Source organism: Antennarius striatus, chromosome 15, assembly GCF_040054535.1.
Source record: "Antennarius striatus isolate MH-2024 chromosome 15, ASM4005453v1, whole genome shotgun sequence".
NCBI classification, from domain to species: Eukaryota; Metazoa; Chordata; class Actinopteri; order Lophiiformes; family Antennariidae; genus Antennarius; species Antennarius striatus.
This window is the reverse complement of record NC_090790.1, coordinates 11387729-11455878: the sequence shown is the minus strand read 5'-3', so window position 1 is coordinate 11455878 and position 68150 is coordinate 11387729. Positions and strand designations below refer to the sequence as shown.

The window sequence follows — 68150 nt, the reverse complement described above, 5'->3', positions numbered from 1 at the left end:
ATGCAGCCAACTGCGCGAGATTGAGCGGCGGTGAAAGCATAAACCACTGGCGGAAACCCAATCATCCACACGTCCACGCGTCGCAAATTTGATCTCATGGCCGCCAGACGATATTGGAATTATGTTTTTGTGGTTTTTTTTTGTTTTTGTTTTTTTTTTTGAGGTTTTAGTTGGATATGAAATGTCTAACGCCTAAAACATGTGGTCATCGTCTATGAAAGCAGCACACAACATGAAATAATCAGAAAAGTTAGAAAAGATGGGATAAAATATATTAGTATCGCATTTTCTAAGCTACAAAGCATGATGTGTTTTGTTTTAAATTGGAAAAGCCCCGCGGAGGTGAAAGTCAGTCAATCACTGGGCAACTTTCAGCACGTGGACAGTTCCAGTCGTTCATTGATCACAACCAACCCCTTTAATAAAACAATCCTTCTGCACAGGATCGCAATGCGCACTTACTGTTGATTGGCTGGAGCTACGGACCACGTGACACCGCCCACCCCCCCCTCCAGGAAAAGGGTTTACTGTGTGTGTGTGTGTGTGTGTGTGTGTGTGTGTGTGTGTGTGTGTGTGTGTGTGTGTGTGTGTGTGTGTGTGTGTGTGTAAACCAGTGAATGAACAGCCTGCATAATTCAAAGTACAGGATCCTATCCTTCCAAGGTCTGATTGTTCATAATTCTGTGAGGAATTCAGAGTGAGTCAGAGTGATCTGTAGTTTCCTAATTGATCTAATTTTCACCCTGTCCTGGTTATTTCTGCATTTTATTCAGAAACATCTTTAAGCCTCGGCGGTTTTACCTCCAATCACAGAGAATTATGAATCACACAGTTATGAATCTGAAAGTTAATAGAGCTGAAATAGCCTAAGGGAAACAATTTCTGTGTCTAAAACATGCTGATAATCTAAAATTTGGTCCTTTTTAATTACTTCCTCTATTAAATTATTAGATATGTCTGTCTGCCCAGTCTAATATTATTCACAATTATCACATACAGTATATCACACAGTGATATATGTTCTGTCCAGAAAAACACGACAGGATCACGAGGAACAATGTTTTACACTAAATGGGTTTAAAATTGCACACTGTGTTTATTTATCAATTTGTTTGGGTTGTTAATATTATAAAAAAAACCTTTGTTTCATGACATACTGAGTTTTAATCATTATCTGAATTCCAAATTCAAAGAGACAAAATCAACATCAATGACATAAGTGCCATAACATTCACAGATAACTCAACAATTCACACAATTATGAATAGTTTATCCTCCACCAGCATTCCTTGTGGTGGTAATCCTCCTCCTTATGGATCGTTTCAAACTCTGGGCGGAATGGGATCCTTCTCTTCAATCAGAGCTGAACAGATTAGCTGCTGAGTCTGTGGAGGATGTCCAACAATGGACTACAGGTTGGAGCTCATTGGTGACAAGTTCAGGATTGTGAAGTCATTCTCCTCCAGAAACCAGCACACACACTTCAGGTAATGTCATTCTTCCAGCACAGAATCACAGGAAGTTCTTTGTGCTAAAGTTCCATCATACCACAGATGATCTTTGGACTCTTTTAAATTTTAATGGTCTATACTGCTGTACTGATGGTGTTGGATCAGTTGGAACATGATTTTAAGGTGCAGATGATAGATAATACCTTGATTCTGGCTTATTCCATGTGTCATTAATACTCTGAGTACCTAATAATTATATAAATGCAATATTATGAACACATACCAATTCTAGAATAGAAAAAAAGGTTTCTCAAATTTGGTCAAAAAACAACCTTTTCCTCTATGAGAGCGCATCTGAGCACAAGACTACTATAACAATGTATAGTCATTCATTATAGTGATAATCCATCAGTGTAGAGGCCTGAGAAGTCCCATGACAGCCTTAAAATCTAGTTGAGAGGTTTTAAATATTATATTGAATGTGTGGGTAAATTCACTCTTGGGTCCTGATCCAAACTCATAAATTAAATGCATGAGTATATTTATTTAAACTATAGTAGAGTAAAATAAAACATTTTATGCATATATTTCCTCTGTTCACTGATCCCTAAAATACAAGTAAAATATTTAGGTGAGATGACTTTTTTATTTTAAATCAAGATGTGTTGCTACTGAATATAAATATAATTCAAAAGATTTTTTTTTAATGGACAACCAGGTCAAATGTATTAATAAATCTCAGGTTCATGAATAAAATGTTAGCATCAGAGTTGTTATGGTCCAGGCTTCTCCCCAAACTTTTGTCTGCTGTACCTTCAAAGGCAAACATAATGCTGCCTCACAGTAACTGAGTCAGCACTACTTTACTTACAAACGCCATGTGTTTACCTGTCAGACGGCGTTTTGATCATCATGGCAAGTAAGCAGGAAAATGCAGAGTGATGCGGGTAGCAGGTTGTACGCCCTGCTTAGGTTAACAGGAACAGTCCCTGTGATTGCCAGCAGTGACTGGCTCATTAAGAACATCACCAACTTTTAAATCTACAGAAAGTGATCAATATGCACAGAAGTTTATTTTCCTGTCAGGCGTTGCTAACTTGAACAGGGATGTCGAGGACACATCGGCCCTTTTTCCACATTACGCTTATACTTGTCAACTGGAGCTTTAAATCACAGTCAATGTGTTTTAACAATAGGAAATGTAATGAGGTGACTGTGTAGTAAAAAAGTTTCTATTTACTTAATTATACCATTTTAAAACCAATGCACTTGTTGTAATGAACAATTTAATTTAATCTACAGCTGCTTTTCCACTTTATGTCTGCGTGTTAAGTGTTTTATTACACACATTTGGTGCAGTTTATTACCTCTTGAGAGAACTGATTAATTTTACTTTTGATCCATTTCAGCTTGTTTAGAAGTGACGGATGACACCAAATGAATTCTAGTGCAAATCAACTGATGTATTACTGTCACAACAGGTAAAAGAAAAGAAACAGATGAACAGAGTTAGGACTCAAATGCAGACAAGTGAGACAGGTTTAGTTTCTTACTACTGTAAGATAATGGAGTAAGACAGGCAGATGAGGGTCAAAACCAGAGGGCAGCTGAGAAAAATTTTTTTTGATGATGATGCTGCCAGAAAAATTCAATTGGCACAAGAATGAATAAGATCCAAATAAGGTAGCTAATAAAACTCAGGTTACACAGAAAACGAGTTAACCAATAACATACAGCACAAAGGATTAAAATAACCCAAGGACAAACTTTTGCAGGGGAGAACTGGGCAGATCAGAGCAGAACAGGTAAAAGAGGTGAGGACAGGTGTGTACAGGAACATCTGGTGGGAAGTTGTATGACAGAATGATATATAAATGGTTTATGCTTATATTATAGTACAATCTGAAGACGGCAAAGCATTTTACAATGACAGCCGTCGAGGATGCACTTGTAAAGTTATTGCTGTACTTTTAGAATGATGAATATTTCATGTGGTTTCCAAAGCAGGGCCACAGTCATGATTAAAACATAAATGACAGATGACTGAAATAGAAAGTCACTGAGATAAAAAAACCCCCCAATCCCAAACACAATAGATCTGTGATGTTGTTGGTTGTTCTGTCCTACATACATACAGTACATAAACCTGCATATAACCCAAAAATTATTCAGCTCATGCTAAGGTGTGTTTTTCCTCAGAACTTATGTCATGAAAATAAGTATGAACATCTTCAAGCTATGAAAATGAAGTCCTGTTAGGATTACCATGACTTGAATGAATGAGCATTCACACCAGCACATGGTTACTGGATACCTGACGAGTGAGACACACACTTGCTGGTGCCATTTAGCACCTGTTTTCAGTTCCAATTCTCCCCTCATGCCCCTGATACCTGAATCCACAGGGCTTTAAGGCGTATAACACCTGACAGACCAGCCGTTTGTGTTAAGCTAGAGATTTACTGGCAATCTGATATAAGTGCCACACTCAAGGGTGTCAGGGCAAAATATACAGCCTGAGAGTTTGAGTCTCAGTTTTATTTCTTGAGCAAAGTGATATACGCCACCACTATGGTGGTTTATTCAAAATCATGTCCTGTGCAATATGGAGAAAGGGGAACTAGTCTGCATGTCCAAATGACTGAGAATGTCATATAAAAATATCGGAATTTATAACAACAACAACAACAACAATAATAATAATTACTATTATTACTATTATTATTATTATTATTATTATTATTATTATTATTATTATTATTATTATTATTATTATTATGATCATTAACCTTATTTAACTCCCGTCTATTTGCTATTTGCTACCACCGCAGGTTAAAAATTAATTTGGTATGACTGACACTTTGAGGACAAATTTGACAGACCTGGATGATTTGTCTGTGATGTTTTGCATGTGTATCCGACAAAGAGAACCTGATTGTGTAACCGTCTTACATTAGCATCGCTCTGTTTGTTAGCTTGTTTGAGTGCAGATACACTGATGTGGGTTTGCCTGAAAGTCTGACGTGGCCTACATCTTTCACCTGAGCTGCTGTTGCATCTTTTCTTCTCTGTAAGCCATTATCCCAACTCATCATGCACCTACAAACACAAAAACATCCCTTCAGCAGACTATCTGGATGTCCTCCAGGGAGATAAATAGAAGAATTCTCTAATGCCTGTCAGGACTCCGTTATATTAAGCTATTCCGAACAACAGAGTCTAGAGTTGTTATGTTGAGTTTTGAGCTCTTTGGGTGCAACAATCCTGAGAGCTAAAGGTAGTAACAACAGCTAACATGCTGATGTCAGGCAGATGTGATATGAAGAGATAGGACAGCTGTATTAATTTAATGTGTTTACATGCAAACATTTTCCAGTTCTGAACTAGAACCTAGAACCTAGTGTCTGCAGGGAATGCCATTAAATTTGCATACTTTGGTGAGAGAAACATAGATATTTGACCTGATTGTCTCTCTAGCAGGAGGTTTGGGATAACCAAGTTGATTGATTTTGTGGACATTAGCTAATATGTGCAAATACATGTTGTGATGTTTCTAGACGGCGACGCTCCAGGAATAACTGAATGTTTTTGTTTGTCCAGCTGGATGTGATCATTTTGTGCCCAGATAATCTGCTACTGTGACCCCTGCCTTTCTAAAATAGTCAGTTTTATTCAGCTACATCCTCTGTGTTAATGGTCTTTCTTCTTCTGTCTCCACACATGGCAAAACACTTGATGGCTTTGGTTGCCCCCCCCCCCTCTACTGGGACACACCTCGTCTTAGATCCTACACAATGACAGTTGTTGACAAGCCCTGCAGGCATTCTTCCCAGAGGACTGCCAGCTCTGGCTGTAAAATAATAACTGACTTAATGGTAATTCATCTGAAAGGTGTTGATATTAAATACTTTGGATAAAAAAAACAAAAAAAAAATGTAAATCTCGTGTTAAAGAAGGGGATAGAGGATTGTTCCATTTGATTAGAAGTTGTAAAACCACATTTGTTTATTGAAAGGCTACAATATTGATTGACCCTTTAATAGAGAGCCAGGATTGTAGTTCAACAGTCAGCCAAGAAGCAAATATGAAAAAGCAATTAAGCTGCTATTAGGTTTGTATGCCTCCTGTCTTTGATGAATAGTGCTTCAGAGCTAGAGACACTTTTTATTTCAAGTGTTAGATAATTCAGAGCACATGCATCTGTAGTCTGTGGTACAGTAAATGATGTACACATTTGTCATATGTAGCATACATGTGTTAAATATGAAGCTGTAGTTGGTAATTACAAGATTTTTTGACTTGACAATTATTCATATTCAACTTAAAGATAAAAATTAAAAAACATTTGTAAGATCAAGAAAGGTTTATATGTACACATATACATTTAGAAACAGCAGGCTAACTATGTAGAACACATATGAATAAATTATCCAGCACATTATTTAAACGTGTTTGTTGAACAACTTTTCACTTTTTGGTTTGTAAACAGTTTAAACAAATGAGACATGAGGTGTTTCGAAGTGAAGTTCTTTCATCTCCATTCTTTGAGTTATGATGGAAAAATCATTTTGGAAAAAATGATCCAGACCTTTAGCCAAATTTTCCATGAAGACATTCCTTCTACAGCTCCAGATTGATTAAAAATATCTTTACTAATGTCTTTCTAATTTCTGAATCTCAGAGATAATGGGGTCAGTGACTTCCGAACCCATAATGAGTGGAAAAAATTAAACTATGAAAAGATATACTGTATCTGTAAGACTGATGAGCATCACAAGTTTGATTGGTTTGCTCATAACGTGCAGTATAATCATTTTAGGAAGGTTATCTTTTTAATCCTGTTTATTTAGGTTCAGGCACCTTTGTAACGGTTTGGATCCTGCTGGCACATTGACTTCCTGTAAAGGCATCAGCTGGTATGAGTCTGACTGCAGACTGTGGACTGCAGTTCCTGCAAATCACACAGACAATAAGAGTGTAGTGGGTGTGTGTCTGGGCCTGAAAGGTCCTTGTAAAGTGAACCTGTGAACCATTTATTATTCATTGAGATCAAGTGTTACCATGACTCCCTGTTCACTTTGGAGGACCTTATGAGTTTCCATGACTCAAGGATCTACTTTAATTGCTAAATGTTTTTCTGACAGCCTGAGGTAAAAAACGGGAATATCAGAATATAATATCAGAATATAAGAATATCAGATGTTTGCTGCCATCTCATCCCAAATTCATAATCAATGCAAGGGACTCAGAGTGAGGGGGACAGTTTTGACGGTCGTTCATGCAGAAATTTGTAATACTTGATTGGATAAAAGGCGGCACGGTACACCACACCCCCAAAGGCTCCAAGTTTACAGCTTTAGACTTTATTATGTAATTGTCATTATGTCACGCAGCACACAGTAGACACACAGACACACACACACGCACACAGAAAATGAAGTGCATTTTCACGCTAAATAATTTACACTCATGCATATGTCAAGGCCCCCAAACATTTGAGGAGGGGTCATAGGGCGACGTGCATATCGAGGGTCACCTTTAGTTACACGATCCTTTGATTTAGATTCAGCTGTCATCACCTAAATGTCCTTCACAGACCAGCAGTAACTGGTTATAACTTTCTGCTGTGATCACGACTGGGTGTTTGACACACTGATCAATACAATCAATGATAGTTATGTCATATGACAACTGAAGGTGTAACTACGATCTCACTGATACAGTTTCATACCTTTTCTTTTCTTCTGTTTTCAATAATCATTAAACTCATCATGCTTCTTGCCCACCCTTGTAAGGTGCAACACAGCTCATGTATTTTGTAATCTGTGCGCGTTCTCACTTTTCTCTCTTCGAAGACGCTGAAGCACAACTTTCTCTTTCTCCCTCTGATGTCGGTGTCCTAATTCTTCTCTTTCATCTCGGCTGTTTCTCTCAATCCAGCTCTGAAGGAACAGGATGGCAATTTTTAGTATTTCATGTGTCTTATCAGACACCCTCAGGAATTCAACCAGCCTAGCACTTTTTACTTTTATCGTTTACACAGTGAGAACAAGTAAGAGTTTTATTACCCTTGCCAGGGAGGTTATGTTTTGACTACTGTCAGCAGGATTGGGCAAAAAAACGACCGGACAATTTTCTCTGAAATTTGGTAAAAAGATCGCTTCCCGTCACTCTGCCTCCCACTGCATGCTTACAGGCCCCCCTGTGTGTGTATGTGTGTATTACAGGGGCCTGTACATACTAATACATACAGTAATCCCTCGCACATTCACACTTCAAGATGCCCGGCTTCACCTTAACGCAGATTTTTAGTAAGTACTCACGTGATACCGTACGCGCATTCTATTTGCTGACAGCATCCGGAAGTGCGCTGCGTTCCGAGACTCATGGAACGCAGCGCACATCCGTATATTAAAGAAACACTTAAAAGCACTTTAAACAATCTATAAGACTGTGGGAAAAGGTAATACAGATTGAAAGTGGTTTAATATAAGTATGGGGAGGGTTCATAAACGTTTAAATTACCATTAATAATAAAATAAATAGTTTGTCACTATATCGCGGAATTTTGTTATTTGCTGGTGGTCCTGGAACGCATTAACCGCGAGTAACGAGGGATTAATGTATATATGCATGCATTTGTTTGACAAAATACTAGAGTGTGCTGTCTTAATTCCCCTCAGGGATCACAATAGTATATAAAATAAATATTTTTTACGGCACACAAGTCAAAGAATAAAAACGGTATTGTCTAATTATAGACCAACATCATGTCATGTAACAGGGATGATAAACCATGTCTTTGTCATGTAAATCGATTCTTTAAATAGCACTGCTCAGCATCATGTTACACGTCAAGCTGCTGAATCCCAGCTTTCTTTTGACAAACAAGGGTCATCACAGTGGAATGTCTTTAAAGACGAAATATAAAAGGATGATTGCAAAATATTGTTAAAATGTCATTTTGATGATGTCATGGAAACCAGGAATGCTATAATTTTCTTACCATGTGTAAAAGTGAACTTTGCTGCCACTTGGCTCTGCTTCTCCCACCACAATTTATATTTGACTCACCGAGATAAGAATGTACTGTAATGTAGGAGTGTTAGAGACGAGTCAGCGTTACAGACGAGTCAGCGTGCAGATCTCTGCCTCAGTCTCAGGCAGACGCTCTTCAAATGCTGTAGATAATGGAGAGAACAAGCGGTTCAACTCACCTGTGATAATAAACTCTCACACCCCCCCCCACAAACCTCACCTCCACATTGGACATTCTGTTTCCACATTGACTATGATCAACCATCTCATGTTGCAGGTACAGCAATGAATTACTGCTTACTTGCGACAAGACGAAGTTGATGAGATGAGGATACCCTGAGAAAGTTTGATTTTTGTATTTATAATTTCTTGATTCTCCTGTGAAACAACAGAATCTGATGTATGATTCAATGATATCTGTCAATAAAAAAACAAAACTTGATGAAAGTGGTGGAAATGTCCCGTCACAATGACAACGCTGTATTTTATTTACTGTATTGCTCATCTACCAATGACATCATGCAGCATGCTACCCTTGCTCTTTTTTTTCAGGTTTGGACAAATGACCAACTTGGTGAAACAAGTGGATTAATCAATAACAAAAAGGATGACAAATATAAAACATAACGGAAAATTAAACAAATTAATTCAATTGTTTGATATGGTGTGTCTTACATTTCCAACATTACGCGGTTATCACAGAATGTCTTGCACATTGATTTAGTTTACTTTTTAAAAAAATTGTAATTTACTTTAATACTCAGAATTCAATTAGAATCTCAGTAACACATTTGTTGCTAAATATGAAATAATATTCCATCTATCATAATATTGAAGATGCTCCTCAATAAACACCTTCATGTTGCTAAGGAACATCATATCTACCACCAAACATCAGAAAGTCAGTGCGACAAAAAAATAGTCTAGCACATAATGATCCACAACACATTATCTTTATGTTAAGATAAGATAAGCACCCTTTAGTGTTAGCTGAAAACAGTATAAATATAAGAATGGAGTTGCATTCGTCATTTAAACTTCATGAAGAAACACAATGAACGCATTTAAAGAAACTTTAAAAGACTCTTTGGGGATTAAACTCCTGCCTGTTGAGATTGTGTGACCGTCTGCATCCCCAGAAGGCTCAATGAAACGGCAATGATTCCTCAATGTAACGTATAATGTGAACGCTTCATTTGTTCTTCCAGTATTTAACATTTTAATAACAATCTTATTTGAAATAAAAGAACATCCTCAAAGTTTGAAGTTTCCGATGAAATCCACAGTCATGCCTTTATCTTAACTTACTTAACCTGAAGAGATATTGAATGGCATTAACGTTTTCTTATCTTCAGTGCAAAATCTTATCATCATGATAATCTAGTCAAGATTCTTGAGCTAGATTGTGAAAAAAAGTAGATATAACTGAGATACACGTGTTTAAAATCTGGTTGCTTCATTCTGGTTGCTTGAAATTTTCTGTTTGGTCGAAAAGCAAGTTAATAATTTGTTGAGAGAGATTATATCTGTTAAGCATGTGTGAATGATTTCAGACGACTGCAAACCCTGAAAACTGCAGATATGTTGCAGTACTTCACACTGCTGGTCAGTAATGCTTGGCTTATCTTTCTTGTGTAATTTGATGTCTTTTTCGCACTTATAACTTCCAGAAGATTCATCTTAATTTTTATTAAATGAAATATCAACTCAAATATTGCTTTTAAACAAAGGCTCTGAGAGATTTCACCTGCTTTTTGAAATAGAGGCAGTGAAAAAAGCAAAATTTTACTTGTTGTGTGGCCCTGTGATGTGATGGTGACTTGTTCGGAGTGTACCCTGCCTGTTGCCCGTAGCCAGCTGGGACACTCATCTACAAGAAAATGGATGGATGGATGTGTTCAAATGTAAGAATGGTGCGACACTCATCATTAGAACTCTTCCTTATCTCTGCAGCTGGACTCTCCTGTTATAATTGCTGCTATATTTACCATTGGCATCGGTGGGACGTTTCAATATGGATTTGATGTATCTGTGATGACCTCAGCATCTCCTGTAAGTGGATGCAGAAAGTCATAAATATATCACATATCACAGCTTAATTGTTAACGCTCTCCGTGTTCACGTGTTTACTTGCAGTTTATTAAGGACATGATGAACGAGACGTTTCTGCAGAGATACGACGTCTCCTTGGAGGAGTGGCAGAGTTCTCTCATCTGGTCCTTCACTGTGTCCATTTTATGCATCGGGGGGTTGCTCGGTTCACTGAGCGCCAGTTTGCTGACTGCAAAATATGGAAGGTCAACAAAAACAGAGAAGAATCAAATTGAATGTAGCACCATATTATGCTTTGCTTCTAATATTCTATGATTGGCTTCAGGATTTTGCATATAAAAAATCTGTCTCCTTATCACCACAGAAAGCGCTGCCTTTTGTTCAACAATTTTTTCGCCATACTTGGATCCGTGCTGATGATCTTAAGCCAAAGAGCGCTGTCTTTTGAGATGATTATGGTGGGAAGGTTTCTCTATGGCATCAATGCAGGTGAGCACGTGGTATATCTCATTTTTCCTTTTTTTCTCAGTAGATTTTTGACACTTTATTCAACCATCAACAACATTGTTATTGACTCTTTTCATGTGATTGTACTATGTTTACCTGTAGGAGTCAGTCTCTCAGTTCATCCTGTGTACCTTCTGGAATGTACCCCCAAGAGGTTGCGAGGGATGGTGGGGGTTACTGTTGCCACCTTTACCTCCTTTGGAAAGTTCTGTGGTCAGCTGCTGGGCATCAGGTGAGGTGGTCAGCATCATAGAAACTGTTTGAGGGCCAAGATCAGGAGGTGAGAGGCCCAACGGACAGATATCATTTAGAGAGGAATGTCCTAGTGTTCTTTAGATGCAAGAATGTAGCTCTGACTACCTTACTTCATTAATATCGGTTTAAACTCTTAGTTTTCATAATTATAACTTTAACGTTTGTACGTCATTGTTATGAGTTCTAAAATTACAAAAAATTTTCAAAGTTAACCCTAAAATTGGAAAATGTGGTGATAGTACTAACAACACATTGGACTGCTGAGAACTTGTGCTCCTTATTAATTTGGGCTTCTTTTAACTAATCTGTTTTCCACTTTTTAAACATTTAAAAAATACAAGAATAAAATTGTAGGTATACACTAAACAACATAACTCCATTTAAACACACTACCCTGTGAAAGTACCCTTGTGACATGTCATTGAAGATGTTATTGCACTTGCAGGGAGTTACTGGGAACCCTGGAGCGGTGGCCCTGGCTGCTTGGTTTCAACGGCTTCACGGCGTTGGTCCAGCTCCTCACCTTACCCTTCCTGCCAGAGTCTCCCAAGTTCCTGCTGCTGGAAAGAGGAGACCGCCAGGCCTGTGAAAAAGGTGTGAGAAAATGTGTTTAGCTTCTGGGTGTGTCAGGGAAATTGGGAGAGTTCCTAATTATCACAAAAATTACCGACTCAGTGTGATGACTCAGATTTCTGTAATACATGTAGCATTTCGGAACCGTCCCAACAAGAAATTTAAAATTTATAACGTTCAGATTTTCCACAACCTTACTTTCTGAAGAGGTTATCAGTCACGACCATCATCTGGAATTCTCCTTTAGGGTCAGTGATCTGCCCCCAATGTCTGAATAACCCTCCAGGTCAGGCTGTTGTAAATACCCCCACCATTTCCCACAGAGACAGTCTCCTAGAACTGTACTACAAAAATTTCACCCACAGGTGTCCAAAGTTTGTTTTACTACTGGTATTTTCACCTGTTTTATCACACTCACCCAGCTTTAAATAAGCTATGGGGCAGCAAAGACCACAGTGCTGCAGTGGAGGAGATGCTGGAGGAGAAAGCTTCCCTGCAGAACATTCAGAACCGCTCAGTGATGGAGCTGATTCGGGATCAAACGGTCCGCTGGCAGCTCCTCACCATCATCGTAACCTTTGTCACACTGCAGCTGTGTGGAATTAATGCTGTGAGTAACATATTATTACAAAAGAAATGTTGTTTTTGCACAATAGTGTAAAGATGAGCCTTTTACAGACACTTGCATAATGTGACATTTCACCTTGTTTCATTTAATATGTTGCCTAGAGTTAATGATCAACACCTGATTAACACCTATAAATATTTTACCATATTATCTGCTGATCTGTTAATAGAGACTGGAGGAATTACACATCTAGCACTGAACGTGACTGTTTGTAGACAAATAAAGGCTTATTTATATGATTCATATTTGTGAACATTGACGCCAAATGGATATGTCCAAACAGATCTGATGTGATTGTGGATATTTAAACAACTCTCACATAAATTGTGGAGTATGATGCTAAACCCAGGACCAAATTGACTAAGCTTGAAGTCATGGATACTGGGATTTGCTGCTCCTGCTCTGTTTCAACACCACAAAATCTGTTAGCATCTGTCCGTGGGATAAAAGCTACTAAATCCGCCAAAAACCTTTGCATGTTTACTACGAAATAACAACACCTCAGTATTCACTCCTGATTCAAAGCCTACAATAATGTCCACATTTTAAATGTCTTAAGTTTGAAGGTTTTTTTTTATATTCCAATGTTTTTTCCAGGTGTACTTTTATTCTTTTGATGTGCTTCGAGCAGCAGGAATCCAAGAAGACCAGTTGGGTCACACGGCCTTGGGAACAGGGCTGTGTGAGGTCATGACTTCATTAGCTTGTGTAAGTCCCTTTTCAACATCACATCTCATTTAATTTTTATAGTCTTACCAGATTATGGTAATTTATTTATGTATTTATATATTATTTATATATTTATTTGATATGTTTCCTGCATAAGCCTTAGTAAACCATTTCTTGAGTAAAGAAACCCTTTCTTTTGCCGTCTGAATGTGTACTTAGAGCGTCCCCTTGTGGCGGAGTGCTGAAAATATGTTTTAATGTTGCAGTTCATGATTGTGGAGAATGCAGGAAAAAAAGCCTTGCTGTTCAGAGGATATGCAGGAATGACTGTGATACTGATCATCCTCACTATTACACTGTACCTTGAAGTGAGTCTGTGCAAAATCAAATATCTATTCTCACATATTTGAGTATATAACTCACTAAAAACTCTCCGATACAAGAGTCTGGTCTCCTGGATGCCGTACTGCAGCCTGGCTCTCATTTTTCTCTTCATTTTCATGTTTTCTGGTGGACCAGGTGGGTTGACCACTCCAGATATTAGCCATTAATAAATCTCATTTACTCCCATTTTCTTTGAATCCACAATTATTCCATTATTATTACAAAATCTTTCATTTCTTTTTGATTCTCAGCTGGAGTAACAGCTCCTCTTCCAGGGGAATTATTTATGCAGTCATTCAAATCAGCGGCATACATCATCGCATGCACCATCAACTGGGTAGGCCTGTTTTTGGTGGGGATGCTCTTCCCCATCATGGTGGTAAGCACAGCAATGTTTTAAAATCTCACATATTTACAGCAAGGAAAGCAGATTAATTGTGTTTCTCCCAAAAACACTCATTTCCAAATGCTTCCTCTCCAGGAGAAAATGGATTACTTCTGCTTCCTTGTATTCCTGGTTTTCTGTGCTGGATGTGCGTTGTTCATATGGTTCAATGTTCCCGAGACCAAAAATCAGACGGTGCTGGAGATTGCAGCAGCATTTAAGAAGATGCACGGCAAATCTGAGGAGAAATCAGGAAAAGAACACACAGAGCACAAAATAAACATAATAAACTTATATGAGACCAAATTCTGATTCTAACAACAAACGTCAGTCAGAGTTACACAATGTGTTTAAATTTATTTATTTTACAATGAAGAGTTTAAGATTGTTTGAGTTTAACTTTAGCAGAAATCCGTTATAAAGCATGTATATTAATACATACTACGTGTATTATATGGACCAGTTGTCAGTTTTACATTACTGTGTAGCACTGTGGTGTTACTGTCTTTTATGACATGTCTCCTGCAAAAGATCTTACTTTTTAATGATAAAAACTGTACATTATTTATTCATATTCAATATTTTTTTGTTTGCGTCTTTTATTTTTAGCACTGACCCATATTTAACTTCAAAAATAAGCCGGACTGGATGTTTGCTTTGTTTGACATGGATGTTGTGTTGCTCCCTGTCCTTGGGGCTTGTCAGGTTGTCAGTAGGGTTAGAGGAGCTAAAATATCAGTTTAGAAAGTACGACAAAGTAAGAAGAAGTTTAGAAAAGATTAGTTTCAAATCATTAATCTATGATAAGTAAATGCAGTTTTTAATTGTTATTTATCAACTTTCTATAATATTTTTTTGTGTAAGTTAAATAGATATTTGGGTGTCCACAGATCCTGTCTTCTAATGGGTGTCATTTGAGTGGACTGAGAGTTATCTGAGGGGGTGGTTTGGTATTGACCTTATCTGAGCTATTGTTTGTGAGGGTGGGCATGTCAACTTCACCAGTGTGTGGTCATCTGGCTGCAGGACCAATTGTGTTTCAGCCATACTGTCAATGCAAAACAAACGAAGAATAAAATTAGGTAATTCTTATTTTGTTTTGTTTCTAATTTTAAAGGCAAACAATTCAGAAAACCTTATTATTAATTACATCAGCAGCAACTCCCCCACCCCAAAAAAATAAGTTTATATATATATATATATATATATATATATATATATATATGTGTGTGTGTGTGTGTGTGTGTGTGTGTGTGTGTGTGTGTGTGTGTGTGTGTGTATATATTTGGTGGATTTTGAGGACAATAAAGTGATGATAAAATTTGATAAAATTGGTAAAATTTTGATGTAAACATGAATTCTGCATTAATTTTTTTAAAGTCCTCAACTTGCAACATAATTCTCCTGACAGTCAGACAAATCCTGGCGGTAAAGAAACATATTTTTCTAGTTCTTTTAATACTATTCAAACATATGTTTTAGCTAACAATCAGTCATTTCTTCAACTTGATCGCTTACATCCTAATATTAATTATTCATTTACTTAAACCGATGCAGGGCCGTTTTTTCTTTTTATCATTATACTCCTATGGGCATCATCAAGGACTATATTAAAGTTTGAAAATTTAGAATTTGGGCAAATGAAAATAAAATCTTGGATATTAGTAGGAAGATGGAGGAAGATGTCAGCAGGTGGAGGTCATACAATTTTATCCATGTCTTGATATCCTCCTGGACAGTAAATCTAATAAATAATAATAAATAAATAGCACCCAGGTTTTATTGAAGAAATGCTCAGTAAAGATTTTTCTTGAGAAAACCTGAATCATTTGACATCAGCAAGAACCTCCTTGTTTTCGTTTTATTTTATGAGGGAATCTGTGCTTCTGTCTTTTTTATGCTGAACTGTGATTGGTTTGCAGCGTCCATGTGAATGATAGAAAACAGCATCATTAAGGTGTCCCATAATGCTGATTCAGTGATCCGCATGAACCCAGAAATACTCAGGTCATGTTAGGGGAAAGAAAAAGAAACAAAGCTAAGACTTGATTAATGTTTTCAACAAGGTTGGAATTTCAAAGATTAAATATGCATTTAGTGGTACTTCTGCCATTTAGAATCATTCAGGTTTTATAAGTGCATCAACACTGCTAAAAGTGTTTTTCTACACACACTCACTGGTTATTTGTCTTTGTAAGCAAACATCCTAACCTTAGCTAAAATCTGCCAGCCATCAACATCACAGTATATTTGAAATGCTATCAAGCAATGTTAGCTTTGACTTTGGACTTTGTATTGACTTTGTATTGAAACACCATTTGTTGATGATAGCCGACATACTTTCAAGATTACTAGTAATGTATACTGATTCCAGTGCAGTAGAGCACAACTGAGATTAGGTCATAAACAATTTCATTTTCTTAGAAGTTTGGTATCCTCTACAAAAAAATCAGGAGGGAGGAAGGTGGAAAGTTGGTGGAGGTCTGATTTTTGCAGCACCTTCATGCAGATAGTAATGTCCTCTGTAACTTGACATGAAATGATTAGTACTTGTTTTACAGATAATTCTGCAATTATTAAAAAGAATTTACTTACTACCTTTTAATACCCTGGAATAACCTGATCTAGACACAAAAATATAAAATAAACACAGGAGTCGGCATGTATGGAGACTTCAAGCCCCAACAGAGGAACATCAGTGTCCATTAGGATGGTTTAGATTGTTAGGACAAAAAGGAAAATGTATCTGTTCCTCTTTTCACTGAGGAAAAGACAGGAGACAGAGCTGGAGGTAGCAGAGATGAAGATGCTGAGGTTCTCTCTGGGAGTGACCAGGAAGGATAGGATCAGGAATGAGTACATCAGAGGGACAGCACATGTTAGAGGTTTTGGAGATAAAGTCAGAGAGGCCAGACTGAGATGGTTTGGACATGTCCAGAGGAGAGATAGTGAATATATCGGTAGAAGGATGCTGAGTTTTGAACTGCCAGGCAGGAGGCCTGGAAGAAGACCAAAGAGGAGGTTTATGGATGTAGTGAAAGAGGATATGAAGGTAGTTGGTGCGAGGGAAGAGGATGCAGAAGACAGGGTTAGATGGAGGCAACTGATTCGCTGTGGCGACCCCTGAAGGGAAAAGCCGAAAAGAAAAGAAGATTGTTAGGACAAAAAAATGTGTGCTTTTCGACAGTCAACTACAGTTCAGACAAAGCTTTGGCAAAAAACATGGAAAAACAAACTGGAAGAGGGCAGTGTGATCTAGAAACAAGGTATTGATAGAAATATTTGGTAAACTATGTGCTTCCATAAATAATTAACAATATGCTTTCAAATATAACCAAGCCAAATATGATTCAACTGCTCATCCAGAGGGTGTAGGACAAGACAAAAAAAAGAGAAGAAGAAATAACATTTACTTACTAAATCTGACTCTCCAAAATTGAGCTTACAGAATCAAAAATCTAATTTCCACATATTTGATTAGCAAGCCATGATCTCATTCAATCATTCATTCATCGTCTACTGCTTTATCCACTGTCACAAGTTGTGGGGCCTATCCCAGCTGACTGAGGGTGTGAGGTGAGGGAAACTCTGGCCACGAACCCAGTGCACGGCGGAGCCACACAGAGACGCAGACAAGGACGCACGCACACCCGCATACAGCCTGCAATTTGGAACGGCCAATTAACCTGAAGTTTGTAAAGGTGGGAGGAAGCTGGAGAACCCGGAGAGAACCCACGCAGACATGGGGAGAACATATAAACTCCACACAGAGCGGGACGCGAACCCAGAACCGCCTTGCTGTGCGCCCATGCCATGATCTGCATTCATGGAAAATAGATAGTAGTTTAAAAAAGGTTACATAAGGACCTGTGTAAGATTAGGAGTTTTAATGTAAATAAAATTAACAAGCTTACTGAGAAGTATCCAAAACAAACAACGACAAAAACGGCAGGACCTGAGTGTAAAATCGATTGGAGTCCAAAATCCACACAAAGGGTTCCGGGATCTAATCTCAGCTGACAGAATTTACAGGCAAAGGTTACAGAGTAGTCCTGAAAAGACCAACACTTTTCAGAAGAGATGGTAGATTAAAACAAAGTCTAAAAACAGTACAGTACACAGGAAATCACATTTACAAAAATCCTGGCCCTGTGCAAACTGTGCTGGACTGGGAAGGTGACCAGAGTGCTGTAATTAGGTTTGTGATCTGAAGGACAGCAATGGCAATGGCAGATCCCCTCAAGAGGATCCGGATATATACAGTATACTGTATACTGTACATATATATGTATATATATATATGGTCTGGAATGCAGAAGGGCGAGAATAAAGGGGTACCCAGGAAATACAGCAAGCTCTCCATACCTGAAGCACTCAAAACTGCCAAACAGAGACTAACGGCTCTGGATATATATATATATATATATATATATATATATATATATATATATATATATATATATATATATACACACACACACACACACACACACACACACACACACACACACACACACACACACACACACACACACACACACACACACATACACACACACATATACTGTATATGTACATATACAGTATACATACTGGATATACTGTATGTGTACATACAGTATATATATACTGTATCTATGTTTTATATGTATATGTTTTTACAGATTCCATAATTAACACAACACCTATATTCAACACACATGAACTACTGGAACAGTGATCAGTCAACTGTTTGGAAGATTGACCTTTTTTAGCATATTTACATATGTTTAATGGTGTTTTTACTATCGCCTTCCTGCCTCACGGTCTTTCAGGGGGACTCCGGGTCCTCTCTTATATTTTGTAAGTTCAGGTAGAGGTCAACGGATAGATCTGAGTGTAACTTCCTTTAAGCGTAACTTCCTGCCAAATTCAAATTCAGATTTAAAAAACTTTATTAGTCCCCAAGGGCCAATTGAAAATAGATAAAACAGGATAGGTGTAAAACATACAGTGTAAACGTAAACAGTGTAAACATAAACAATAATCAGAGTTTAAAAACTAGTTAGTTCAAAACCTAGTTAAAATAGAACCTAGTTTGTTCAAAACCAATACCCTGGACTTCAGGCAGGAGGCAGTCAGTAACAGTAGTAACAGTCAGTAACAATACTGAATCGCAGCATCAGAGCAAAAGGTCTGGGGGGGGGGGGTAATATGGTGCAGCAGACAGGGATTCGGAAAGTGGTCATCTGATTCGGTCCTTCATCTCCACTGCCTCCATGGGCCTCAGAGCCTCTGCCATCCAACACCCCCTGAACGAAGTGTTGCAGCGCCCCAGAATCTCAGTCCCCACTGCACTAGTGTATTGGCTCTGTGGTGCGCCCCAGAACTCCTGCCTCAGAGTTCCCTAGAACATTTGCTGGCCGGTTCAGTAAAGTATCCTCCAGCCTGGCGTGGTTCTCCACTAGTATTCTGGCTGCACCTGGATTGATCTGTATTCTTGGTGATGACACACATTCAGAAATCATCAATTCATCAAAAGTCTCCTTACTGGTCTTCAGAGCTGAATTCATTTACCTGCTGGGCCCCACAAATGGACCCACCTCATATTTTATGAGGGTGGTAGAGTGGTCCAGACTATAAGTAAAGACCTCACAGTTACTTATTAATTGTTATTATTACTATTATTATTTCTCATTTTCTTTCAGGACTGATATCTTTATGTATTCAACAATGCACTGCTTTGAATATTCTAATTTAATGACTACAGCCCGAAGTCATCTGTTTCAGAACATGCAGCAGAACTTTTTGGTGAAACTAAACAGGTATGAATGAACATGGGTCAGCAGATTACGTCACAGCTTGGCTTAAAGGATGCAGGGAACTCCTACTATTACGCAGTCGTGTGGGCCCGCCACATGTGTTCGGCTCTGATAACATAATCTACAAGTTTAAAGCTGAATGTCTCGCAGCGCGAACGTGACAAACACCAAACAGGCTGGAGACACAATCCAAGAGACACAGAGGCGATCCAGGGACCACAAACACTCCACGCCTCGGAAATCTGGAGAATTTGGTTATTTAAATCCCTTTTCTAGCAGGGAAGATGGTTGTAAGATAGGTAAATTAGCATTTATTAATATTTTTTTTCTTCCTAGATGTTCACAGCTCCAACTATGGAGACACATCCCAGCATTTCCCCTGATGGATCTGTGGTGAAGAAAGGATTTGACCAAATGTGAGTGCATTTAATTCTGGTTCTATTAATGTAAAATAAACATATGTTCACGGTTGGTTGAGTTTTAAAGCAAATTTCCTTTCTTAGCCTTTTTCTTAATTTCTGTATTTGACTTGTTCCAGCATTAGTTTAGGATTACTTCCAGTTTCTCTTTCTACTTCTTACCAGGTCATGCCTTTCATTAATTTATGAATAGGAGGATTGCAATTTAAAATACATCTCTCCTATTATAGACACATAAATACACAATAAATATTTAATATAATATCTAATGGTTCCCCCACCTACCTTTGTCAGTAAAGTATTTTACACCAGGAATTTCTCCCCTAAAGAAAACGCTCCTGCATCAGAAGCTATCACAGTTTGTGTTTGCAGGATTGATCTCAGGAGAAAGATCCCCATTGATCAGCAGTAACACGCTCACAGAAAAAGAGCTCACAGGTAAATTATTTACAGCCAAAGTATGGAGTGTCACAAAGACAGGGGTCTGGCCCATCCAGATCTGTCCTGCAGATAGGCCTCTGTTTTTTTCAGGGTGTTGCTGATAAATAGGAGCATTTGGTAGAGAGAGAGAGAAGCTACGTCCAGCTACACCAGTGAACAAAACATATTAGTTATTCGTTCATTTTCATGTACCGCTGCTGTATCCGCCGTAGCGGGTCACGGGGAGCTGGGGCCTATCCCAGCTGACATAGGGCGTGAGGCGGGGGACACTCCAGGCACGACTCCAGTGTACCGCAGAGCCACACACAAAGACATACAAACACGCACACACACACTCACTCCTACGGGCAATTTGGGACGGCCAATCAACCTGAAGGTGGGAGGAAGCCGGAGAACCCGGAGAGAACCCACGCAGACACGGGGAGAGCATGCGAACTCCGCACAGAGCGGGACTCGAACCTGGGTCTGCCGTGTTGTGAGGCGACAGCGCTAACCACTGCACCACCATGAAAGAACTTAATTTTACTTTATTTTAAAGATATTCTGCTTGTGGGTGAGCTGCTGTCCCTAACTGTTGATGACATTCCTGATTGAAAGAATTAACATATCAGACGACCTACATTTACATTTGCTCCTTTTGAAAAAAAAAATCACTTGATTGGAATTTATAAGAAAACACTGACTTCTTTCCCTCTGGCTTACATGAACAAATGAACCGTGTTGTTTCATCACAGGGTGTTCGTCAACAGAAGTTTGACCCTAGAGAACATCAAATGCTATGGCTTCGACATGGACTACACACTGGCCAGTACGTACACGCCAGCAGACATACAGTATGTGTGTGTGTGAATGTGTAAGAAAATACTGTCCTGATGTTAAAGGGTTGTCTTGCTGTGTTTGTGTTTGTGTGTAGTGTACAAGTCTCCTGACTATGAGAGCTTGGGCTTTGAGCTGTTAAAAGACCGAATGGTGTCTATCGGATACCCGCATGAGATTCTACGCTACACGTATGACCCCAGCTTCCCCACACGGTTAGTGTCAGTGTCTGCATTCACAAAAAGTTTATCAAATGTGACAACAAAGGGTTAAGGTGGGGAAAACAGCGTATTTCTACACGATTATTGCATTTATTTTTTTGCCTCTTGCAAAGAGAATACGACATGGGAAAGAAACTGCTCACATCTCGTTTTTCTCTTAACCTTCAGCGGTTTGGTCACTGACACCATGTACGGAAACCTCCTGAAGGTGGATTCAAATGGAAATGTTCTAGTTTGCAGTCACGGCTTCCACTTCCTCAAAGGGTTAAGTTAAAATCTTTTCAGTACAAAAGTTTTTACCGTCTACTCTGTTGAGTTTCTGTTCATAATGATGAATATCTCTGCCTGTTCAAATATAACAGGATGATCCCTCATAGCTACTTTTAGTTTTTAGCAAAATGTCTGTGGTATCTACTTCTGATTCTAATGCTGAGAAAGGTTGTATTCACACCAAATGCAAATTTTGAGTAAATCTGTCAGGTGTAGCTGAATAAAATACAATCAATTAATTTGACTACGTTCAATTCTCAGTATCTGGATCCACTTAGAAATTAAATTGGATTTGCTTTTTGCCTGAGGTAATCAGGACTGCGGCATGATAGTCAGCTGAGATGGGCAGGCTCAATGTGATCTTCATTTATTTTCTGGTTAGGAAATCACAGTGACAGATAAACATGAGTGGATCTAATCAGTTTTGTTTTTGATAGAGCAACACAAGATTCCCTTAAGATCAGTTTTATACAAACAAAATCAATTTATAAGCATCTATTCACAGCTTTGAGGTTAGTTTGCTTGTGTTTTGACATTGCTGATACTGACCTTTGTCCTGTTTGTGCTCCACAGCGGAGACATTCAGAAGTATTATCCCAAAAAGTTCATCCAGAGAGACGACACTGAACGTTACTATGTCCTTAACACTCTCTTTAATCTCTCAGGTATAAAGTTCATCTTTACACCCACTAAATATAAGTTATACTGATGGCTCTAGAGAATTATGAATAAATTATTCATTCTTCTTTAAGTCTAATTCTGAGAAAGAAATTTTGAACTTAACAGTGTTTCCATGCGCCCTGCAGAGACATATCTCTACACCTGCGTTGTGGACTTCTTCACCAGATGCACAAGATACACAAAGTGAGAAAAATCACCCAATATGTCTGACTGGTCATCATGACTTTTTTTATTTATTAAAAAAAAAAGACAAGTGTATTATTTGTCAAACCAATATTTTCTCTAAACCCATCCAGCCTCCAGACAGGTTACCAACACGGTGACCTGTTCATGTCCCACAGAAGCATGTTCCAGGACGTTCGAGCTGCAATGGATTTTATCCATGACATGGTGAATTAACAGATTTAAAGCTGCCTCAGATAGCTGACATGAGAAATCACATACTTTTATTTTAGATTAACCTTCTGCTTGTCTTTCTGCTTGTGCTGTGCAGGGGATCCTGAAAGAACGAACTCTAAAGAATTTAGAGAAATATGTTATCAAAGATGTGAGTAAACAGTCAACATGGATAATGACAGTAAACTTATTGCTAATATATATTTGCCAGTATTATTATTATTATTATTATTATTATTATTATTATTATTATTATTATTATTATTATTATTATTATTATTATTATTATTATTATTTTAACTGGATTTTTTTTTTCCAGCCAGATCTTCCATCTCTCTTGAACCGGCTTAAAGTAGTGGCCAAGGTCTTCCTTGCCACCAACAGTGACTATAACTATACAGAGGTGATTGTCTTCACATATTATTTGTTTCATCTGAACATAAATCATTTTAAATGACTGATGTTTGCCATACTAACTTGGTTTTTCCCTGCTCATTAGGCCATTATGAGATACCTTCTTGAAAGTAATACTAAGGTAAGACAGTCACAGCATGGACGTTCCAAACATGTTTGATTTATTTCATTATGAATTGAACGTCAGTCTTTATTGTAGTCTGGAGAGAAAACGTCGTGGCGCTCCTTCTTTGACTTGATCGTCGTGGACACCAGAAAGCCGCTGTTCTTTGCAGAGGGGACGGTGCTCAGACAAGTAGACACGGTATGAAGAGGATTCATTGTATATGTAGAGGATTGACTGATTTAATGGCAACACCAGGCTTCAGCGGTGTGTTGTTTTGCAAACAGGTGACAGGAAAGCTTCGGATTGGGACTTACACAGGAGACCTCCAAAATGGAACTGTTTACTCTGGAGGTGGGAACCATTTATTTTTCTTCATTTATTAATTTTATATTTTAAAGAGAATGTCAATCAAAATTATCATCAAAATAGAAAAAAAATGGTAACAGATCAAGGAGGATAAAAGTGCTAATGTTTTTTTATGATATTTATTTTAGGTGCATTGTGGAAAATGATAAATCCTGTTGGGATCGTGTACAGATGTTAGCAGCATTATAGATTACAATTTATTTTTACACACCATGTGATTATTGTGTCAAATTCATTGTGGTTTGACTCCTACAGATGTATTAATAACGTTTGGTTCTAATGTGGATGAAGATTTTGAAGTTGAATGGATAGGAAAATAATATTAGATCCTTAAGCATGCTTACTCTTTCCATGTCATGTGTTGAACTGTTATAACTTAATCCCATGTGATCGTTTAAAGCAAATATTTGATTGCAGGATCTTCAGACATCATCAGTGAGCTGCTGGACGTCAAGGGTAAGGACATCCTCTATATTGGTGACCACATTTTTGGAGACATCCTGAAATCTAAGAAATGCCAAGGCTGGAAAACGTTTCTGGTTGTGCCAGAGCTCACCAAGGAGCTGAAAGTGTTTGAGGAGAAGAAAAGTAAGAATGAGAGGATGGCAGTGGGTGTTTGATGCAATATTAGGAACTTTTTCTGATGTTCTGATGATTTTGCAGATCTTTTTGAGGAGCTGAAACGTCTGGACCTCTTCTTAGCTGAGCTTTACAAGTGAGTTTGGCACACTGAATACATAATCCTGTATACCATAATTAGTATTATTAAATCCATGTCAAGCATGCTTATAATCCAAGATTTTTAAGTTATTATCTGCTGGAATCAAACTGCAGAAAACGAGTTAACAGTGGATAAATGAGTTTTAACTATTGCTGCTATTTGTTCCCTGAAGGCAGAGCAGCAGTCAAGAAAGTCCTGACATCAGCGCCATCCAGATGAGAATGAATGTGAGCGCCACACAACACACAGATGAGAGTTAAACACACTAATCAATGCAATGAGAAGGTTTACAAATGTCACACCACACCATTAAAAAAAACAAAAAAAACCCTTGTGGATGTATTGCTGCCAACCCTGAACAGGATCTCTGCTATGATGGGTTGTGTTCTGCGTGTTTCTCATATTTTATGACACCAGTCCGGTTTTACATGCTGAAGTTTTTTGTTCTTGCTGATGTGGTTGTTGGTGTTTGCAGGTATTGACCTACAGAATGGACATGTCCTACGGTCAGATGGGCAGCCTCTTGCGCAGCGGCTCCAGGAAGACATTGTTTGCGAGTCAGCTGATGCGTTATGCAGATCTGTACTCCTCCTGCTGTACAAACCTGCTGCACTACCCATTCAACCACCTCTTCATGGCGCTCCCGGTTCTTGTGAGTCTGTCTTGCTCACATACATGCTGAAAAATCTATTCATGATTAATTTTGTTGCAGCAGTAATAGTAATAGTAATAATAATAAAAATAAGAATGAGAATAATAAATATATGATTAGAATAAGAAAATGAGAAAACTGTAATAATGATAACATATTATTCTTATTTTTATTCTTACATGTCATTTATGGTCTCTTCCAGATGCCACACGAGATAGCGTCGGCTGATTTCGACTCATCAGAGCTGGCTCTCACCAACAATTACATCACGGTGAAGAGAAACTAAGGCTGACATCACGGGTGTACGGTATTTAATTAAAATATTATTGTTTCTGTTGTGCTTTAATTATTTTCCTGGTACTGTACAAGTGCTGCGCAAATTTTAATTTTATATACAATAATCTAATTTCAGCGGGAATCCTGAACTTTGATGAAGGGTCGTTAATATTTCTATTGCTGAGAGAAGAAGAAAAAGAAGAACTAGGAGGAGGAGGAGGAGAAACAACAACAACAACACGTTGTCTTGAAACGCGTCACATGGACATTTGTCACTGCTGAAGTCGACTGTTTCAGATCCAGGCGCTTCGACACGAACAGCTCCCTCTAGCGGTCAGGACGGGTTACGTCATGGAACGTTTACGCTGAACCATCAATGACGTTGAGGCTTCAAGATTCAAATCAACAAGACTAAGGGTTATTGCATTTGAATGTAAAGTACTTTTAATATACATATGCACTGTTAATGTATGGTTTGCGTAATGGTTTGGATGTTTTGTCTGTGTAACCTCCGTTGAATTTCAATAAATAATTAATGTGATCTTCCACTGTTTCCTTTTTACTAAGTTATATTTCAGATCGTATTACAGACTCATTTCGTGTCGTGTTATAATCAAATTAAGGGCTCTGTGAGCCACAGGTAAGCTCACCTTTTGTGACAGTAAATTGTAGTACATCTGCGGTCCGTTAGGTGGCAGTGAATTCCTTCCTCAACTGATCCGCATTTCGTTATGTGTTTGGCCACGAGTCCCCGAATATTTCTTTTATTCATTGCTGACACTGACACTAACAATTATTCCAATCGGGTTTTATGTTAGGAATAACACACTGTGCAACAACTCATTCACTGATGGTCAAATAGACGTGTGCTCCCTGATTAAAATAGTGATAATGAATGGTCACATCAGTCTATCAATCTATCTATCTTGAATGTGTCAGGTAGATTAATCTGTTGCAGTACATCAAACGTTATCAGTTTTCATTAATAGAGTAATTAAATTACATTCTACTGGTGCTCCTACACTCACATTCTGCATCTACATCTGGTTCCATCTTTAGTTCTTTAGTTCCCACAAGTGATTCACCTTTATCAACACAGATCTAGAAGAAAATAGTCCTCTCTCTCTCTCTCTCTCTCTCTCTCTCTCTCTCTCTCGGTTCTCACTCACTCCCATCATCATCATCATCATCGTATGAGATCAGTCCTCACACGTCTGAGTGGTTTTCTTTTCCTGTCTGACAAAATTACAGTTTCTGCAGGTCAATGTGTGCAGATATTTGCAGTTTATCATCTACTCTCATACACAAAACAATTGTCTCACTTCACAGTGAAGGTCCACGGCTCATATATGGAATCAAGATCTGATCTTTGATTTTGATTTATTGTCGTTGTTACTGAATGTGATCAAACTGCTGTCAGGAAATACTTCAACTTTGGTTTAAACTCATAAGAGGTAAAAACAAAATTGTTATTTTTAAGGTCAAAGTAAGAATTTGGATTACTGGTCACTGAAATTTATCAAATTCTACTTTTATAAAACTTCAGGTGGAAAACTTGAACTGCATCTTAAAATTAACTATTTGTGTTGGAGAGTTAATTCTCCATCTAGTTAGACTGTTTTGTTTCAGTGAGTAAACGTTAAAAAAGAGAACTGATCTTAATTCAATGCCATGTTCTCACCTAATTACCAGGTGGTCAGTTTGTCAGTAGGGTTACAGGAAAACTACTGACTGGATTTGGGTGAACGTTTGAGGGAGGACGAGTCAGAACAGACTGCATTAAACTGCTCTCTTTGAAATGTTTCTCAAACATTGTGAGCTGTTTTTACCTTAGATGAATACTGATGAAAATTTTTTAAGGGGTGGCATCAGTTAGTGTGTGCAATTAACCCTTTCATGCATTGAGATCACTACATTGCACATCTATTGGAAAGCTGTTTTCCTATAAATGCCTAAGTTTTGATGGAGTAATTGCTAAACAATCACTAGAGTGTACACTATTACTTTATATTTTACACTGAAACTCAATGCCAAGCTATTGCAAGCAACAAAAAGAGAATTTATATTCAAATAATCTATAAAAGAATGGTAAGAAAATGTGGTGACATCAAGTAACATTTAACCATGTAATTTCTAAATTTTCTTAGTATTAGTTTTACATTGGGAGATCATGTTAAATCACATCCATTGAGTTTTACATCATGCATCATTTTGTTTTTTAGAATGTAACTAAAAGTTTTTGTATATTTTGACATTTAATGTTTTTAAGATACCTTGTTTTTTATGCCTTGAAGAGCCTTCAAAAACATCCTGAGGGTATCACAATTCCTACATGATAGGGTTCAATTTAAAAATCCACCCCCAACAGATTTGAATGCTATAGGTAACTTATGGTTACAGGGCTATCAGTATTATGTTTGATCAAATTCAAGTGTCAGATCTTTTAGTAAATGTGTTTATAATTTTTAATTAATTGTACCAGATAATAAAGAACAAACAATATTTACTTTAAAGTTTCTGGTCAAAATTGGCCATGTCTTCAATTCTGTACGCTTTGTAAGGCATTAAACTGTCTCTGTGCAGAAGATTAAGATGAAATATTCACCAGATCAACTACAACTTATCTGACTGGGAATCTGAAATTTGTTGCACGGCTTTGCCTCTTTATGTATGCTTTGAGAAAGTAAACCGTTGCAAGAAACCAAAACAAAGACTCGGAGTGTATTAAAATAAAAAATATTTAACTGCTCCTGAAAACAGCTCAACACAATCACCCTTTTCATTTCTCCTCCGTTTGTTTTTTCCCCTCTGACGGCAGCTGAGATGGATTTCTGCTCACACCTTTCCTTCACTGTGACAGCGGTCTTCTTACACACCGTGCACCTGAGAGGTGTGACAAGTATCAGTTTCTCTGAGCTGTTTCAAGTTTCACCTACATATCTCTCTGCATGAATTTATCCATTTACCTCTACACAATATGATGGTACCTTTATCAGTCCAGTGCTCCAGATTTTGAATTTGACAGATTGTCAAATTCAAAATCAACAAATTGTCTTATGATTTTTATTTCATTACGTATGAATATCAGATTTTTTTTTTAAAGACATCAAAGTGTAATGAATAAAAATAAAAGATCCAAAAAGGATCAGATGTTCCAAAGACTTTACCACTTCATGTTTGATCAAAAACAGAACAGAGCATATGTGTATTTTTTATTTCTAAGCATATTAAGCAGTTAAAGTTGTCATTTTTGTGTCTTTTTAAGTGTTTATTTTATCTTGATGACATTGTTAACACATCCTGCATCTGCTCTTTCCATTAACTTCACTCGGTGCAGAGTGAAAAACTCACTTAACACATCCAACAGACAAATGTTTGAAATATGAATACTAGTTTCTTCCATATTTTCTGACAAGTCTAATGAATAATTTGTTGTCTGGAAAAGTGATTCCCTCTGGAACTAAAATGATCCGGTAACATTTGGCTATTCCTCCTGGATTCATAGAGTTCAGAAGTGTAAATTATGAGTTGTTTATGAGGTGAAAACCAACAGAGAAAGATGATCTGAGAATTTTACAGATGTTCACTAGACTCGTTTGCATAGCAATGACATCACTTCACAAGTAGGCCTGCGTCAGGCCTTAGATTTTAATAGATAAACTTGCCTATTAGTGTTTACTGTGGAGCAACTGAGCTTCTTTTTTTCACTTTTTCATTCAGTTTTAACTCTTAAATGCAAGAAACAATCAGACAAAGAGTTAACCTGGCAAAACTGTGGTTTATAAATAAAACAGTCTATGCTTTACATTTTTTTTCGATTATTTTCTACTGCAATGATCGATTGAAAACATGAATTTCATCATCTTTATTCAGTGACTCAAAAAGTTTCATAACCCACAAAAGACAAAAAATTAAAAACAGCTCAACACTGTTTATTCCATATTTAAGTCATGTTTGTGAAGCAATTTTTTTTAATCTGAAACAAATTTTCTCACAGGGATTTTAAGAAAACATCATTAACCGCAGCTTATGGAAACACATAGCAGGTCCATAGACACATTTACAAATGGTTAAAAAAAAAAGAAAAAGGTTTGTTTTAGGCGCAGCCCTTTGAGCACATTCACGTTTATGTCCGTAATGAAACACAGCTGTCATTATCTCATTCGCTTCTATCCTCTGGAGTTTGATCTGCACATGAAAAGCTGCTCTAAAGGCCATGCTAACACGTTGGGTTTCATTGCAGGATACTTTGCTGCTTCTATGCAGTCAAGATAACTGCAGAAGCACCACCGTCCCCCATTCCTCACATTCCAGGATTTCCCAGCAAGCATTGCAAGCAAGCCTAAACAAGTCACGTTCTTTACTCAGGGAGAATTTCACACAGACGAGTGACTGAGGTCTCTTTTTGCCTTCCCCTCACTGTGCCAATGCATGAAAGCACTTTTACATCTTAATTAGATGTAACACACAGATTTCACAAACTGATTGGATGCACAATCATTCCTTCACCTGAGAATGTTCATCTGTGCCCAAATCTTCTCTGTTCTTAATATTACATGTGTAGCGCCGCTGCAGGTTGCAATAGCAACTGGACTGTGGTTAAACATTCCCACCCCCAGAGGTCTGCTAACAGTCATCAAAACAAACAAACCTCTTTGCTCGCTTATCGAAGGCTTCGAACGCATGAAGCACACACACACACAAACACACACACACGCAGTAGCAGTGACACCCAATCTCAATACAGAAAGAGAAGACAGAAAAGGGAAGGCAAAACACAAAGGGGGGAGAGTGGGCCTTGCTCCCTACATTCCTCCCAAACCTCCCCTCCCCCCATCGACCTGCTGCTACTACTGAGGATGCTCAAAAAAAAAAAAAAAACACTCATCACCCCCTCACACACACATTTTTGTTTCTCCACCATTTGCTCATTTCACCACCAACAAGCTGATGGTGACAAAACAGCAGGTAAATAAAAACACAGGAGGCTCAGCTCCACTGACAATCCATGGACTAAACACAGAACTCTTCTTCAAATAAATACGTTTTTTTTAAAAATCATTCAGATAAAATGAAGACTTCCGGCCTTAAAATCCATCAGGACTTTTATTATTTGAATAATTTCCTTTTTGAAAAAAATTTACAATTTAATTTCACATAATTAGCCACAATTCTTGTCGTCTGTGGTGTAAGTTGAAAAAACCCCCCAACCAAAACCAAAAAACAAGGCATGAAGACTGAAAGCACATTCATACCTGGCGGATAAAAATCAAAAATTTAAACTGGATATGGGATTTGCTTTCTTCGTTTGAAAGGCCTGTGCATCAATTCAAAACAGCAAATTTGCCTTCAGATCAGGAGAGCTTCAATCAGTCATAAACTGTGTGTGAACTCACTTCTGTAAATATAAACGGTGGGTAAGGTTTTCCTCCCAGCCATCAGCTACATAAAGCCATTTGGAACCGACCCTTTAGCACCACTTTAGCGTGAGCCGAGGCCAAATGCTATGACAATACTATTGCACTGCTAGAATGGATGGTACAGTAGTGCAACATTGTCAAAGCAGCTGACCTCAGCATGTGTCAGCACATGGACATGGGGACAGCCATTCTCCACTGCCAAAACCACCATTATATTCAAATCAGCAACAATACTGTTTGTCTGGGTGAGAAAAGCAATCATCTAAATGTTTAATCTGAAATTTTGACAATTTTTTTTTCTAGAATGAGAAATAATGGCTGTTAAATGTGGCCTACAGATAAGAGTTTAGGTGTTTTTAAGCCTATAAAATAAAATATCTCTCATATGTCTATGTGCAAGTTAGGAGTTAAGGCATTAATAGAAGGTGTGGATCTCTGTTTCGTCAGCCAATGCCCTTTTAATATTGCACTGCTCATTTCAGTGTCCAGTAGTGCAACAGAAAAAGGGCAGTGGACAACAAGGCCATCAGACTCCACTGCACATTTATCCTAAAACCCAGTCTTTTAGTTCTAAAAAAGAACAATTTAATAAATCAAAAAGTTCCAAAAAAAACCTTTTAATCATCCAATTATGCAAAAGTCAAACTGGAATTTAAAAGTTTGACAACTTTTTCAGTGGATTCTACTATTTTGGGTGAATTTTAATACAAATTGTGTCAAAGCCAGGATCACAGCTAACTGAAGGAGCTAAATGAACTTCCAGAATTAGACAACACTGCTCACCCTCACCCTGGGAGAATGGGAATTTCCCAGGATGAGGGCCCATACTATTCTCTGCAGTGAATGGCATGCATTCTAATTTTGGGGAAGAAATGGGAAGTTGGAGAGGGGGGGGGGGGACACACTCTCAAAGCCCTCAGTGAATGACAGACTACCCCCCCACCCACCCCCACACACACACACACCCTAATCTATCAAATGCATTTCCTATCACTTCAAAAGTTGAATGAAAAGAAACGCGACAAAATAATGTCACTGGGATAAACTTTTACCAAAAGTCTCCTCGTTCTGTTTCTTCACACTGATTCGCAGCTACGCGTCTTGCAAAAAAAAAAATCAGTGAAGTTTCTTGTGAGTTTGTAGAGTCGATACAAACGAGAGAATATTTGAAATTAAAGTCAAGAAAACGACGCTGGAAATCTTAAGAACATCGGAGTTTTTTTTTTCCATACCTGATCCACTGATGACTCCCGTGAAACTCATCAAGTTTTCTTGTCATTACTGTTTATTTTTTTATTATTATTTTTTTTTTGCATGTTCTTCACAGATTTTCATCGCCACACATGTGAGTGTGTGTGTGTGTGTGTGTGTGAGCGGCATACGCGTTTGAAGCACTGGATCTGCTCTGCAAGCCATTCCTGCCAGCTCACAAGCCCACAGTACAATACTGACGACTTGTTAGATTGCACAACAGCCAGGGGCTGCGCGCACGCACGTACGCGTGCGTAAGCACGTGCACACACACACACACACACACACACACACACACACACACACACACACACACACACACCCATCACGCTACGATGACGACCCAGCAAAAGGCAGGACGCGTCTAAATGGTGTCCCTGATCCGGATCAAGTTTTTTGTTGCGTCCAGATGATCGGAGAAAGGCGAGCAACTCAACTCTTGCTGCCGTTTCCCTTACCCTCACGTCGTATAAATAAACAATCCATCTTCCATCTCCACCTTTGCAACTTCCAAGTTTGCGCTTGACAATTTTACGCACAATCGGCTAAAAACTCACAGCGGACAAGCAGCACCTCCTCTGCCTCGAAACGCACCACCACCACCGCCTCCAAAATCCTGAACAGTATCTAGTCAAGAGAGGGACAATCCGTTGAAGGCAAGAGAGAGGGAGAGAGGGAGAGAGGGTGAGGGAGAAAGAGGGAGAGAGGGGAGGAAAAAAGTTGTCCATTAAACAAAGAAAAACAACCCTCTCCACAAACCACATCTCACGGTCCGCTGCTTTGAGGACGCGTCGTTGTTCCCGACGGGCTGGAGGCGAACGGACAGAAAACGTGCATAGCTGGAAGAGTGAGGGGGGGGGGGAGAAGAAAAAACGCAAGTCTTCTCTGCACAAGCACAAGGCTTCGCAGATCCGGACTCCATCTTTGACTACTTGACATTCACAGCCTGCCGAACCAAATTCCTCGTTTGCATGCCTCCCACTGATTGGCCTCTTCCTGCGCTAGTCTTTGCTGTGTGACGCGCCATTGGTTTGGTTTCGGCGTGTTCAACATTTCCAGGCAACACGGGATTGGCTGTGCGCTCGGACGCGTCACGCTGTACAACGAATACCTGACGTACCCCATTCACAAATTTCTCGTCCTCTCCCCTTCGTTGTATTTGGATACTTGATCACCAATTTTTTATTTATTTATTTGCGTTCTGGCGCAAAACCGCTCTGCGCCTTTTACAAGGGAGATTATAATTAATCGTAAAATTCTCTCTGGAGTGCAGTTTGTTTGCTCAAATGTGGACTTTTCTTCTTCTGTGGGCAGCGTGGCTTAGGCCGTACGATTTACAAATAATCAGTAATAATGTGATTAGTGATTCATGGACTTGGGTTTGGCTCTTAATTTCGATCTACACCCGTCACTGTGAACCAAACTTCATTGAAACGACGATCAGAAAATATGAATCAGACATGAAATGATTCTAAAAGTCGCTCAGTTTGTGTGGAAATGTGCAGAATTAGCGTGAAGGGTCGCGTTTATGCGGGATCAGTGGTCGGATCAGATCATGCGGGACTGCAGGCGGAACCTCTGTCCCTTTTGCGCCTGACGCACAGAGAGGAGTAGTGGGCTGTGAAATTTAGCATTCCTGGCCAGAGGAGCTGAAATAATGGCATTATCCAGTGGGAGAGGGCCCACTTTTTACTCTCCTCACACCCACCAGACCCCAGCCCACTCTGAAGGGATCTGATTGTGCAGCCAGTCGGCAAAAATGTTTGATGTAAGGCGGGGCATGATGGACCTGGTGTGCCCCCCCACCCCACCCCACGCACACACACAGACTGGAAGTGTCTTGTCAAAGTGACACACAAGTTTGGAACTCAACATCAACGTCTGTTTACAGTCACGCATTTTATTCTTAGAATTCATGACCTGATTAATATAAAAGGGATCCAAGTGTAAATAATGACGTTATTTCATGAACATAAGATATTAATGATGATCAGCTGCTTAAAAGTGTTCATCAGGTGTTGGAATCAGTGAATAAAGTGGAAATAAAAAGCTGAAGCTGCTCCACACGTTAAAAGAAATTCATTTCTGTGACGAAACAGTTTAAAAGAACATTTAAATGAAAGAAGTCTTGATTCAGGATTGGTTGTTATATTTAAATCTAATTTAAGTCAGAGCAGAAAGGAGTTAAATTCAAACAGAAATTCATTCTCTTAATTCCTCACAAACATGTAAGACATTTAATAAATGATTTAAAAAAATATTTTAAAATTATTCCAGATGTTTTGGTTACTTCAATTTTTTGTCATAGTATTTCCACAGGGGTGAAGCAAATCAAACAGATAAAAAAAACAAAGGTAATATTAATAGCTTATTTATTAAAAAAGATTAGTTGTTAATGGTGAAAAAAACTATTTAAAAAAGATTTAATTGACAGACAGCAGCCTGTCTACTTTGGTGAAGAACAGAGACGTCATTCATGAGTGTTCATGATACTTGTGTAAATAAATTTCCAATTGTGTAATTCTATTTTCAAATCAATTAAATTATTAAATTTCTAAACTAAACAAAAATAAATAAGTTATCAAAAATATCTTCTTAATTTACAAATATCTTTTAATGACTTTCTTTACCTTTATAATCCAGTGGTTTAATTGTACTTAATGCTGGTTGATTAATTCAAATTCAACACCTGTCATTCTTAAAAAGGGAAAATCAAACTCCTAACAATTAATTAGAAATTAATCAATGACAAAATAATGAAAAGCTTGATGGTTAGTTGTTGATTTGTCACAGAATCAACACCATTAAAGCACTAAAACAATTTAGAAGTTTGTTTGAACTCTGAATTTTCCACTTTAAAAGCTACATCTGCTCTGTTACGGGAACTTGCTCTGTTGAAAACATTTAAAAATCAAACTGTTATAAAGTCAATAGCGAGTAAAAAATGTAAGTAGATGTGTTTTGCTGTTAAAATTATTGACAAAAGGCTTATAATTCATACATGTGGCAATAAAAGAATTTGATAGTGATGTGTTTCTAGCATAATCAATATTTGTTATTTACTCAACTAATCCAACAAATTGTTTGACATCCTCAAATATATTTCAAAAGAATTGTAGGAATTAAACAATTATATTACAAATGATGATTTTAAAACTTGTTCAGAATTTCAAATGCTTTTTGAGTTTCTTTTTCTTATTTTCAGCTTTTTCAAAGAAGGAACTCCATCAGTTTAGATTTGTTTAATCGAAGTTGTTGAAAGGATATTAAATAAACAGAAAAGACAAGAACCGAAACTGAGAAAAATTCAGATGAGCCTGAGGGGAAAGTGCCAAACCACCTCTCCCTGACTTCAAACTGCTGCCCCTGCGAGGTGTCATGGGGGCCGAGAAAAGCCTTTTAAAACATGGGAGTTATTGTTCCCTCTGTTTTTTCCAGCCTCCCATCCTCCGAAAATGTACCTCCTTTCTTCCTCTGCCCTTTAACCTCTCCCAACCCCCATCCTTCCATTTGCTCGTTTCTCTCCACATTTCCCCTCTCCTCTCATCAGCCGGAGACCAAACAACCGTGATGGATCTTCATTGATAATTTCCCACCAAAAGAGGAAAAAAGGTTAATGGAGAAGCTTTTTGTGTGTGTGGTTGTGTGTGTGTGTGTGTGTGTGGGGGGGTGGTGGTGGGTGGTGTCAGCAGCAGCAGTAGTAGTAGAAGTCATAGTAGAAGACCCCACCTCAAGCACTGAGCCCCCGTGTACACTGTCTCCACCAAACCAAAGGGCCCACCCACCCCCCTCTACCTCCCACTTGAAACAGACTCTATGGACTGCATGCATGACATTCCAGCTGTGTGGGTGGCACAACCTTTTACAGCGTCTCCAACAGTACACAGGGCTCCTAAAGCACAAGAGCAGAGGAACCTCCACCCGTGGATCCATCTTCAGATCCAGGGGCCGCGCTGCGCTCCCCTGTTAGCCGCTATAGGTTTCATTTAAGCAGACAGCCAGTTCACAGAGTGGATATGACAACACATTTCTTTCATTCTTTGCTATCAACCCCTGGAGACACTCGGTAGCCCAAAGGTTAAAAAAAGAAAGAAAGAAAGGTTGATTTATCAGCTTGAAGGTCCACTCATACCTTTAAAAACTATTTGGGGAATAGTTCTTGAACTTTATAAGACATTTACAACAACTTTTAAAAAGTTTACCAATTAAAATATGTATATTAAAAAATGAACAAATTTTCTTTTATCCGTGTTGGAGTCTATTTGTCTGAACATGTTGTACTAAACCCATAGAAAATCAGTCATTATCACAATTTATTCAGATGAGATGTGACAAGGAGTTCCGCTTCTGCAGCTACAGTACATAATGCAGATGAGTTCTTGGAAGATATGTTTGCACATGGAAAGCCCAGAAGAAAAATCATCTTTATTCATGTGCTTTGTCTTTTTAGTTAAATATTACGGCAAAAAAGGAAGTTTTAATACTCCAGTATTTTTCTACATTTTGGCTTTTCAATGAAGTCCAACGAAGAGAAACATATTTGAAATAAAACAAAGGGGTTATTATTATTATTATTATTATTTTTATTACATATTTACTGCAGCAGTAAAGTTTGAGCTTGACCCACGCATGATTTTTACGCTAAGCCAAAGTCAACAAAACAGGTTAAGGAAATTTAAACCTTCTACTTTTAATAATGTGCTTTGCATACTCCTCAAATTCAAACATGACTGCAACATTCATGAAGTCAATGAAACACTAATAACTCATTTTTGAGCACTACTGCTTGTTTGAACTGCAAAATAGAAAAACCTTTGTATATTTCCTGTTTTTAGGTCAGTTGTGTAGCCCCAAAATCACAAAAATGCCTGGTGGAGTTTTGCACTTTGGAGCACCTGCAATCTATAAACCCCTCTGGCCTCCTGAGAAACTCAATAGTTTTATATATTGATAATCATATTGATATCAATTAGAGTTTAGGAGCACCAACCAACAGAAACTCCTGTTCCTCGCTGCTCCACTACATCCTCCCTTCCAGAGGATTATTATAGATAAGTGAAGGACTAAAGCTGCTGGTGAGAGACACTGATTCTCAACAACCGCTGATACACAACAAACCTCATCCATAACTTACGACCGGTCAAATGAGCTCAAATCAAACTTGTTTTTCCACTTCCACCGGGCGAGTGCAGACTCCAAAGGATGAAAAAAAACCCTCACCCCCATTAACTGAACTTCAGAGGAATTCCTCACTTTACATATGGAATGCACTTTAGGTCAAAGGGCAAAGGGCCAGAGGGGAATCAACCCGCGCCCAGGCAGGCAGGCCTTATTTAAACAAGCCTGGAATGCCTGTTGGGAGAGAAGAAGGGGAAGGAACCTTTTCTGCCTTTAACATGAGCGGGGGGGAGGGGCAATAAATACCAGCACTTTTTAAATTACCTGCGCTGGCTGACTTCATGTGCTACCAACTTTGAAATTTATTATGAGCTTGTCCTGGTTGTGTGTTCTAGCAGTTAGACAGGTAATAGATGCCTGTTCCTGGTGATAAGGTAAAATTAGAGTGTTTCTTCAACATGCTGCACCCTTTTGAAATACATGTTCCCTTTATGGTTGGAAATAAACTCCTAACTGTTGTCGTCAGATGCAAATGAATACTTCACTTTGTGCAAATTTTAACCATTATATTTTTTTATACATAAAGTTTTATTACTTTATAATTAGCTTTTTTGATCCATAGCATGCTTTTTTTGTGTGTTTAAATGTCACGCTGCACCTGGAAAGATTTTAACAACACAGCAATGTTTAAAACAGTAAAGTATAAACTAAACCACGCAGTTTATTTCATGCACAGCTGAATTCATATGAGAAAACTGTCTAAATCCATGCAAATCAAAAGAAAAAAAGATGGAGGGGAGGTCGTATCCCTCTAAATTAAAAACATATCTGATTCCTGCAGCCCTTTCTGGTGGACTGAGATTGCCCTGCTACCTGCCTGTCTGTAATTTTAGGATCAGTGTCAAAGGACAAAATGAGAACCTCTTAGTGTTCAAAGGCCTGTATTCCAAGCACGAGCTGGAATCCGCGTATTTTAGGACTATCTCGCCAGGAGTTTTTACAAATGACGTGCTACAATCCCCATGGTCGTGGTGGAATTCTGTCAACTTCAAAGCAGCATGGGAGTCGTTGTTGGGTCTGACCAATGGGTGCTGAGAGGTGTGGAGGGATGATCCTACCGACTCACCCCACACATCCTCACACCCAACCAGCATCCACCTACTCATCCACACACAACTGTCCGCTTCACCTGTTCATCCAGTCAGCCTGTTGTATGTCTGGTCGTTTGAGTTTTGGAGGATCTATCAGCCACTAAACGAATAAATGAGATCATTAATAGACAAAACTTTCCTGGATGATTTAAAAACAGATAATAATTTTAACTTCAGAAGGTGGAACAAAAATCAAAATGTAACTCAGCACTTTTCTGCATAAAACTGTCCATCCTTTGAAGGTTTTAGGATTTCGTCACATCACACCTGAAAGTGTTACTCCTCCTGCAGCTCTTCAGTCTGGATTCATACCCAATCATTCACCTTTACCATTTTATTACCCTCAGCAGCATCACGAAACAGCTTAAGTGAATCATACAGAGAAAAGGCTTCACGTCCACTTTAGATAGAGGCAAGTGATCTGCTTGAGAGAAGCTGCAGCTGCAGCGAATGTATCTCCATCCAGCATCTTTGGGCCATCATTGAGGAAGACATTTTACTAGGACGGATCACAAGATCTTCCTCCCTGCAGGAGAAAATTACCCGAGTTAGATTAGAACATGCTTATCTTCTCAGCTCCCTGCCCCAATCATGGGGGGGACTTCTTTTTTTCATTGTTCTAATTCATGTTCTATAGATGGATTGCTGTGCATATGAGGCTGATACTCTTAAGGCCTGTTAGGTGTAAGAACGTCTCAGTGCAGCTCACAGCTAGATTATCCTGGGTTGAGACCTCCATCCATACCGGAGGATGAAAACGCATCAGTGTGTTCCATCACAGCTCTCGGACTGCCGACAGTGTTCGCAGACTTTTGTACTGTGTCTCCATCTGCTGGCATTAGTTCACATTGTACATATTTTTGCAAACAACTGGTAGCAATGCCTCCCACTCCCACTCAGGAAGATCCTGATGTTGCCAAAAGACGGAACCCAGAGTTCAGGATATTATTAATTAATCTAATCACATTCTCTTCTTAGAGTACAATTTTAATTAATTTAAAGACTCTTAGAGCCAAAAAACAAAAACAAAAACCAAACCCCTACTGGTTCTTGATTTGTCGTGATGTGCTCCTCCTCAGTTATGGTTCTACCACAAAACCTCCTGTAAAGGAGGGGGTCTAGTTGTTGGAGGAGAGCTTCCACTGATGTGGTTGCGGTTCTCTGTTTAGCTACAGAACACCACACTGTCTGGCTTCTATTTTTGAGCCAACTGCTCATCATCCTGAGGTTTTATTTCTTATCTTTGCACATTTCATATGAATAAGATTTCAATTCTGATGATGCTGACTTTTAAGATTTTTTAAACCAAAGTTCAGGTGAGAATTTGCCGTGACCTGTTCATTCTCACACCCGTTTCAAGGAAGATGTTGACACCAGTTTATTTGAGATGTTTTGTCACAGATGGCCTTTAAAATATATTTGACTACTTGGGTGTTTTGGACACTCGGGTGAACAGAGGGGCAGAGCTGTCAACTGATCACCACCTGGTGGTGAGTTGGGTCCGTTGGCGGAGGAAACCTTTGGATAGACCTGGTAAACCCAAATGAGTAGTGCAGGTGAACTGGGAACGTCTGGAGGAGGACTCGGTCCGCGAAGCCTTCAACTCCCACCTCTGAAGGAGATCCTCGTGCATCCCTGTGGAGGCTGGGGGCATTGAACCTGATTGGTTGATGTTCAAAGCTTCCATTGCTGAAGCTGCAGCTGAGAGCCATGGTGTCAAGGTCTTGCGTGCCTCAAGGGGCGGTAACCCTCGAACACCGTGGTGGACCCCGGTGGTCAGGGAAGCCGTCCGACTGAAAAAGGAGGCCTTCAGGGGCATGTTGTCCCTGGGGATTCCTGAAGCAGTTGCAGGGTACCGACAGGCCAAAAGGACTGCAGCCTCGGCTGTGATGGAGGGAAAACAGAGCTTGTGGGAGTTCGGAGAGGCCATGGAGGACAATCGGACGGCACCAAAGTTGTTCTGGAGGACTGTCTGACACCTCAGGAGGGGGAAACGGGGGGACCATCCAAGCTGTATACGGCACGGATGGGACACTGTTGACTTTGACTGAGGAGGTTGTCGGTCGGTGGAAGGAACACTTTGAGGAACTCCTGAATCCAACTACCCCAACTGACCCGTCCTCTGTTGCAGAGGCAAAGCTGGAGGATGATGGGGGATTAGAGTCAATCTCTCTGGGCAAAGTCATCGAGGTTAAACAACTTCACGGTGGCAAAGCCCCGGGTGTTGATGAGATTTGCCCAGAAATGCTGAAGGCTCTGGGTGTTGAGGGGCTGTCATGGATGACACGCCTCTTTAGCATTCCGTGTAAGTCTGGGACAGTGCTGAAAGAGTGGCAGACTGGGGTGGTGGTTCCTCTTTTTAAAAAGTGGGACCAGAGGGTGTGTGCCAACTGCAGGGGCATCCCACTCCTCAGCCTCCCTGGGAAAGTTTACTACAAGGTGCTGGAAAGGAGGGTCTGGCCGATTATCAAACCTCGGATTGAGGAGGAACAATGTGGGTTCCGTCCTGGTCGTGGAACAATGGACCAGCTCTTTACTCTCGCAGGGATCCTAGAGGGGGCTTGGGAGTATGCCCATCCCGTCTATATGTGTTTTGTGGACTTGGAGAAGGCGTACGATCGGGTCCCCAGGGATATACTGTGGGAGGTACTGCGTGGGAGGTACTGGAGTATGGGGTGGGGCGCCTCTCCTAAGGGCCATCCAATCCCTGTATGCCCAAAGTGAGAGCTGCGTTCGGGTTCTCGGCAGTAAGTCAGACCTGTTCCGAGTAGCTGTTGGCCTTCGCCAGGGCTGCGCTTTATCACCAATTCTGTTTGTGATTTTCATGGACAGGATATTGAGGTGTAGTCGTGGTGAGGAGAGATTACAGTTTGGTGGCCTGAGGATTGCATCGCTGCTTTTTGCAGATGATGTGGTCCTGTTTGTGTCATCGGCCTGTGACCTGCAGCAGTCACTGGTCCGGTTTGCAGCCGAGTGTGAAGCGGCGGGGATGAGGATTAGCACCTCCAAATCTGAGGCCATGGTCCTCAGCAGGAAACCAGTGGACTGCCTTCTCCGAGTGGGGAATGAGGTCCTTCCGCAAGTGAAGGAGTTTAAGTATCTTAGGGTCCTGTTCACGAGTGAGGGAAGCGAGCGTGAGATTGGACGGAGAATTGGGGTAACAGGAGCGGTATTGCAGTCGCTTTACCGCACTGTTGTCACAAAGAGGGAGCTAAGCCGAGAGGCAAAGCTCTCCATCTACCGTTCAATTTTCGTTCCTACCCTCACTTATGGTCATGAGCGATGGGTCATGACTGAAAGAATGAGATCGCGGATACATGCGGCTGAAATGGGCTTTCTCAGTCGGATAGCTGGTGTCTCCCTTAGAGATAGGGTGAGAAACACTGCTGTTCACGAGGGGCTCAGAGTAGAGCCGGAGCTCCTTCGCGTGGAAAGGAGTCAGTTGAGGTGGTTTGGGCATCTGGTGCGGATGCCTCCAGGGTGCCTCCCTAGGGAGGTGTTTCTGGCACGTCCAGCTGGGAGGAGGCCTCGGGGGCAGACCCAAGACCAGGTGGAGGGATTATATCTCGACACTGGCCTGGGAACACCTTGAGATCCCCCAGTCAGAGCTGGTAGATGTGGCTAGGGAAAGGGAAGTTTGGGGCTCCTTGTTGAAGCTGCTGCCCCCGCGACCCGATTTCCGGATAGGCGGTGGAAGATGGATGGATGAATACTTGGGTGTTAGCAAGATTTTGATGGGTTATTTTACTTGAAATGTGTCAGTCATTCCATATATTCACAATAGAAAAAAAATCCAGATAGAATTTGTCAATCCTGTTGCTAAATACAAGTTCAAAGCTCTGGAGCTCCTTCATCAAACTCTAGTTCAGTGCCTCCAAGGTAGGAGGTTATGAGATTAAAATCATGGAGGGGGTTTTCCCCGCCGCTGTCTTGCTTGTTCTGGAGGGTTCTGTTGGGTTTCTCTTGTCTGTTAAAGCACTTTGAAATGTCTGCTGATGTGATTAAGCGCTTTATAAATAAAAGTTGATAGATTGAATAAGGATTAGAATAAAAATAAGTGACAGAACAGATATGTAGGGGACATCAGAGCAGCTGACAGGCTAAACTTGGGTTTAACAACTGGCAAACACATGAAACACAACAAAGGGCCTTGACTTTATGTGAAGTCACACCGCATTGGTTGAGAAATAGTGGTTTAATATTTAACACAGATGTATGTTTTATAAGCCTATATATGTTTTAGTGACCATTAACCAAACTGGTCAAATGATGTAGCGGAATATAAACTACTTGAAGTGCGGGAGATGAAAGAGTTCTCTGGTTATCCCATATCTTTTATCAAGATGTTGTATTCTGAATTTTAAGGTGCAAGGGATGTAGCTCAAAGGTAGAGCGCATGCGGATATAATTTTAATCACCAGTTGAGCCAAAGAAGGAGATGACAGTTACAGTTAAGAGTCATGTTTATTTACAGCAGAATCCTGAAGGAATGGGAGGAGAATGGGAGAGGGAGGGGGTTAAAAGGAGACAAAGTGTTTTAGATCAAGCGCTTCAGGATTCACGTTTCACTACACAGTTCTTAATTTATTTATTTCACCAGTTTTCTATACAGAATCCATTCAGCTGTAATATTGATGCACCAACAGAGCTGGAGCCCTCTGCTGGAGGGGAGGGGAGGTGCAAAGAAAAATAAACCTAAAGCACAAAAAAAAAAAACAAAACACCCAAAGGGGTATAAAGAAATGTTTTCTATAAAAAAGAAAGTGTTCTTTTGTTATCACTATGATCGTCATCAATTATTTATGCATGTATATATACACACATATGTATATAAATCTATATATTTTCTCGCCGTGTCCATGAGGAGGTGAAAGAGGGTTTGTGATTCCATGTTGCCCAAAGTTTAGGCCATTGCAATGAGTGGCAGGTCAGACGCTCCGATTCAACTGGATTCAACTCATAACAGTCAGAGCTGACCAATCACAGTCCTTCTGACCTGCAGCTTTTGTTCAATTCGCTGTCGCTGCTTGTGTGGGCGGGCTCAATAGGTCCAAAGCCTTGGTGTTGGCCAGCAGAGACTCAAACCTGCAGAAGTCCCATCGATGCAGTCTCACAAATGATGCACTGTACACTTAACATGCATGGCCAGATAGCATAAAAAAACATTTAAAAAAACAAAACAAAAACAGGCCAGCAAACTGCGTCGTCCCTACATCTCTTTGAATCACTCATGTTTTCCAGTATACATTAGATATTAACTGACAAGCACCACAAAAAAGTAAACGTACAGAAAGAAAAAAAAAAAGACCTTCAGGGACCAAATGGTGACAGTAAAAACATCCTGTTGGTTGGTTTAATTTGTAATCTCCATTTCCGATATCTGAAGGGTTCAATTCCCTTCCCAGGTCCAAATAAACTTTGTTATTTAATCAGGCAGACACGCACACATACAAACTGTCCACTTTGAGAGCCTTTGTCAGTAACTATGAATGAATTGAACCACAGTCCATCACCTTGTCCCAACGCCCCTCGTGTCCAGGAACCCAAACTTTCACAATAGTCAGGTCTTCATTGACTGAGGTGAAACACTGACATTTACAAAGTTCAGATGAGGTGTTTGTGCTGCTCCAACGAGACACACACACACACACACACGCGCACACACACACGCACACACACACACACACACACGCACACTAGCACACACTGATCTGCTCTATACATGGTCAAACATTTAGAGATCTGTGGAGGCTGGAACACGATGCTTTTAGTGTGTGTGAACCCAGCATGATGTGGTATCAGAGTGAAAAGTAACATTGCATAACTTAAAATCAATTCAACATTCATTTATTTGGAAAAGAAAAAAAAAAGGACAGAATGACACTTTTTACATTTCTACCTGTCCACAGAGAAAAATGCTAAAAACTAAATTGTGTCCCTGTTTGGGTTATTTTGTTAAGTTAAACACAAACCGTTAGGTGTTCATGACGGTTGGATGCCACACACCTAACTCACTGGAAACCTGACTATTGTCACTGTTTTTTCTAACGTGTTCATGATTTTAAATAAAACCAACTCCACCATTCACTCGTCTCATTCTCTCTCACAACTGAAAGAGCGGGGAACTGACCCGTTGATGTTTTTCCTCCCTCCAAAAAAAATAACATAAAAAAATTATCAGTCCAATGGTTGTGTTTCCATGACGATTTAGATGCCAGAAAACCGCAGCTGAACAATGGACGCTCACCAGCTGACGCAAGCGGCAAGAGACACTGACTGAAATCTGCGTGTTGGCCTGGGGTCAGTTTCCCACCCTATTCGACATGCTCGCCAACGCAAATACAAACTCATGATACCGCAAATACATATATGTACAAATAGGAAGCGGCCCCTGAAACGATGGGGGGTAGCTTAACAATTCACTATGCATTGTTTCTGTATATGCCAAGAATAAAACTTTTCTAAATAAAATACATAGTTATCTGTGAGGGCGGGGGACTGGGGACAGCAGATGAGCAAAGGGGAGGAGGGTTCGGGCTCACAGGGAGTGTCGGAGGAGCGCTGGGGGAGAAGTTGTCTAGGCGGGACGACGGGACAGATGAGGAGACAGGAGGGAGACGGATGGAGGGGGAAGACTCTTCTCCTTGACTGTGTGGCTGCTCCAGAGCACCGTCCTGTGCCATTGTAACACTCCGCCTCCTCCGGTTGTTTAAATCGTTCCATAATAATATTATAATAATGACCACGACAATGCTAAAAAAATATATATAAACCCCAGCCATGTCTCACATCTCTAAGTCCACAAAGAGAGGGGGGGGGGCTGGTCCTCGAGTTCATCTGAGTCGCTGACAAAAGGAGATGCAGAGGATATTTAAGTGGAAAAATGTAGTGAGAGGTCTGATGTATGGAATGGGAAGTGGCAAATGATACCAACTATAGAAGAGCGGAAAAGATAAAGATAGTGTAGAACAGAAACAGCATTGACAGGATGTGCTGTAATGAAGAGGAAATAGACCGAATGGAGGAAACAGAGATAAAGTGTTGAGGATGTAGGGACCAAAGATGAGCTGTGTTGGGGGGGGGGGTTGTGATCCACACACTGTTGTCCTTCTGGGGGGTTTTTCACAGAGGATTGGCAGAAAGCATGAACAAGTGATGACAACATGGTCTCACTATGAGTGTGCCCTCTTCTCCTTCCCTCTAATCGAGATGAAGGATCCGCAGTCCTCCCCCGTGCTGGTCGTGTATCCCAGGGTGCATCATACCTCCAGGAAGCGGGAGCTGCTGGTCTTAGCGTGAAAAGGCTCTGACCACATGCGTCGCAAATCCCCCTGTGGATCACAGACATCAGTTCAGCCACTAATCAGGAGTCGCACAACCAAGATTCTGTTTATACGTCTTCATTCAGGTCAACCTAGAAAGCTCAGTGTCATTAAAATCAAACTGTTCTTTTATTGTTCATGCCCCAAATCTCGTTTTAAACATGAATGAATCAATTTAAGTGAAGACTGGGAAATCTGGGGTCTGACATAAGAATAGAAGGAAAAATTAGAATTTATCGAACCAGAAGAGTAACCTAACACTTTATTTATGAGCTTCTGATGTTCTGGAGTTAGAAGATTTTCGGCATATTTACTTTAGTTTGAATTTCACAATGTACATAGAATTTAAATAGATGAACATTTACACAAGTTAAACAAACAGATCAACAAATACCTAATGTGCTACTATGACAAGAAAGAATCTGCAACACTCAACAATAAAAAGCTCATCTGTATTATTTATCCCCCTCTTCTTTTTAGGAATCCCTTTAGAAAGGTTACATTTATCTGAAGTAAACTGCTGAACTCTGTAACCGTCATCCAGATAAGCAGCTGCTGTGTCGTGTCACCAGCTGTACCTTCAGGTAGGCCATAGTGAGCAGAGGCAGCAGGGTGAAGGGTACCAGGTAGAGCAGAGCGGGTTGAGCGGCACGATGAATCCTGGAGGCCACGGTGGCGGTCAGTAGACCTGACGACACAGACGCACCACCATCAATCACATGACAATCTAAGACCGCAATGAAACGTTGACCTTTTTCACCCGCTGACCGCCCACTCACCCACGAAGTATCCAATTAGAGTGCAGTGGAAATACGAGACACGCTGCATGCGTCCGGACATGTTTCCAGGACCTGGAACTTCTCCAGTCGCCTGCTTCTTGTAGTTGTCGTAACGCAGGACAAAGCATAAGAGCAGCCCCGGCATCACAATGTCTCCTATTCCCAGCATCGAGAAGTGACTTCCTGTGGAACTGCACACAGGGGAAAAAGAAAAAAATAGCTCTAGGATGGAGGGATACACAAGCAACAAGATCCAAAGCAACTACAACAAAACAAAACTGAATTAGTGAATCCCTCGCTTATTCGCGCTTCAAGATGCACAGTTTCACTACAACGCAGATCTTTAGAATGTAGTCACGTGATACCGTGCGCACATGCTATTGGTTGACAGCACCCAGAAGTTTGCTGCATTCTGAGACTCATGGAATGCAGCGAACTTCTGTGTATTAAAGAGACACTTTTCTTTAATACAAAAGTGCTTTAAACAGTCTATAAGATTGGGAAACAGTAATACAGATATAAGGTGGTTTAATATCAGTATGGGGAGGGTTCATAAACGTTTAAATTTCCGTAAATAATAAAATAATTGTCGCTATATCGCAATATTTGTTAATGCAAACAAACGTACAGAAAGAACAGATGTCAAATCTAAAGCAAATGCTCACAACTATGCCAGAGATCCTGAAAATAAATGTCACTATTGGAAAAAAAATAAAAAAATTGTTGAACAGGGTATAAAAAACAACTCAAAAACCCTTTATTCTTAATTTGTGTGTCTTAAAATAGTGTAAGCCAATAAAAGATGTAATGGAAAAAAATAGCAAAAAATAACGAAGGTAATAGTAGAGTCAGTCAAGACAGGGAGTGTCTACTATAGGTCGTTTCTTAGGCAAAAGACAACAAGCTGTCAGATCAAGATCGAAACTCTAGAGGAGACTGGTCTCTGTGGCGCTTAATCTATCTGGTAACATCCTTCGAAGGTCGGATTTGAAATATAAAATTCTCTGAAGCTGAAACTGAAGGAGAGGACACCTCGAGTTGATAGAGAGAGCATTCATCTCTAACGCTCTCTAGTTCTTATTAGGGATCTACATCTCCAGCTCATTTCCTCACGCTGTTCTGATCGCTGCCGAGGAGAGAGGAATGATCGATTTCAGCCAATCACATAAATATGACCCACGTTTCTGAGTAACCTACCCAGAACTGAGGCGATGGAGATGAACGAATAATCACACAGGATAGGATGTGGTTCCACTCAGAAAAAAGGCAACTGAATGGATGAATACCTGAGTGTCTTTGCTATAAGGTTCCGTTATCAAGCTGGGATCGTGAGAATAATGGATTCTCTGATACTGAAGCAGTGAAGAGAGCTGATTCTGATCACAAGATGGGATCACTGCACCCACACTACGCAGGCGACCTTGTTTCTCCTCCAGTTTTTGTGTGTGTGTGAGTGTGCGTGTATTTGTGGCACTACATGAATAATCACGAATAGTTTGGAGATGACCAATAGATTTTCTGCTCTCCTCTGCTGATTACAAATCAACCAATGAGCCAATACAAGCACCAAGAGCCTTCAGCATTTAGAGCAGACATGGAGATGATGTTTGTACAAATATACAGCAGCGGCTGATCAATAGCAGAGCGAATGTTATTTTCCTCGCCACGGTGAAGTTCATCTTACCTGGGAAAGACCAGTTTGCCAGGTAAGGAGAGACGGGGGACATCGCGGCCCATCCCAGGCCCCAAGTGGAGCTTCCTGGACAGAACATCTATGGGATTTTCAGCGGGTTGTGTTGCAACCTTGACCATCACATTACTATTAAAGATGTAGGCTGAGAAGAACACCTGCAGCGGAAAAAGGAGGAGTCGTAATACATGAATAGATCGTTTCACTTTTCTTCCAGCGGCGGTTCTAATGGAGTTGAAGTCTTACCCAGAACACGTCATAAATGAGAAGTCCTGACAGCAGCAGGCAGGACACCTTCAGACTGGGAAGCCGCACAAAGGCGATCATGGCGACGCACAAACCCATGGCTAAAGCTGGAGGGAGAAGAAACACCAGATCATTCCAAGGACAGTGAAGCACCCAGGATAAAAGGAGTAGTCAGTTTGGGCTGAGGCTGACAGACCACCACTGGCATCATGAGTGAATGACAGTAAACTGACCTAAAATACATCAAATGTGGCTAAAAATATAATAAACTGAAGAAACCCTACAAAACATGTGTGAATTTTCTCTATTGAGGTTTGAACAGACACATTACCGTTGGAAAAGCACGAATATGAACAACGGTAATGTGATCTGCCGTCTTTGGTGGGAGCGTGAAAACAATGAAAAAAGAAACAAATGTGAAATTTCTGATTGTGTTCTCACTTGCTTTTGTATTTTTAAGGATTGACCTGATAAGACAAAAGCCAGCGCTGTGATTAAACATGGAAGCGTGCCAGAAGGGTTTCATTCACAGTGTCTTATTCTTATCTGTGCTCCTTTAGTGGTCAACACTGATGATTAAATATTGTAATTTGTGCCTGGTTCAAGGCCCATGTGGGCCATAAAATTTTGGGATGTACACTGGCAGTGGAGCGTTGCCAAGGTGCCCTTGAGCAAGGCACCATCCCCTTTTATAAGTTGTTCATTGGGCACGCACCATGAAGGAGCTGACTGACTTACAGGCCTTCTGCATGTGTGTGTGTGTGTACGTGCATGTTATAGGCCTATACACATATACATATGCATGTCACTAACAGATTTGACTAACACTAGAGTGGACAAATAATTTACCCATGAGGATCATTAGTTGATTTTATTAAATTTCATAAACGCTTCTATCCGCTTTGTCGAGTTCTTGCTAAAATAGCAACTATAATTAAAACCAGTTCACATAAAGGCCAGTGTGACATTTTAATGTTCTGACTAGAGCGCATTCTTTCTCTACTACGACACAAGAGACTGAAAACACATAATGCCAATCTTGTCATGTCAAGGTCCTCTCTTCACAAAGGAGGCTATGAACACTAAACATACCAAAGACTCTGGGTGGGACTGGACTGGTTAACGTTTGCACACATATGGCTACTGTATTATTTCGGAGCTCCTCATGTGCATTTTGTGCAAACACTGAACTTACTGTTCAAACCTTTCTCTCACAAACACACACACACACATAAACAAGACGTACCGTCCATGAGAAGCCAGTGTCCAGTCAGCACCCAGATGAGCACCAACATGACGGACAGAGAGAAGGAGAGGAGCTCAGCCAGAGTGAAACGCCCACAGCAGCCGAAGGAAATCCTGCAATGAGACAAAGAGTCATACGAGAAAACGTGACACAATCAGGAAAGCATTCACAGGTCGACTATTTCACCATGAAACATGTGTTGAACAACCCGGGACTGGGGGTCTGAAGATGAGCTAACCCTACTGGAATCTCATGGAAGTGCTTCATTCATATCTGTTAGCTATCGTTAGCTTAGCTGTTGTTGTAGGACTAAACCAACAATTTGCACACACTTCTTCAGGAGTTTTACTTGGCTATCATAACACGACCAAGTGGATTCCTGTTGGACTGGAGAACCACTGACCTCAAATGCAAGACGGATATAAAAAAAAAAGATTTGAGATCTTATACATGCAGTGCAGTTCAAACAAAAATAAATGCTGTTTATTATAAAGAATGAGCGGCCAATAGATTCGGACTAGGCGTCAGGTTATCAGCAATTAATTCATACACAGAGAGGCAGAGGAGAAGCTTTGAGCTTCTAATGACAGAGGATGTATTCATATTGGTTACACGGTGCAGGCGGGGATCCTGCTGGTTATCTCTCGTGCTTTATTCCAGTTTGAGACATCATGAGTGAGGAAACTGTTTCAGTCTATATTCCAGTCAGACATCAGTGATGATCCATATTATCTGGCTCTCGGGTAGCATGACAGTCTTTGTACTAATTCTGTAGATTGTTTAGGGTGTAAAGTGCGTTACAAATCCATAGCAACTTGCAGCTTCTGAAGGTCACCCCCGATTGGCTGACATTGTAAAAACTCTCACCCGTGTTTGGATTCAGTGCCTCAGTGAGCTTTATTTTAATAAAAGTCTGATAATTTATCACAGAGGGAGGTTTGGTTATTTACTTTTCAAAATTTTTTTCTACTACTCCCACGGAAATATTGTTGCTCATTCCAGAATCCGCTGGTTGGTGAATCACTGATGTACCAGGAGATGTTAACTGCTGAAAACAGTGTATTCACCTTCCCTGTTTTTCTTCAGTGGCATAAAGCAGACAGAGTGGTTAAGCTCCAATTAGGTGATTTTGGTTTTCTAAAATGAAGTCATATCTTTCTTGAAAACAACAAACACGAATACAAATGAACTCTCCAGGCTTTGATACTCAATGTTTTCACATTGTTGTGCCTCAATTCATTATTGGCTTTAATCTATATCTTCCATATCTTAACCCACCCAACAAATCCCAAATGTGACATTATGAAATAATTTCTCTGGGGCAGCAATCTGATGTAATGCAATCATAGTCTGTGCTTATAGCCAAGAACACGGCTCAACCGATTGTAATCAAAGTCCAGAAGCACCCATTACAGAATCATTTCTGTGCAGTAACTGAACCCAAATAACACAATATTCACTGTGTGCACCACCTAATTAATTTAGAATGACTTGATTTATGAATGTGATTAATTACAGAGCTTTGTGTAAAAAATGTAAAAAAAAAGAGCTTGGAGCAGTTCGAACGGAAACACCTAAAATAAAAAGAGCGATGTGATGCTTTTCTTACTTGTTCTGTGGGGAGCAGGGTCTGGTCAGATACTGGCACATCGGCAACAGGAGGAATGCAAATGCGATTGTTGCAAGAACTGGAGAAGAGCAAAACGCGGCTGTGAGACCTTGACTTGTTGTTCCGATCGTTTGATGCAAGCTTAATGGGGCATTTAATGGCCTTCGCAGTTTCAATAATCAAGACGGGTTCGAGACCTTCCCCTGTGTGTCACTACTGAAGGGGAATGTGAAAGCCTTATTAAAGGAATTCTTACAGATGTACAGACTGAGTGTTGTGTTCCTGAGCGGCACTCACCTGCAGTGCAGATGGTGAACACCACCTGTACAGAGTCAAAGAAGAAGAACATGACTAGCAGGGACACAGAGGCTCCTATTGGCAGAAACAGGGCCTGCGTGGAGTCTATAGTTTGAATACCTTCAAAATAAACAAAAAGAAACAGTGAGTTATCAACTGTAAAGCCAAGAACAGAGTGTGTCTGTATGTTCCATCCATTTATGTTACACTCACTGTTGTTTGTGTTGCTGTTATTGAAAGCCCCGGGCGTGGGGTTACCATCTTTATCCTTCTCCTGGTTCTCACAATCCATATTTAATGACCTGTATGAAAGAGGCAATGAATGAGGGCAGAGAGCAGAGGGTGTTAGACCCCCCTACCCCACCGATAATGGTATTGATACATTTGACAAGCCGAATTCAGGGGTTGGGAACCGGCTTCTGATATGTGGACGCCTGCTCAACCCCCTGAGTCATGTTGGCCCACAATCACAATATGAAAAGCATATTCTTTTGCTACAAGGTTTCCACCATTCACAGTATGAATTGTCATGAAGAAAAGCACAAAGTGTACATAATAATGATTGGCACAGTCTTTTTGACTCAGCTTTAACTGGAGGGTATGCAGTTAATCCCTTTCTCAAATGTCTTGCCTGTTAATGTTGCAAAAAACAAAATACATTTAAGGCTGTAGAGTTCTTTAATGCACAAAATGCACCTAAATCCAAAAGACATAAAAATTCTAGTAACAAATGTTTTATTACTTATTCTGGCAGCTGAGAACACTGTATTTGACATTGAGAGACTTAAAGCTAACAGTTTTTGCTCATGCAAAACCTCCTCTTCTTGTCGTTGTCCACCATCATCCTGAGAGATGAAGAGAGGATTTGTGAATTCTCACCTGAAACTGCCATAGACGATGAGAAGGATGGAGATGAGGAAGGTGGACACCTGGCTGGAGTCAACTAGGGAGTATGCCCTGAAGAGAAAAAGAGACCAACAGTGAGATAAACACAGTGTCTGTGGAATGGAGTGAAAAATAAACTGCATGTCAGCTTTGGGGAACAGAGTTTGAACTCCTATAGAAAAGCCATTTCAGGACAACCAATTTTCAATTGACATGACACTGATTATAACCATTTGTGCCATTTACTACTCTGTAAAACATGAGTTACTATTATACATCACACTTTAAAACACACAAATTAATTGTTAAAAAATAAAACGACAGCCACTTCTTCCTTTTACGGGTCCCGACTGGAATCTTTAAGTTTTTGTTTCCCTCTACACTAACTTCTTGATATTTGGCCACGGTTCATTACAACTTGAGGTGATTTGATGATGCCAATGTGATGGCCTGAGATTTCCTGTTATCCATCAGATTTAATAGAATTCTTTCAGTGAATCATTTTGTATTTGATACGCCTTTGTGATCAGATTTGAAAGAGAAAAGAAAAAAAATGTCCCTCAGGCATTTTATCCAGTATGAAGCTTTTCCAAGCGTGATAGAAAGGGTTTTAGCCACAGGACACTTTATCTTCAATATATAACAAAATTCTGTTGCATGATTACCTTACTACCATATCATACTTTAGATAAACAAAAGTAGTTCAAAATATGACAATTTCAAACAGCTTGTTTAATCGCTCAAACCGATTCCACAGTCCACCTGTATTATGGCAGTTTGAAGCTCTACGTGGCACCATCCAGTCTTTAAGAAATCGCTAGATGTTTGCATGGTGCTGAACACACAGTTCTCTGTTCCCATGACAACTACTAGACAATACAAAAAAGCATCAACGAAAATGCAAATTTCATCCATCCGTCCATCCATTTTCTTCTGCTTTATCCGCCGCAGCGGGTTACAACCTATCTCAGCTGGCATAGGGCGTGAGGCGGGGGACACTCCGGGCATGACGCCGGTGTGCCGCGGAGCTACACACAAAGACAAACAACCACACACACACACACTCAGTCCTATGTGCAGTTTGCAAATTTTATAGCATTTAAAAAAATTAATTGATGAAATACAATGACGGTGCTGTGAAAATTAATAAATGTACACGTGAACAGTACAGGGCCCCGTTATGAACTGGCATCTCATCCGGCTCGTCTCCGCCTCTCGCCCGTAGCCAGATGGGATTGGCTCCAGCCGGCCCATGAGGCAGATATGAGGCTGAAGACGAGATGATTGTGATGATCTCGTCTTCAGCATATGAGAAAACGGATGGCTGAACCACAGGGGCACAGTGGTGCAATAGATGCATTAAACAGCAGTTGTGAACACTATTTTCATCAGCAAAATGTTTCAAATTATGTTTGGTTGCTCAAGAGTACGTTTTTTTTTTTTGCTATATTACTTTTCGTCAGTGTTTTGTGTAGCACAAAACAGCTCTAACATCAAACAGAGATTACGGTCAGTATTGTGCACTTTTAAACAGAATGTTTTACTTATTTAATACAACATAATGGGAGCAGCATATCGATAAAAACTATAAACACTCTCTCCTTAAACATCATTCAGAAACACTTTAACATAAATTATGAGCATTAGATAGAATACACTAAACTTAATGCATCATCCATTACTGTCAACATAACCCATGTCGCTTCACCATCAAAAAAGTATTTATTACTGGGCACACAAACAGAACCCAGCACACCAGTTAGGCTCTAATTTGCAGCCTGACACTGCATCTGAGCACCAATTTTTTTCCCCATATGAATGATCTGGGGGCCTGAACATCGTGTAGACATGACACGCAGCATCATACTGCAGCTCCTTTACTTGCCTAAAGACAAGGCTGACATTGTGACGTCTCTGCCTCCAGTTAAGGTGTAGATTTGACCCCGATCCTGCCCCATTACCTGTTAAATTCACTGACCATGACCACACATTGGAGGTTGTTTTTTTTCTACAGCAATAACAGTAACACCAATTAAGTCAACATCATCTATGCTCAGCTGGTGTGAAGGCATAAAAGCTTCTCTTGTCTATCTTTTAGCTTAGATTTCATCAGTGTCTTCTAGAGATTAGAAGCTGCAGTCTTATAGCTATCTATTAGCACATGCCCATTTGTCAGCTCTACTCAACCAAGTAAATACACGAATATGTTACCATTGTATGAACACAATAACTATCTGATATATCTGCTTTGTAACTTAATGCACCATTCATTCGAGTATCCAAGCTCATGATAGACTATCACATTTTTCAGAAAGTGACACAGCGGTGAATGAGAGTATATCAGCCAATATTATGCTGTAGATGCATATTAAATTCTACATAGATCTGTCATAAATTTAAAAAAAATATTTTCAATTAAATTATGCATACATATCTCGATGAGTTGATGATCATTCCATGGCAAAGTTAACACCAAATTGTTGTTTCAAGCCAAATCTAAAACGTGTATACAAATGATTCAATATCAGATTGAATTTTGTATTATCAACCACTGATTGGACTTCTGTTATAAGGGAGGGATAAAATGAAAAGATGAAGACATTTAAATTTTTGATAATGAGACCAAGTCGTTTCTAGTATTAGCATTTGTGTCCTCCTTGAAGGCTGATATAGATTCCTCCTCATTCAGCAAACCAGTTTCTCCAAGGCTGGCTCGTGTTCCAGGAGAACAATCAGACAGGATGAGGATGATCAGCGCACATCAAACACTCTTCCTATACTGTGAATGCGAGTTGCCAAATAGGAAACTGCAGCCTCCAGTTTTCTCAAATGTTTGAGGCATTGGTAGATGTAGGGCTGGGTAATTTATGAAAAATAATGACACCAGTGCGTGACAGCTATACCCAGAGTGCTTCATTGGATGCCGACATATTTAAACAAGTGTGCCAATCAGTTTCTTTTACACTGAAGAATATTTCAGGTGATTTGAAGGAAACAAATTATATAACTAATATTTCTCTGACTCTGGTTAGAAAAATATTAAAAGTTAGAGCGGAGACATAAAATACATTATTTGTGATGATCCCCTCGCAACGTGAGTTAGCACCAATTTGAGGCTTTTGCTTCTGGCAGGCAATAACACTGTTTCTGATTGGAGTTTTGCTGGGCTGTTACTAGTTCTACTAAACACTAACACAGAGAATAACACTCGCATCAAAGGCAGAGTGCTACAAATCATTTTTCATTCTGTCCCATGTGTCACAGAAATTTGTGGCTTTTATTGTAATGCAGAGGTGGAAGAAAGCAAGCATTCTCTTTTCTTTCACTTAGCAGCATAGAAATGAGTCAGGGTGTCTGTGGGGAGGGGTAACATGTCGTTCACTGTGGAAACAGGACACTCAGACAATACAATACAATACAGCACCACACATCTTTGACCCAGTATAGCCCTTTGCTTAATGGCTTAAAAATACAATCATCATTATCTTACAAACACATAATTCCAGGGAGCCAGTTGCACCTGACCCTGCATCTAACAATACAGTTAAACTGAACAGCACATCCTAGCGAGTGAACGTGTTCCTTGAACAATTGAAATGTTTTGTCAGCATCTGGGCCTGCAGCATATGAAGACAGCCAGTAGTTTGGCCTGAGGTGTTACTAATTATGAAGTGATCTTGGTCTACTGCATACAGTCACTAATGATGTCACTGCCAGCACACACAGACATCCCATTTCATTTGCCACAGACCTAATTCATATTCTAGCGTCGAACTGCTTCGTCCAAATTCTATGCACAGAAGCCTGTAGAACATGGGTGAGATAGATGAATGGAACATTTAAAAACAAAATACAATCCCGGACTGTTGAGGGCTGGATGGCAGCCCAAAGTGCCATAAGACGTCCTTGTTCGCTGACAGACTAGGTTTTCAATAACACAATTCCAATACCGTCCTTCCATCAAGCCACTTGCATGCATGACATGACCACTAAGGGTCCAGGTCACGGGGCCACAATGAGAACTTTTGCAAATGTTGGCCTGATTTAAAAAAAAAAAGTCTTTATTTAATAAAAACGATGCACAAAGTCATAATTGAAGCCTAAAAGCTTAACCAGAATAAATATATGAAGACAGATTAATCATAACAAAAAAAGAGCCCAAAATTTACTGTCATTTCCTCTACCTGACATAATCTACTGTATGGAGCTGCTGACAGACCTTTAATCAGAAAATAAACATTTACTGCTTTTCTTTAATCCAATTGTAGATGACATTGTTTGCATCCTTCAAAAACTGTAACACAATTTCAACAGTGACCTGTTAGCTTACATGCAAATAAGAGAACCCATCATCAGCTGCTCTGTTGAATTTTTGCACCTTTTAGAAGTGGAGGAGGAAAACACCCCCCCCCCCACCTCCACCAACACCATTGGTATGCCATAGTTTAGTTCTTTTTTTTAATTCGATATGATTTTTCATTTCAATTTAACACGGCATGAAAAATAGCAAGTGAGGTGAATACACATTTACATGCATCGCTGGTTATTCCTGCCAGTCATTGGCATCAAAAGTCTAAGACTACAAAAAAGTATTGATACTTGATACAAGATACTTAAACTCCTCCACTTGGGGAAAAGTTTCTCCATAGGCCTGAAGAAGGCACACCACCCTTTTCCGGTCGTGAACCATTGCCTCGGATTTAGAGGTGCTGATCCTCATCTTACTTGCGTCACACTCAGCTGCAAACCATCCAAGTGCACACTGAAGGTCCAGGTTTGATGAGGCCAAAAGGACAACATCGTCGGCAAAAAGTAGAGAAAAAATCCTTTGGTCCCCAAACTGGACTCCCTCCAGATCCTGGCTGCACCTAGAAAATCTGTCCATAAAGATTATGTACAGCCCTGCCGAAGTCCATCATTCACCTTGAACAGATCTGACTCACTGCCGGCAATACAAACCAAGCTCCGGCTTTGGTCATACAGGGACCGGACAGCCCTCAGCATAGGGCCCCAAACCCCACACTCCCAAAGCACTCCCCACAAGATACCAAGAGGGACATGATCGAATGCCTTCTCCAGATCCACAAAATACATGTGGACTGGTTGAGCAAACTCCCGTGAAACCTCGAGCACTCGATAGAGTGTAGAGCTGGTCCAGTGTTCCATGACCCGGACGAAAACTGTTTTGAACCCCTTTTTGAAAAAAGGGACCACCGCCCAGGTCTGCCAATCCAGAGGTACTGTCCCTAACTGCCATGCGATGTTACAGAGATGTGTCAACCATGACAGTCTCTGCACATCCAGAAACTTGAGGTACTCAGGGCGAATCTCACCCATCCCTGGTGCTTTGCCACCAAGGAGTTTGGCAACCACCTCGGTGGCTTAAGCTTGGGTGATGGACGAGTCCACCTCTGAGACCTGAGGCTCTGCTTCCTCTGTGTTAGACAAGGTAGCGGGATTGAGAAGATCCTCGAAGTATTCTTTCCACGTCATGACAATATCCTCAGTCAAGGTCAGCAGCTCTCCACCCCTACTGTAAACTGTAAGGGTGTAAACAGTGTTGGCTGTGTACCGCTTTTACCTCCTAAGGCGTCGAATGCTTTACCAGAATTTCGTCGAGGCTGACCGATAGTCCCCTTCAATGGCCTCCCGGAACTCCTCCCAGACCTGAGTTTTGTTTCTCTGCAACTACTTGAGCTGCAGTACGCCTGGCCGGCCTGTACTCATCAGCTGCCTTTGGAGTCCCACAATTCAACAAGATTCGGTAAGACTTCTTCAGCTTGATGGCATCCCTTACTACCGGTGTCCAACACTGGGTTCGGGGGTTAGCGTCATGACAGGCACCAGAAACCTTGCGACCACAGCTCCGAGCAGCCGCTTCAACAATGGAGGTGGAAAACATGGTCCACTCTGACTCAATGTCCCCAGCCTCCTGCGGGATCTGAGAGAAGCTCTCTCGGAGGTAAGAGTTTTCCTCACAATTTTTTCTTTGTGAGGAAATTCTACAGTTGTGTTGTCGAAGACATGTCTGCAGCTTGCTGACTGGATGCTCCTTTAACACATCTGTGACATTGCATTGTGTGATAAAACTGCATATCTGACAGTTGGCTTAATTGCAAATATTCCAGAGCTCCTTGTGTTGTTTATATATACCACATCCATTGGGTCTCTGGATTCAGTTACTGTATATTCTACAATCTGTGTTCAAACACAGATCCAGAGAAATGTTAAAACAGTGTTTGTGTAGTTTGATGTAGCTCAGATTCACAAATGACACAAAGAGCATTTGTCAACAGATATTGTAGGTATACGTGTTTATTCAAAAGAGCTGCATACTTGGCTCCAGCCCTACTGTTTGAGCTGTGATAATGACATGTTGATTAGTCAGTGTCTACCTAAACCCAAATTTGAGTCAGATTACACTGTGGATAATCTTAATAAGAGAATTTGGAGATTGGCTCTTGAAACCATGTTTCCTGAGGAAGGATGTTTTATGTTTGTCTAAATGTATAAAAAAGTGATAGGAAAAAGACTATTTTGACTGATCTTGTTAATATGGAAGACCAGAGTTTCTCTATGTGGACTTATTTACATTATTTAATTGTGACTGTGTGAAAAAGAACAATTTAGATAAACATTTATTGCTCAAAAAGTTATCAAGACACTATCATTACAGTTCCAGACCATATCCTCCACTAATCAAGTAAACTGCTGGTTACAGACTGTAGTCTGTGGCCACACAATTGTGGATGACCATTTGATTACTATGTAGTCTGAAGTAATAACAGTGCTGAGTGATGGTAACAAGGATCCACTAATTGCCAACTCAAGATAAATACTCAAAGTAAAATCCTCTCAAAAGAAATTTTTTTTTACTGTTGATGGCAAACAGACAAATTAGCTAAAAACTCATTAAAATGCTTGAGCTCATAAACTAACACACAGTGCAACATCCTCAACGGTACAAAGACATTTAACATTATGATTCTGAACTATTTTGTAAAGCCTTAAAAAGCAGCACCATGCTCAGATTTTGTGTGTGATACTGAAACACAGGGATAACTTTGTGTTACTGAAGATCAGAAGCTTTTCTCCACACACAGACCACAGCGCTTATTAATCAATATCACCATCTACAGAAATAGATGAAAAACATTGATGTTAAAACACTCATGTATCAACTACATGGGAATTCCCTAGTTCATGGCCCCACCAAGACACAAAAAGACCCTTAAATTAAATTTCTGATATCAAATGACAATTGTAATAAAGATCAATCAAGCAATAAATGCATGGTTGAGAAAAATTCTGAAAAAGCTTGATAATAAAATGTTAAAGGAAGTGGAAGTAAAATTATAAAAGAATCCCTTCACCAGGATCCACTGCAAAAGGTAATTGTTTCTTCCTGATTACAAGCCCAACCCCCCAACATAATTTCAACGAAATTTATCTCTAACCATCTCAAAATAAATGTGCCAAAAAAGTCCCGGTCAGACAACAAATTCTATAGAAGTAGTAGTATTCACACTCGCAGTTTATTTCACTCATTATAGGTAAAGCTGTTTGACTATATGACCTATTTTTCCCTTGTGGTCTCATCAAACTAATCAAGAGTGAGAGGTCATGAAGTAAGATTAAGTCAAAGTGTTGCAACATCTAAAAGTCAATTCATACCCTTGGCATCAAAATCTCCTAAAGAATCCTTTGGACATAAATTCTCTCCCCTCCAGTAAAAGCTTATATCTGTAAACAACATACTGTATGTAACCTGTGTTCAAAGATGCCTGACAGCTTTAAGACATGCTCTACTACTGCTCCACTCCACTCCTCCACTCCTTCAAAAACAGAGGTGCATTTTAACAGGAAGATCTCGACCGCAACATGTCACATATTATTTTCCTTGCTGCTTACACGAATGGAGTGCTTCTACCAACCATCTTTCTCCATCTCAATGTTCAAAACACCCTCTTTGTCAGACAGATTGTTAGTTTTGAGGCATCTTCTACAAACTCTTTCAACCAGCCCTGAAGTTAACATGACCTGGATCCTTCGGCATACGGCTGTGATGCTAAACCAGGACAAAGGCAAATGAAAATTTGGCAACAGTGACTTTTGTGAAGATTTTGAATGACAATTACAGAATGAAGAACAAACTTGCACAACTCGGCAAACTTTCATTCTCTCTAGGCTAATTAAAACCTTTTTGACATCAGCCTGGTGTAAAAAGAACAGCATACAGCTCCGTGTACTGATATGGACATGTGTGTATCATTAATCTGCTAGTCAGCAAGCACCACTCAGACCTTAACATAAAATGTGCTAGTTGAAAAGTTCACACACACACACAGCATATATTTGATGAGCTACAAAACTGAAAATGAGGAAGAGAAAGTTGGCAAAAACACGTCCCTTGACAAAAAGATGTACTACATTATTGTGATAAAATTAAGTGAGTCAACCTACTGCTGTGAAGACTATAAGATTACAAAGTGTCATGAAAAAAATTATGCAAAGGCTTTAAAAGGCTCGCTATGGTCTATTTTTACATTGTTGTACCGGCTCGGCTAAAATTGTCTTTTTTGATTTTCTGTAATTTTACTTACTATATCATCTGTTGTGAGGATGATAAAACACTCTAGAGCAGTGATTGGTCAAAGAAATTCATCATCGCATCATCAATATCATGTGGAATATCCCGCACAGCACAAACCCATGCCCTCTCTTTTTAAACATCCAAGTTAATATAGGCAATTTTTTTAGATGGCAGTCACCACATTGAGTACATTATGACATTCTTTTCTTTGATAGCTGATGACAGGATCACAATTTGTGGAAAAGAGGTGTATGTTGTGTTGAAGATGACATTGTAGCAGTTTTCTATGGTTTCTCTATGTAAAGCAGCTACGCGAACACAGTGGTATCCATAAACAACCTCCAGAAAAACACTCCATACCAAAGCAGAGTCAAGTCAGGTTGAATACAGCTGGGAACAGAGTGGAAGTAATACTTTATTAAGATTTATCCAGATATCACAGCTACAAAGCTAATTATGCACAAAATGTGCTAATGCTAACAGGCACAGCATCCAAATCAAATGCCTGAATACTCTGAATCTTTAAGTTATTAATGCTGTATTAATAATTTTTGAGAGAAGAAATAAAATTACTTTAGTGTTCAACGTTTACATGTTTTAATGACTGAAAAACCGCCGGAACTATCAGGACTACAACTGGCCTGTTTGGTTGTTCAGCAAAACTCCTGCCACCTTGGAAAAATCTCATCTCAATGTCATTTTTGGTTTGCAGCATTAACCAGCCTCACTCAAAAAAAATTGTCTGTCATATTCTGTCACTTCTTAATATCACTGTCTTAATGTTTGTTTATTTCATTCAAATACAACAAATGTATTAACATTTTCTATGGCATACATTTACCAAGAATGCACAGTATGGCAGTATGTAATGGCCATCTGCTGGAGCACTATTTTCATTGATGCATTCTGTAAAAAAGTCCGGAAGCAGGTCAAAGTGTGCTCATGGTCCTGGTCAGGGATGGCTGGCCAGTGCACAGCAACGAATTTTTTTTGCCAAATTCGCAATAATTAATAATGTTTCCCTCACTGACCCTACAAAACATCATTATATTGTAATAAAATTTTTTAAACAGCTTTTCATGGCTCAAAGAAAGTCTTTTCAACATAACTCCACCTTAGACCAAAAGTTCATCAACTAAGATCAAAATTGGCCTGTTTTCCACTGCAAGGTAGCCCATCCACGGTTTCACAGAAGGCCCTTGTAAAATTTAGGTCAATGGGAAAAAATGCTTTTTGTACTACATAGTAATTTTTTACTGCAATACCACAACTAGTCATTAGACATTTCTTGTACTAAAATTCATGGAGCGCTGTCCAGGAGTTTTTGTGTCATCAGGGTGACAGTCAAACTCAACAGCACTCAGAGCATAAAGCTTTATGTCCTCTATTCTATGATGTCATGCCACCTAAACCTTAGTAATCTTAGTCAGACCTTTGCAATATGACTACTTAACTGTGATAATTATTGAAAAATATTTCACCACTTGTGGTTTCTTTAGCAGCTGATGTTAAAATTACAATGTTACGTTTCCATCTAGTTTCTAATAGTGCAATGATCAAAAATGTAGGGGAAAAAAAAATCACCCTTATTCAGATTCTCATCTATGGAGTTGCATTACAATCTGTCAAGTACAATGCATAATATGATTGTAAATAATGATTGTAAAAAAAAAGTCCCCAATCTCCCAATGTTAAAGAAAATTAAAAATAAAATTTCTGAAGCGGTCCATCTGATCGAGGCCATACTACGATTAATACATACAAAGAGATTCATGGCATATTAACCATCAGATAAAACATCACTGACAACCTGTTTTGTAGAGTCAACTGAACTTCTCATCCAAGGGGTTTCTGTAGTTCTTTAATCTCCACAGAGAAGATATATTGGTATATAGCATTTCATTTTTTAAAATATTATCATTACCATTACCACTAAAGTTGTAAGAGCAGCAGCAGCCACATTTTTAATTACTCATGAAGGAATTTTGACCAAACCCTCAACAGTGAAATCATAGAACTATTACTTGCATAGAAGTAGGATTTGAAAAGGCTTGTGACAGCAATTAATGTGAAGAGGAACAGGACTTTGAAAAACTTCAATTTACCTAAAGCAAGTCTTAAAGTGAAATGCACCTTTTTGAACCGGCAGACAAGAAGGCAGTAAAGCACATGAAAGCAAATCGCTTGTTTTCTCTACTTACAGACTCTTAATGTCATCAGGTGACTGACAACCACAGGATTCTATCAGGCTTCATCTGTTGGTGTATCACATTCTGTGACTGTTTCTCTGTTTTTTCGGTTTGAAGTACAAAATGATTGGTGGATTTTGATCATTCTAGTCCGTGTTTTTTGTTGAACACATGTCTTTGTTAAGGAAATGACTGTCACATAGTCGGCTGACAGGGGGATGATGTTAATGAAGAGGAGTGAACTAGTAAGATGTTTTTCCAATAATACATTCAATATATACCCACATTTCTTAAAAATGTAGTTTGTCTCTGAGGACAACTACATATTGTATTTTTTGGATTACTACAGTAATCCTACTTGACCGATTTTACTTTTTTTTGGGAGGATGAGGACTGATGACAGAGACCACTCGACTGAACGTGTCAGCGATAGTTGAGGAGTAATGGAGATTCCCCATGCAAATTCTTAAAAGATCCATAATAAGCAAATGTTCATGGCATGACATCCATTAAATTTTATTCTGTGGTATAACATGAAACCACTAACTGCTGCAATCCTACAATACGTTTATAAATATGACATCAAAATGGAAAGGTCCTGAGTTGAATGTGATTATCCAAATTAAGCTCACTTGTTATACAGGAAAAACCTCAGAAGTAACCTGGATGCAAACCTCTACTAACGCCATCACAGTTATTTGATTATCAAGATTGAAATGTGCTTGAAACATTTTTTTTACTACTTTCCTTCTAGAGCACCCTTTTTGATTAAAAAAAAGGCTCCTAATTTAAATTATGAGACTGTACACAGGCACCATACAATGTTTAGGAACCTAATGATAATGTAATAACACATTATCAATGCCCTGTACAAATTATTTTAGTGGCTTACAGTTACAATGAAGTTGGAAAAAGGCTCAAGCCAGGTCATTATATCAGTGAAAAACCAAACTTTACTGAGATGTGTCTAAATATCATAAATGTTAATTTCATGTAATTCCATTTTTAAAGAAGTTTTTTTTTTTAACAGAAAATAACCTAAACTAATTCCACCAGTAACAGGGGAAAAGCCAAATGGTGAAGAAGAAAAATAAACGGAAACCTCCACTTTAGGTCAGACCATTTAGTTTAGTAAACAAACAGCAGCATTTATTAGAAGATTCATAACCAGTTACTGGCTATAAACTAATTAAAACAAAGTCATTACTCATTACACATATGCCATTTCAGTAATTCTGTATAGTATGTGCTTGTGAGTAAATCTCAGAGCCCACATATTGAGACTCTCGAAAAAAGTAAAACTGACAAAAATCAAAACAAACGCAATTAAGTCATTCCACATGTTCTAAAACACTGTCAGAATGAATTCACAGATTTAAAAAGAAAAACTACTGTTGTAATCACTCTATGAAACACTCTGTGTCGATGAGAAATTCTTATCTTAACCTCACACCAATGTGTAATTTTTTTCTATGATTGGGATTATTTTTTTCATCCTGCAAGCAATTTCCACGGCTGAGCAGCGTCCTGATAGAATGAAAAAAGGCGATGGCATATAATAAGTATTTAAAGTCATCACATCAACTTTATGATGCATCATCAAGTTGAACCAGAGTATCAACCAAATATTTTTGTTATTTGGTGAGGTTAAAATGCTATTGTAGAGTCTCTGGACTTTTCTTTCACAAGAAGATGCTATTCTAAAAATAAAAATGATCGAAAACCTTGAGCCCAAATTGCTAGCATGGAACAAACATAATTTAGTACGCGTTAATTAGCTAGGCGTCAACAAAAGTCAGGTCATTTTCAGTCACACAGGCGAATCATTACTATACTGCGTCTTGTCACTGGCTTCGTATAATCTCTGGATAACTAAGTGTTACAGGGTTTACCTGATTTCCAGCGTTTAAAACCCAAAAATCTAAAAAATACGTTTTGTGACCACATGTCGAGTGTCAATATGATAACTTCACCCTTAAACTTGAATTTTGGGGCATGGCTGCGACAGTTAAGTTCAATGGTAGATCCTTTGTTATTATATGATGCGAGTCAACGATTATTTATATATATTTATATATCACCTAAAGCTAATACACAGTTTCACACCTGCTTCACGCTGTCGTATAATGTTGATATGAATGAGGAAAAATTACAGTATTTAAAAAGAAAGCACTGATATCGGTGAAAATGTCATTCACTGACTTGCTAGCATGATGAGCTTAGCAACCCATTTGGCAGCTAGCACGTTACCTTAGTATATTCAATACTTTGTCCACATAAACTAGGTAACTAACATCAAATTCATTTCCTTTATTAATCTTTTTGGAAAATTTGAATTTGAGCACTTGCTCGCACCAGCACACACTGCAAACGACCGAACTTGCAGCGCGCTAGCTAGCTCAGAATGAGCTGGTGGAGCTGGTTAGCTGTTGCTAGCTAACCAGACAGCTCAGGTTAGCGGTTAGCAATGTTATAACTATTGGGGAAAATATTTGAATGAGACACATTTAGCCTCTTCCTAGACACTAGACTAGACATTTCAGTTCGTAGAAATGAACAGTCATGCAAAACCATCATTTCACAGACTATAATTCATTAGTTTGGTAATCTATGAAATAGGTTTGGCAGTAGCAGTAGCTAACATTCGCTAGCTACCGTCGGCAGCGCGATGCCTGTGCGCACTCACCAAGATGAGTAGCCTTGCTCCGCCATATCGCTGAAAACAGTGGGCTAACACAGATTCAGGTCCCGGTGATAACCCGTTATGACCACGGAGAGGTTTTCTGCTTATCCTTCACAATCCGATGTCCTAGCAGTTACCTCTAGGTGACAACATGATACATTCCGGCGGCAGCTAGTAATCACTAGCTGAATATCTTGCAAATGAAATGGGAATGGTATTTGCTATCGTTAGGTGGACTAGACAAAGCACCCCGAGAAAAAAACCCCACTGATGTTATTTTCATCGGTTTCGCTATTGTCCTGCCGTCATCCCAACCGAGAAGGCTCGGTCTTTAACGATGCTACACCCACAGTAAATCCATATTCAGCGTGCTGTGTCCAAAATAAATTCTGGTATTCCTCAAGTCGTCACCCCTCACTGTTATGGAAGACGTTCAGCTTTGTTTTCTATGGCGAGTCGCGGGTACGCGCAAATTCGCCCTGCTGTAGAGCTTTACATGTGGAACGTGCACGCGTGCACTGACGCGGCTTGAAATGTTTCCCCTCAGCCGGCAACGCTGTTAGTGTTCACACACGCCTGAAGCCGGCAGTGTTACGTCGTTAAGGAAACATTATGTTTAACGGATGTATAGTTTATATGAAATAATTGTTAAATCGATAAAAATGCTTTGAACCTCATTATTATAACTCCATGTTAAACTCATTATATTAGCTAATAACATTAGAAACTTGTTACAAAAGAAGCATTTTGGCTTTACATAAGAATTTTGTGTTTGGTTCAAGGTCTTCTGTCACCCCAATGGTTTACATGATTAACCTGACAGTTTATTGATTCTTAAAATCTGTAAAAACCTCTCGTGACCTTTGTTCGATTTTCTGTTTGCTGGATTGTCAGGCGGATTTTGGAAAAACCACATCATCGATATTCATGTAACTTGGTGGGAGGATGGGTCTTGAACCAGATTAGGCTCCATAATACAGTATTTGGGTGCAGATCTGTAGGGCGGATGCAGAATTTCCCATTATTTAAGTGGTATTGGAAAAAAGAGCATTGTTTCTCAGGGAATAAATATTACATTCCTTTTGATGAAAACTATTTAGGGATCATAAAACTAAATACATACACACACGTGTGTGTGTGCGTGTGTGCGTGTGTGCGTGTGTGTGTGCGTGTGTGTGTGTGTGTGTGTGTGTGTTTGCAATTTGGGGAGGATCCAAAGAAATATTCAGATCCCCAAAATTTAACCAACGACAAATAAATAAACACCAGCAAATGGAAACACGTGAAAAAATAACCTCATTAGCAGAAGTCAGATATAGTGTGGAAAGCTGAGTCTGCACGTCACTGCGTGCCATCAGTATCATTCAACAAAAACATTAGTGTAATTTACCTGTTTCGTGATAATTAATGTGAGAGTAGCCCCAATCATTTATGTCAAGTAATTATTTTCATAAGTAGTATTGTAGCGCATAACTACATGCAAAGTGTCAATGAGTTTCATATCTCTGGACAGTAACACGGAATTTACTGCTAATTAAATATTAATATTAAATTGAGCTTTATTAATACCCTACAGGGAAATTATTTTTACACTCAAGATATACATATATATATATATATATATATATATATATATATATATATATATATATATATATATATATATATATGTGTGTGTGTGTGTGTGTGTGTGTGTGTGTGTGTTAAACGCATAGAATGTTGTGTAATGTGAAGAGATTATTTTTTAGTCTTCTTTTTAAAAACTTAAGTAAAACTGATTCCCAGATAGATAGATAGGTGATGGATGACAGATAATTTTTTTTGTTTTTTTTTAAGTGTAAGGCTTAGAATATAGGATAACATCGGGGAGTCAGGTTACTGGTTCTGTAGTTTTGGGCCATGATTGACAAAAGCAGTATCACAGGTTTTCTTTTGACTGTTTGTAGGCGCCATCAGTGAACCTGCATCAGATAATGTCAGCATTCTTAACGGCAGAAACAGGGGAGTTAGTAATGCAATACCAGGTGAGAGGTTTCTTTAGCATGATGGTGATTGTAGACATAACAGAGAGGTAGGGAAAGGCAGGTAAAACTGGATCGATGTACTTTGTCCTATTTTTTCTGGTAAGTAGTCAATATGCAAATTTGAA

General features: G+C 39.5%; 3 protein-coding genes across 3 annotated transcripts; 2 read left to right on the top strand and 1 right to left on the bottom strand.

The window, feature by feature from the left end:
* Positions 1–10055: 10055 nt before the first annotated feature.
* Positions 10056–15033, top strand: slc2a11l (solute carrier family 2 member 11, like). Its single transcript, XM_068335282.1, has 12 exons — positions 10056–10094; positions 10443–10541; positions 10626–10786; positions 10906–11030; positions 11151–11280; positions 11749–11897; positions 12299–12486; positions 13102–13212; positions 13440–13541; positions 13617–13692; positions 13809–13936; positions 14039–15033. The coding sequence occupies exons 1-12, from the start codon at positions 10071–10073 to the stop codon at positions 14252–14254; spliced, it is 1509 nt and encodes a 502-aa protein (XP_068191383.1). The 5' UTR covers positions 10056–10070; the 3' UTR covers positions 14255–15033.
* Positions 15034–19843: 4810 nt separating this feature from the next.
* Positions 19844–26063, top strand: nt5c2l1 (5'-nucleotidase, cytosolic II, like 1). Its single transcript, XM_068334961.1, has 19 exons — positions 19844–19997; positions 20080–20159; positions 21338–21411; positions 21517–21634; positions 21809–21904; positions 22484–22575; positions 22717–22774; positions 22888–22981; positions 23085–23138; positions 23307–23390; positions 23487–23522; positions 23601–23705; positions 23792–23858; positions 24291–24461; positions 24537–24588; positions 24767–24821; positions 25070–25246; positions 25449–25553; positions 25659–26063. The coding sequence occupies exons 2-18, from the start codon at positions 20080–20082 to the stop codon at positions 25530–25532; spliced, it is 1497 nt and encodes a 498-aa protein (XP_068191062.1). The 5' UTR covers positions 19844–19997; the 3' UTR covers positions 25533–25553; positions 25659–26063.
* Positions 26064–42913: 16850 nt separating this feature from the next.
* sppl3 (signal peptide peptidase 3) lies at positions 42914–66491 on the bottom strand. Its single transcript, XM_068334383.1, has 11 exons — positions 66005–66491; positions 52531–52608; positions 51865–51953; positions 51652–51771; positions 51355–51433; positions 49746–49858; positions 48500–48606; positions 48248–48411; positions 46564–46754; positions 46363–46472; positions 42914–45793 (listed from the first exon to the last, which is right to left on the bottom strand). Exons 1-11 carry the CDS (start codon positions 66028–66030, stop codon positions 45722–45724), a joined length of 1149 nt encoding a protein of 382 aa, XP_068190484.1. The 5' UTR covers positions 66031–66491; the 3' UTR covers positions 42914–45721.
* Between the last annotated feature and the right edge of the window lie 1659 nt (positions 66492–68150).

Bases quoted from the DNA above. Each gene is read 5' to 3' on its own strand.
- slc2a11l (XM_068335282.1), top strand. From the start codon at position 10,071: ATGTTGCAGTACTTCACACTGCTG. The intron at 10,787-10,905 runs GTCAACAAAAAC...TTATCACCACAG, and splicing joins CTGACTGCAAAATATGGAAG to AAAGCGCTGCCTTTTGTTCA. The intron at 11,281-11,748 runs GTGAGGTGGTCA...TTGCACTTGCAG, and splicing joins GGTCAGCTGCTGGGCATCAG to GGAGTTACTGGGAACCCTGG.
- nt5c2l1 (XM_068334961.1), top strand. From the start codon at position 20,080: ATGTTCACAGCTCCAACTATGGAGACACATCCCAGCATTTCCCCTGAT. The intron at 21,905-22,483 runs GTTAAGTTAAAA...TGTGCTCCACAG, and splicing joins GGCTTCCACTTCCTCAAAGG to CGGAGACATTCAGAAGTATT. The intron at 22,775-22,887 runs GTGAGAAAAATC...AAACCCATCCAG, and splicing joins AGATGCACAAGATACACAAA to CCTCCAGACAGGTTACCAAC.
- sppl3 (XM_068334383.1), bottom strand. From the start codon at position 66,030: ATGGCGGAGCAAGGCTACTCATCTTG. The intron at 52,609-66,004 runs GTGAGTGCGCAC...TTTTCTCTTCAG, and splicing joins GAGCAAGGCTACTCATCTTG to GGCATACTCCCTAGTTGACT. The intron at 48,607-49,745 runs GTACGTCTTGTT...TTCTCCCTCCAG, and splicing joins ACACTGGCTTCTCATGGACG to CTTTAGCCATGGGTTTGTGC.